Source organism: Tinamus guttatus, unplaced genomic scaffold (assembly GCF_059628265.1).
Source record: "Tinamus guttatus ecotype Peru unplaced genomic scaffold, ASM5962826v1 Tinamus_guttatus_pri_ptg000637l, whole genome shotgun sequence".
In the NCBI taxonomy this organism is placed as follows: Eukaryota; Metazoa; Chordata; class Aves; order Tinamiformes; family Tinamidae; genus Tinamus; species Tinamus guttatus.
In genome coordinates, this window is record NW_028289171.1 from 214,378 (window position 1) to 285,340 (window position 70,963).

General features: G+C 41.1%; 4 protein-coding genes and 1 long non-coding RNA gene across 5 annotated transcripts; 2 read left to right on the forward strand and 3 right to left on the reverse strand.

Moving 5' to 3' along the window:
* The first annotated feature begins 3,556 nt into the window (after positions 1-3,556).
* Positions 3,557-18,727, forward strand: HEXB (hexosaminidase subunit beta). Its single transcript, XM_088535632.1, has 14 exons — positions 3,557-3,913; positions 4,033-4,193; positions 6,019-6,084; positions 6,650-6,696; positions 6,916-7,026; positions 9,547-9,648; positions 10,950-11,079; positions 12,652-12,832; positions 14,026-14,112; positions 14,597-14,669; positions 15,317-15,491; positions 16,480-16,570; positions 16,780-16,884; positions 18,519-18,727. Exons 1-14 carry the CDS (start codon positions 3,609-3,611, stop codon positions 18,580-18,582), a joined length of 1,698 nt encoding a protein of 565 aa, XP_088391758.1. The 5' UTR covers positions 3,557-3,608; the 3' UTR covers positions 18,583-18,727.
* Positions 18,728-19,050: 323 nt separating this feature from the next.
* On the reverse strand, positions 19,051-33,177 carry GFM2 (GTP dependent ribosome recycling factor mitochondrial 2). The gene is made up of 19 exons (XM_088535622.1): positions 33,097-33,177; positions 31,451-31,496; positions 30,841-30,938; positions 29,626-29,754; positions 29,161-29,246; positions 28,418-28,506; positions 28,126-28,186; positions 27,862-28,041; positions 24,749-24,829; positions 24,120-24,268; positions 23,449-23,589; positions 23,268-23,367; positions 22,246-22,405; positions 22,003-22,079; positions 21,363-21,501; positions 20,997-21,194; positions 19,807-19,922; positions 19,398-19,580; positions 19,051-19,230 (listed from the first exon to the last, which is right to left on the reverse strand). The coding sequence occupies exons 1-19, from the start codon at positions 33,155-33,157 to the stop codon at positions 19,102-19,104; spliced, it is 2,223 nt and encodes a 740-aa protein (XP_088391748.1). The 5' UTR covers positions 33,158-33,177; the 3' UTR covers positions 19,051-19,101.
* Positions 33,178-33,798: 621 nt separating this feature from the next.
* On the forward strand, positions 33,799-38,551 carry NSA2 (NSA2 ribosome biogenesis factor). The gene is made up of 6 exons (XM_010223496.2): positions 33,799-33,828; positions 35,064-35,344; positions 35,955-36,105; positions 36,431-36,610; positions 37,459-37,651; positions 38,276-38,551. Exons 1-6 carry the CDS (start codon positions 33,799-33,801, stop codon positions 38,341-38,343), a joined length of 903 nt encoding a protein of 300 aa, XP_010221798.2. The 3' UTR covers positions 38,344-38,551.
* A 6,193-nt stretch (positions 38,552-44,744) lies between these two features.
* On the reverse strand, positions 44,745-54,348 carry FAM169A (family with sequence similarity 169 member A). Its single transcript, XM_088535619.1, has 6 exons — positions 54,097-54,348; positions 52,657-52,785; positions 49,656-49,794; positions 47,214-47,379; positions 46,183-46,389; positions 44,745-45,380 (listed from the first exon to the last, which is right to left on the reverse strand). The coding sequence occupies exons 1-6, from the start codon at positions 54,218-54,220 to the stop codon at positions 44,823-44,825; spliced, it is 1,323 nt and encodes a 440-aa protein (XP_088391745.1). The 5' UTR covers positions 54,221-54,348; the 3' UTR covers positions 44,745-44,822.
* A 3,183-nt stretch (positions 54,349-57,531) lies between these two features.
* On the reverse strand, positions 57,532-58,782 carry LOC148592114 (uncharacterized). Its single transcript, XR_015913962.1, has 2 exons — positions 58,694-58,782; positions 57,532-57,581 (listed from the first exon to the last, which is right to left on the reverse strand). It is a non-coding gene; the product is annotated as an uncharacterized LOC148592114 (long non-coding RNA).
* Between the last annotated feature and the right edge of the window lie 12,181 nt (positions 58,783-70,963).

The following is a 70,963-nucleotide window of genomic DNA, read 5'->3' on the forward strand; positions in this document are numbered from 1 at the left end:
CCTCTATGTACAAATGATATTGAAATGTCTCAACCAAGGTGTTCTCTCCACCACTGTTCTCAGTTGTTGCTGTCCCATTAACTTCCACAAGTAGTGGCTAATTTCAAGTAAAATTGGAAGAGGTAACTGCCTCTGAGATATAATGTTCCTATAAGTTTCATCAAAATAGAAAACTGATTAAAGTGAAGGCCGTATTCATGGCCTATTCATGGTCTGTACATTTTCACAAAGAAAGGCTGCTCACTGTCTTTCTTAAATATCAGAAAATCCATATAGAGGTTAAAAAAAAGAGCAAAACTGCTTTCATCAGTTTTCTGTGTGCATAATATCTTGTTTATAGAGTGACAGTGATAAAAACATCTACTTCACTGATATAACCATTCTTGCTATGCTGAAGCTACAACCACAGAAAGCAAAACTAAAAGCAGAAAAAAATCTCAGCATAACCAGAGCAACCAAGACCTGTTGCCCCCACAAGCTTTCAGGTACTCATCCTCGCCCTCTACTTCCCACATTGGATTTACTTCTCTCTCAGTTGTGCTAAAGAAGCATGTGCACTATATTATCCAGATTTTCTAAATATATCTAAAAACGCGAACAGAGGCAGGTAACACAAACAGCCAAGCAAGTCAGCCTAACTGAGCAGAGAGTCACCTCAGGCCCAAAGAAGGTATAACAAGCAACCCAGAATCTCTGCCACCACTTGAATAGAAATGCATGGCAATGGCCTGGGAGATGGCCAAAAAGGACCAGACTGTCACCTCCATCCACACTGATCCAACTGAATGTCGGGAGGGGACTTAAAAGTGTGACTGTGTTGTGAGCATGCTCAGTACTTTATAATAAATAATTGCTTCTTACTTACAACAGGGGAAGAGTAAATAGTGTTGCACTAAGGATGAACCTTCAACAAACGGCTTACAAATTCACACTCCGGCAGCATGAACAGGCACCGCAAACAAATACAGGATGTTACATGATTCATTTCCTGAAACTGCAGCTTCAGTCCGAACAGGCCTGGCATAACCTCAGCCTCCTTTGGTCCTCTAGTTCACTGTCATTCTTTCCACTGTGCCACGTGAGTGTCACAGCATGGAGACAAGCTCCCCAGACCTGCCTACTGTGCAATCACACACATTTTATTGACAGGGAGTGGGACTGCATGTTTGGACTTACCTCCTCTTGAGCCTAGGGACTCATCTGAAAAGATGAGGCTTCCATATTTTCCCAGGGTTTCTTGACACATAGTAAGCACGAAGTTTTTCTGCAAACTTGCAGAGTGACATAGTCCAAAAAAGGATGATGTACCTTATAAGAGTGTTTCTTAAAATAAGTTAACTGTGCTCTTTGGAAACAAATGTGGCTTTCTTTATGGAGAAGTTATATTTGCAGTCAATTTCTGCTCTTCATAACTAGAGATAACCTTCCATATACAGAGCATAGCTGAGACAGCAGTGTCTGCCTGAGTCATCAGACGCCCTGCAATAAAAGTATGCAGGCACAAAGTCCTTTCCTGCTGTTAACTGGTGTAACTGGTGCATCAACCTCCATAACAGTGATGAAATTTTAGTGTATTCATAAAGTCCAAAACCCTAATTGCCTTTCCACTGGAATGCCAGTTTTGTGAAAGCTTTTTTTTCTCCTGCTGAATATTTCACATAAATTTTCAAAAATTTGTCTTGGCAACTGCAAAAACACCTAACTTGGATAAAACTTGTAATATCTAATTGCAAATCAAGACTTTTTTTTTTATTGCAGATCAGACAATCTGGGGTCACAGTCATTTCAAGAGTAAAGAAAAAAAAGTCATTTAAAAACAGAACTGTTTTCTTCATAGAAATGATTCTTTAGATTTTCCTCTAAAAAGCTGCAATCCACATCAAGACTTTTCTACGCATAAACTAGTTTCTGTCCCAGCACCGCTTGGTCAATACTTCTTTGACATCTGTTTTACAAACGTGAGGCCATGACACAATCCGTGGCACTAGAAGCCCAGACTCTTGCTGGGCAGCAGGCAGGGCAGTCAGGAGCCCAGCTGCCCCTTGCAGCACCTGCCCTTCTCCACCACCCTGGGTGCGTGTGGAGGTCAACAACCACCTCAGAGGCCACCTTGAGAGACTGCAACTGGCTCTGCAGGTGCCAGCAGTGCCAGAAGATCAGACAGGCACGAGGCAGAGGCCGGATGGACAATGGAGCGATGGCCGCCAGCTCCCCCAGGCAGATACTGCACGTGAGGGCCAATGTGAAGAGCTGTGGGTGTCCAGACATTTACAGGAAGCCCTTGAAGGCCATCGGCCCTCAAGCTCCCTGAGGCAGTGGGTGCACAGCCGTTGGGCAGCCTCACATATGGCCGTTGGGTAACCTTCCTCATGCGCGTCCGTTGGGGTACACTCCTCATGCATCGCCCCTAGGGGTGGGGGTCCCACACCTGGCCGTTGGAGGACGTTCCTCGCGCGTGGCCGTTGGGGGGCGTCCCACACACGGCCGTTGGAGGACGTTCCTCGCGCGCGGCCGTTGGTGGGGGGGGGTCCCCACACACGGCCGTTGGAGGACGTTCCTCGCGCGTGGCCGTTGGGGGGCGTCCCACACACGGCCGTTGGAGGACGTTCCTCACGCGCGGCCGTTGGTGGGGGGGGTCCCCACACACGGCCGTTGGAGGACGTTCCTCGCGCGCGGCCGTTGGTGGGGGGGGGTCCCCACACACGGCCGTTGGAGGACGTTCCTCACGCGCGGCCGTTGGTGGGGGGGGTCCCCACACACGGCCGTTGGAGGACGTTCCTCGCGCGCGGCCGTTGGGGGGCGTCCCACACACGGCCGTTGGAGGACGTTCCTCGCGCGCAGCCGTTGGTGGGGGGGTCCCCACACACGGCCGTTGGAGGACGTTCGTCGCGCGTGGCCGTTGGGGGGCGTCCCACACACGGCCGTTGGAGGACGTTCCTCGCGCGCGGCCGTTGGTGGGGGGGGTCCCCACACACGGCCGTTGGAGGACGTTCGTCGCGCGTGGCCGTTGGGGGGGGTCCCCACACACGGCCGTTGGAGGACGTTCCTCGCGCGCGGCCGTTGGTGGGGGGGGTCCCCACACACGGCCGTTGGAGGACGTTCCTCGCGCGTGGCCGTTGGGGGGCGTCCCACACACGGCCGTTGGAGGACGTTCCTCACGCGCGGCCGTTGGTGGGGGGGGTCCCCACACACGGCCGTTGGAGGACGTTCCTCACGCGCGGCCGTTGGTGGGGGGGGTCCCCACACACGGCCGTTGGGGGACGTTCCTCACGCGCGGCCGTTGGTGGGGGGGGTCCCCACACACGGCCGTTGGAGGACGTTCCTCGCGCGCGGCCGTTGGTGGGGGGGGGGTCCCCACACACGGCCGTTGGAGGACGTTCCTCGCGCGCGGCCGTTGGTGGGGGGGGGGGTCCCCACACACGGCCGTTGGAGGACGTTCCTCGCGCGGCCGTTGGTGGGGGGGGGTCCCCCACACACGGCCGTGGGGATACGTTCCTCGCCCGCGGCCCCGCGTCACACGGGCTGTGTCCCGCCCTCAGCGATCCCGTGATGGCGGAGGCGGGGCCGGGCGGTCGCTCGGCCGGCGTCCCGGCGCCCACCGCCGTGCTATGGGCCGAGCCATGGGGCTAGCCGGGCTGCTCACGGGGCTGTTCCTGGTCTCCGTCGTGCTGGTGGGCACCAGCGTCCGCCACGGCGTCCCGCGGGCCGGGGCCGAGCCCGAGCTGGAGCCGGAGCTGGCCGAGTGGGACCCGGCCTCGGGCGCCTTCGCCGAGGACTCGCTGTGGCCGCTGCCGCAGTCGCTGCGCACTTCGTCCCGCCAGCTGCGGCTGGCCCCGGAGCGCTTCCAGATCGTGCACGGCGCCGGCTCCGCGGCGGGGCCGGCCTGCCACCTCCTGCAGGACGCCTTCCGCAGGTGGGGCCGCCGGCGCGGGGGCTTCTCGGGCGCGGCCCGGCCGGGGCAGCGGGGTGGCCCTCACGCCGGGCCGGGAGCGGCGCGCTGAGAGCCGCGCGGTGCCTCTGCTTGCCCGGCAGGTACCATGAGTACGTGTTCGGGGACTCGCCGTGGCGCCAGCGGGCCCGGGACGAGCTGGGGGCCGGAGAGTGGCGGGCGGAGCTGGCGCAGCTGCAGGTGGTGGTCGCGTCCTCGGATCCCAGCTGCAGCGGCTACCCGCGCCTGGAGTCCCGCGAGGCCTGTGAGTAGCGCCTGCTCATAGTAGGTCGGTTGTTGCCCCCCACCTCCAAGCTCTACGGCTCATATAGGCGACTCATCATTCCTGCTTGTTTTCCAATCACATTAGCGATGCACAAGTCTTCTGCTCTTTGTAAAGGACTAGGAAACACCTGCCTCAGTAGCACTCTTGAAAACACAACAGTGACTACTTGAAGGAAATTCCCATAGTGAATGATGCAGTTGGTTAGAAGCACCATCCATGATATCCTCAGTTTCAATAGCAGATAGCTGCTGCTGCTCTTTCTAGTTACTGTCATCAAGAATCTGGGGCATAGTGTTGTCCTATATCTAATTATGTGTGGTTGGATCTGTAAATAGTCAGATCATCCTCTCTTTGAGTAATGGGTGTTGAATGAAGACTGAATGGCTTTGCTTATTCATCCTCTGTCCTTAGAATAACTGCATTTGAAATGAAGCAGCTTACACTGGCTTACGTGCTTGGTATCTCTGTTTTTCCATGGCAAACAGCATTAACTGAGTTCGTGTCATTCCTCCTGCAGTATTATAAATTTTTCATTCTGTCAATACAAATGAAAAAAAAAAGTTGATGGTTATATTGAGTTTGTTCTTCCAGGCTTCCTTAGTTTCATGACTAACATCCAGATTGGAGAAATACTCTAAAATTGAGTCCTAATTACCGGTGGAGTCTCACAACTCAAATATGAGTGGATAATAGTGCTAATTATCTGAGTAAGTTAAAACAGAATGAGAAGTCAATTCATTTAATTTTGTCTAGAGACAATCATCTAGGTCTGTTCTAGCTGAAGCAGTTGTTTGGTAACAAGGATATGCATCCTTACAAAAAGATTTCATTAATCTTCATTTGTACTTCTACAGAAGAACTTATTCTGCCTGTTTTGTCAAAGAACGTCTTAATTCTTAATTTTTGTCTTTTTGTTATGTGTACCCAAATAGTGCATTCTGTATGCAAACTTTTACATTAAAAACAAAAAAGAAATATAGCAGTAAATTGATTATTTAGAATTTATTTATCCTGGTAGCTATTATATTACTTTACTACTAGTTGAACTTTCAACTGGTTTGTGAACTGCAGATTTTAACCAAAGTTAATTCCTTTTTTGACAAAGAATCTGTTAGGTCACCTTGTTTTTATTTTGCGTTCTTTGTAACAGTCAGAGTTGCTTCCTCTGCTGTAGGAAAGCTATTTCCTATTACAAATAACACAGAAAGTTTCTTAGTTTTGTTTTGTTTTGTTTTTAGTGTAGTAAGGTGAGTTCTCCAGATTTCAGCAAGGATTTAACTCTGGTTTTCATCAGGTGGTTTGTTCAGGGAACAACATTGAAACATATGGTTATTATTCACTTGTTGGATAGCAGGTTTAGTTCCCTGTCTTAAGAGAGACAGCATTGGTCAGTTGCTGGCATGATTTCCATAGCAAGAACATTGCATACCTATGCAAAGTACACGTTATCTGCCCATCTGACTTTTGACTTCTTTGCCTCTTTACCTTAAAGTTTACATGCGGCTGCACAAAGCTTGTTGTGCTGCATTCATTTAAGGCATGATACGTGTTCAGAAAAAAAAAAAAAAAAGCTGGATTAGAAGAAAATCCATGAGCAGAACTACAACTGCTGACTAAAAAGTCTGTGGAGATTGTGATCCTCTTTCAGATTCTGTGTTTCTTAGCCAGAACTTCCATTATTCACAAAAATATAGATTAAAATGGAAACTTGAGGTGCCATCTTTATGTCTATCTTTATAAGAATCTAGACTTGAAGAGTCTGTGTGTGCTGTTTTGAAGGACAGCTTTTTCTTGTTCTCTTTAGATCATTTAACCGTAACTGAGCCTGTGGCTGTCCTGAAAGCAGATGAGGTATGGGGTGCTTTAAGAGGTAAGATGATTACTTTCATATAGGGCTATTTGTTCTGGCATTCTGCAAGCTCGGTGATAGACTGGGAACCTAAGAAGCAGCTGGCCCCTGAGCCTTGCTCTCCTTCAGTCCCCTGAGAAGGAGGCTTGGACAGGTGCACTGCGGGGTGCCAAGACGTGTGCTGACCAGAGCCATGTTCTGGGGACTCTGCAGCCCACATCCAGGCTCTTGCTGTGCCTGAAATGTCCAGCTTGTCTGGATAGCCTGCCAAATCTTGAGTGCTAAAAAACTCTCCCTTCAGCAGTGCAGGCATATAGACAAACTATCCCTTATCTGCACCTAAGAACTCAATCTGCTGAACGTGTCACCAAGTTTTTCTGCTGTATCTGCTGTAGTTTGTTTGTGTGTTTTTGGAAGATGAATGTTATCTAATTATTTTTTCGTGTTAATTTAGAAATTTCACCAGTTCCAGAAATTACAAGAATATGTGCATGACAACACCAGACATGCCTACATTACTGCCCGTTGTATCTGAGAGTTAATTTGGTAGTGCTGATCCATTTCTTGATTTTTTTTTTTCCCCAAGGTTTGGAAACCTTCAGCCAGTTGGTTCATGAAGATGATTATGGAAGTGTGAGTATGGCTATTAACGGAAAATACAGTCCTGATAGCAGTCAGCCTTCTTCATTAGGTGTTCTTCTAGGCACAGTAGAATTTTCTGCTAGTTTCATTGGCTGTTTTTTTCTGGTAAATTGTTTTTGAATGCTGATAACACACTAAAAGTAAATGTATTTCCTATTCAGAATGATAACATGCAATGGATATTCTAATTTTTAAATCTTATTCCCATAGTTTCTTGTCAATGCCTCAGAAATCTATGACTTCCCAAGATTTGCTCATAGAGGAATTTTGCTTGATACTTCAAGGCATTATTTACCATTGAAATTTATTCTTACAAATCTGGTAAGTGGATGATCTGTATCACTAATAATGAAGGCTTTTTATTGTTCTATTTTCCACTCTGAAATATTAGCAATAGATGTTGATACAAAAGGAGAACCTGTTGCCTCTGGCTGACCTCCAAAAGGACAGAGCGAATTTTGCTAGGTCAGAGCCTAGACTGGAGTGTTGTCAAATTCCTGAGTGGCTAGATGCAGTAGTTTGTCAATCTGTGAAGGAGACTGGGATTTATGGCACCTTCAGTTGTCATCATTTTCTGTTGGATAGGCCAGCTCATGCACTTTTTGGAAGTATATGCTGAGTGACACATCTGACTGTCACTGTGCAGTACTGGGAAAACCATACAAGCCCTGGACTAAGCTCCTATGACTGCAGGAAAACTCCAGTCCTTTCTATAAGCAGGATTGGGGCTACCTTTTTTATGTAGCTTAGGTTGCTAAGAGCTATTCAGTAACAAAGTAGAGATGGGAAAAAAGCAGAGAGAGAAGATTCCAACCTGTTCATTAGGGCTACTGACTTCTTTCAGTTCTCTGACCGTATGGCCCTGAATAAAAAAAAGGGGGAATAAGCTTTTTCTTAAGAGCTTATTAAGCTCTAAGCTTACTTAGAACACACTAAGAATCATATACTCCCACCTTGAGCTCATTGCAAGATGAAGAATTGGATTAAAGCCCAGGAGCTGTGGAGTTTTTGTTTTGTTTCCTGTCCTTCTCCTGTGTTAAAACCTTGTAATAGGGCTTCTTTGGTGGGAGCCTTTGAATGGTGGGGCAATGCACTTTCCTGCCATGTCTCTGTGGCTTTTCCAAGAAAAGCCAAATTTTCAGGGCTTAGCCGAGAAGACTTGAAATGGGCTTGGAGGTAGCATAGGTACCTAGCACTGGAACAGGCTGCCCAGAGAGGTTGTGGAGTCTCCTTCTCTGGAGATCTTCCAAACCCGCTTGGACGCAGTCCTGTGCCACGTGCTTTAGGTGTCCCTGCGTATGCAGGGGGGTTGGACTAGATGATCTCTAGAGGTCCCTTCCAACCCTAAGCATTCTATGATTCTATGATTCTATGATAGGTAAAACTGTATTTCTGAGACATCCTTGAACAGGGCACTTTGAGCTACGCTGGGGCTTTTACTTCTGTGGATTTGACCATTGTATTTACTTTTAGGATCAGTCCTTGCTCAGTATGTGGTGCTTGTGGGAGCAGTTATTTACAACAGAGAATGCTCCAACAGCTCAAGTAGTTCCTGTGTTAATATTTGCTAAAAGAAAGGAAATCTGTCTGAGGCTAATTTTACTTTTGAGACTTGTGCTCCTAACCATTTTGTGTATCTTTAACTGTTGATTATCTTTTGTTTGGTTGTTTGTTTTCCATAAATTATTTCTGTGATTCTGAACTAGAGAACATACTTCCCTAGACCTGTTTTGTGCCCTTTCCCTGGTTTAAGAACAAGTGTGTTTTTCCTCTTACCTTTGTGCCTGCTTGAATCCAGTGTAATCTAATAAAAAGCAGTTGTAATCCCTTCAGTAACTAGATGCTTAAGGCAGCGGTTTAAGTCCGCTTCCTGTTTGTGTCTAACTGCTGTGCTGGAGTTCTGGGAAGGCAGCCACTGCCTGGGCTGGGGCACAGAGAAGGTCAGGAGGGAAAATTTTCTGTGTGGAAAGATAGTATTTGCTAAAGCGCATGTAGATAAGTGGCAATTAATACTTCTGCTTGTCTAACAAAGCAGACAAGATATTTTGGAGAATCAGCAAATATAAATCTTTCTTTGAATTAGGGAAGAATTCCCTAACGTGTCACTTTCTTAAATACAACTCAATTAAAAGAGAAGAAAAAGAGTTATGGCAAGGAATCAGCAACTGTATAGCTGTTACTTAGTACAGAAGGATGCAGAGAACATTCACTCCCCTGACAGAACACTGCTACTGACTCTTTTTTTTATAAAAAAAAAAAGAAAAAGAAAAAGAAATTATACCGCTTAGGATGCATGTTTAACTGACCAGCTTCAGTCATTATTCTGTAAGAAATGTATTAACACTTATCTTGATTATGAATAGTGTGAAAGGGGAAATATTTTGCTGTAATAACCCAAAAAGAAAGAGGAACACTTCTGAAGAGGGAAGTTTATTTTGTATGCACTTGAATTCACTAACCAGTTGGCATGTTCCAGCTGCTTCAATCTTGAAAATTAAACAGCATGAGAATTTAGATAGAAAAGCATAGCAATGAAAGAGTTGATGGCACACAGAGAATTACTCTGATGCACTATGAAGTGAAAGAAGATTCATAAAAACTTACAGCAGTTGATCCAGTGAAGCATGGTATTCTTAGTTTTGTTTGGTTAGCTTCTTTTGGTGTGTGTTTTTCTTTTTATAAATTGTTACTTTAGGCTTGTAGGATATTACACTGGAATAGTGGAAACCTCCAGCTAGTACTAGGACAGGTGCATGATTTTTTTTCTTTTTTTGCATGAGTTTTCTGTTGCTCTCTGAGAGTAAAGTGCTTAACTAGACTGTATTGTATTGTGTTTTGCAGGATGCAATGGCTTTTAATAAGTTCAATGTTCTCCACTGGCATATAGTAGATGATCAGTCATTCCCTTACCAGAGTATTTCTTTTCCTGAGTTAAGCAACAAGGTAAGTAAACATCATTGCAGTTGCAGGGGAGAGCAGAACTCTGGCACATATTCCCTGAGAATAAAATGCAGATTTGAGAATACCACAAACAGTGGAATAAACCTGCCTTGATTGACTGTGAAGCAGTACTGAAGGACCAGCAAATCCATACTTAAGATCCTTCTGGAGGGTCTGCTCCAATCTTATTTATGTCTTTCTTGGTGGATGTGTGGTAAATAGCCTTGCTGATTCCACAGCTCAAATGTGACAGTCATCCACAGTGCTTGCAGGCTCTCAAGCAGTAATGCCATGCAAAAATCCTCTTGTGTTAAACACTAGGTTGATTTTTTTCTTTAACTCCTCCATTTATTCTAGTGGCAGGAAATCTAAGAAAATTTCTCATTGGCTGGAGTTTTAGAACCACGGTGGTACAGTTTTAGCCCTAAGATCTAGTCAACTTCACAACACACAATATGTGTAAGGGGTCCAAATGTAAGATCATATTTTCTAAAAACAAATGCCATGTAATGTACCTCTTGTTTTGATTCACAATAGATCTTCCTAACTAATGCAAACTGTCAAAAGGTTCTTGCTTAATCACAGTACAGGAGTAGCCAAATCAAAGCACTAATGATTAAGTAGACTGAGCCTATACACAAGATTTGTGATTCTGTTTTAAAGTGCTTATTAGAAATTGATCTTTATGGGAAAGCTATATAGAAGTACTTAAAAGATGAAGAAACTATTTCCAGACAAATGCTATTAATCATGAGTAGTCATGCTGCTTTTTTTTGTTTGTTTGTTTTTGCTCTTTCACGAGCATCTGTTCCAACAAACTGTAGAAATTGGGGTAACTTGTTGAATTTCTGTTGACACTGTGAAGCAGAATAATGCACAAATGCAGTGTCACAAAACAAATGTGCCCTGATGCCAAAATAGTTACTATATCAAAATTGATAAACAGAAAACTACTGATGCAAAGGTGGAGTGGAAAACTAACTTGCCTCTGTGCTGAAGATTTGAAAATCATATCTATAAAAAAAACTGATGGAATGGAAACTGGCCTCTTTTATTTCTGCAAATGATCGTGAGCCAGACGTAGGAAAGACAGATCTCCTCGGATTTATCTTAGTGTGAAAAGGTGGTTCTTTTTTCATCAGCCAGCCAAAGAAGATTTGTTAATGTAGTTGTACATGTGATAAACTAGAAAAGGTCAAGTTGTAAAATTGACCTCCGTTCTAAATTATAACAGTTTAATTCCGATTTCATGAATTACTGGTATAACATCTTGTAAACTGTCTCTAAATGTGAACACTCCACAGGGAGCATACTCCTATAACCACATCTATACTCCTACTGACGTCCACCTCGTGATTGAGTATGCCCGGTTAAGAGGCATTAGAGTTATCCCAGAGTTTGATACCCCAGGACACACACTGTCTTGGGGACAAGGTATGTCCAAGAAAGTATTAATAGTTAAAAGACTATAAGTAAGTTTAATCATAATATTGCTGTATAAAAGGAAGTGGATTTGTTAAAAACACGCCTTGAAAGTGCTTTGCTCTTGCTCAGTGGTAAGCAAGAGGAAGAACTGATGGTGGTCATGACCTGTAAATGTTGTAAGAACTGACATGAATGGAGGAAACTGAAACTGGGCAGTTATTTTCTGTGTTGGATGGGTGTGCAAAGGGAGATACGTATTCTGTTAATCTTCCATCTTAGACATGATCATTTTAGATATATCACTTTTCACTTTTCTTTTCTGGTAGCCAGCATTTGAATCCTGAAAGTGGTGTTTTTTACATGAAGTCAAGGACCAAGGATCCTTGTGCCCTAAGTTGGGGCAGGAAGGAATTTGGAAGGAAAGAGAGGCGCAGAATGGTATTTCACAGAAGTTAACCTAGGATATTGTTAGCAAAACTGGAAATAGCAGAGATTTCCTAGTGCCTAGCTTTAGTCACAGGGTGAGTCTTGCACTCTGCTGGTGTGGAGTTAGCCACAGACTGTCAGAAAATGCTTCAGGCTCTTTCTCACTAGTTTTAAAGGAGGAAGAAAAAAACAATAGAAAAGCTAAACTTGCTGAACACTCTTTCTGCATCCTTCATTTCATGTAGTTTCTGTCCTTACGAGGCATTAACAAAATCCACTGGTTTGCCGAGTAACGTGTAGACAACTGACCTAAAATCAGATAAGAGCAAGACTTAGTTGTAGTCTAGCTGGACCATTCCTGATTGCGTCTTGTGCAACTGCTTTTGGTACACGGTGCACTGCAGCTGGTCCTGGGTTTGACTGCAACCTAGGAGCTATAGCAACACTTCGCCTGCATTCAAATTCAGGATGCTGCAGAGAAGCCTGACAACAGCACAGAGGGTGGGTGGGCCCAGTTCTGGGGAATGTGCTCAGCACAGGGACCTCATGAGATGCTATGGCTGCAATCATATTTTACCACGTCAGTAGAACTTGAGATCCTTCAGCCTACACTTATATATATATATATTTTTTTTCTTTTTATTCTGTCTCATGTTGCTTCAGGTAGCCTGACAAAAAAACTAGTGGTTTTTTTTTTTTTTTTTGGTCCAATCTTCTTTTTTGTGTAGGGGTAATTTCCTGGCAGATTAGGATGGAACATCTACCTTGAGCCAGGTACCTCCTGCCTACTATGTGCTCAAAAAATCAGGGTAATAAAAAGAGAAAAGATAATGAACATGTGCTCACAAGGCAAATTTGGCTTCCTTCCTACATCCATTAAGGCTCTTCCATTCAGAATTTTTTTTCCAGGTAGTGACATGTTCTAGAGTTTTAAAATCACAAATCTAAAAGACAGAATACTAATTTCTGGTTAGAGGGGTGTGTTCTTCAGCCTTGGGCAAGTTCTTTTTTTTCACCTTGCCTCTATTTCATTGTACCTAGAATAGATCAGCATTGAAGTAATGAATTTTCATCTTTGAAATATGAGTAATTGCATCTTCCTGATAGCAAAGTTAGCACAACACAGAACTGAATACCGTATATTGTTTCTGTTAGGTCAAAAAGATCTCCTCACTGCTTGTTACAATGGAAAGCAGCCAAGTGGATCGTTTGGGCCTGTAAATCCCATTTTGAATTCAACTTATGACTTCATGGCTAAATTCTTCAAAGAAATCAGCCGTGTATTTCCTGATGAATACATTCACCTGGGAGGAGATGAAGTGAGCTTCACTTGTTGGTATGGTGACATTCAAAGAGTAAATGCCTAGTGCCTATTAAACCTGCCTAAATCCAGCAATTCTGACACTCAGTTGGGTGAGGCTTACCCCAAGAACTTTTCCACTCCTACTTTGGTCACAATGTGTTGGCAGAGCATCTGTGACCCTCAACAAGCAAATCACAGAATCACCGAATGGTTGAGGTTAGAAGGGACCTCTAGAGATCATCTAGTCCAACCCTAGTCCTGCTCCAGCAGGAACACCTAGAGCCGCGGGGCACAGGGTGGCAACAAATACTGTAGAGTTGGTTAAAACAGTTAGGCAGAATTTCGTTTGAGTTCATTCACAAACATTTAGATAATCTAAAGCATTTCTGTATGAAAACTAATATGGCAGGAGAAAGAACAAATATGGAGGAAAAGTAGTATTTAGGATAATTAATATCTAAATGCTGTAGGATAAATGAAAAGCAGTCCTTTCCATCAAGTTCTAACTTCGAGAAAACCTGCTACCTTTAAGAATTACAGTATTGATTTTTGTGTGCTTGTATTAAAAGCAAGGGCATCTATTAGTACAGTTCTTCAAGTGGTTTGGATGTTCAGTACTTTGGAGTCTCTGCTGGAGTAACTAATCATAGAGAATTTGGATCTGATCTACTAAGCTTAATACTCAGTTTGAACTAGACTGTGTATTCTTCTGAAATATCAAATCGGAACACTCGGAACTTACTTCAATTTTTAAAACACAAAGACATGCTCTAACAACTGCTTTACCACAAAATGTTGGTTTGCTTTTGGGGCATTTTCCCAAGTGTGAGCCTAGCAGATGACCTGGTATTCCTGCTGTTCAGGTTGTAGGCCCACTGGCAGTCTTCCTGCTAAATTGCAGAGGAAGCAGGAACTCCTGAGGTTTTAGGAGCTTGAGTCAGCCTGCCAAAGACTGCTTCAAAACAGTAGTTCCCAGTAGTTTTCCCAGAAGTGTAGGACTCCTGGCTTTGTTTCAAATCAGGATAAAACACAGTTTCAGAGCAAGTAAATCACCTCTCCTGCTGTCCTTGCTCTGTTGTGCACTCCAGGTGGGACAAGCCTAAGGCATCAGCTCATGTTTTTGCATTCAGCAGCCTCTTTCTGCATAGGTGAAAGCATCTGGGAAATCTCATTTTAAACAGAAAGAGTGGTTCTTGGTTTTGACTTGATTTATTATTATCATTAAGGAAATCTAACCCTGAAGTGAAAGACTTCATGGAGAAGCAAGGATTTGGCATTGACTATGCTAAACTGGAATCTTATTATATTCAGAAGTAAGTTGTGGGATTTTTTTTCTTACTGAACTGTTTTAGGTTAGATTGATTTGGTTTCATAAATTCTTGTGTATTGAGTACTATTCACATTTTCCCCTTTATACGCTTAAGTCTTTAAAACTTGGGATAGTTCTAAGTTTACTCTGTCATTTCCTAAACCAAGTACCTGCTATAATTTCAATAGACGGGGTGGAGAAGAAAAGGTTCAAGACTTAGATAGCCATGTCTTTCTCTTGTTCTTAAATAGCATAGATTTTGCCACCTTCTAGAGTTGATGGTTTAAGTTCTGAACCCTCAATTTTTGTTACTGTACGTGTATGGGAAAGGTTCTCTTTCTGCACTCAGGAACGAACACATAAAAACCTGATTTCTTTTGGTTCACTCTGCAGCACTGGGGAGGGTCTAGTGTGTCTTATGGTGGAAACAGGCTATTTCACTTGGCTGTGTGGAAGCTCACAAACATGATCTAATTTCTAAATTCTAGGATTCTGGACATTGTTTCCTCCTATAACAAAGGATACGTGGTCTGGCAAGAAGTGTTTGATAATAAAGCCCAGGTAAGGTGGGGAAAGAAGATATTCTTCTTCTAACAGTATTGTGAGAGGCCTCCAAAATATGGTATTAAGTTTATGTCTCTTGAGAATTAAAGCAAGTCTGTCTTCAACAGGACGACATAAGTAAATTTTCCCAGGTGTGGGGCCCAATTTGAAACTACCATCTATCAAACAGATGGAACAGGTTTAAACAGGTGGAACAAAAGCTTCAGCATGGAAATGTTTTATAAAGGTGAAGGCAGATAATATAGCAAACTACAGAACACCAAAGTAGAGCATGAAAGTTTCTGTGCATTTCTATATTTAAAAATTTTTTACATTACTCTGCATCTGGACCAATCATAACAAATGCTTGAAGTCTGAGCTAGTCACAGAACATGGTGTGTGTATGTAAGAACCCTCTCTTGGAATTAACTGTCTATCATATGATCTAGACTTCACTTCAGTATGAACTTGGTTTCAAACTAACACACTGGTGATCAGCTTGAGACTGTCTCTGGAAGAAAACAGTTGCCAGAAGGTAACTTCTGAAATGCTTCTCCTTCGAAGAAAATACACCTCTCAATTTTGAAATTCATCATTCTTTTTCCTAGTATTAGCAAAAAAAGAGATAATCTTCTAGGTTAATTTTCTGCCGTGCTTCTTTGTAGCTAAAGCCAGACACTGTCATTGAAGTATGGATGGGAAACAACTATGCTGGAGAACTCAGCAGAGTCACCAAAGCAGGCTTCACTTCCATCCTTGCAGCGCCTTGGTACTTGGACTACATTAGTTATGGGCAGGACTGGAAGAAATACTACAGTGTTGAACCACTTAACTTCCTTGGTTTGTTATTACTTTTTATATGCCTCTTGTGTCCATGGATGTTTTCGGTTCATTGTAAGGCTTAAATGGAAAGAATCAAATTATTTAGCGATGTTGTAACTGAGAGAGGGTAGTCAAAGATCAAAGTCGTTAACTTCCCATGTGCAAAAATGTTACATACCTTTCTTGAGCATCAGCTTGAATGTGTATCTCTGTATGTGAGATAAGATGCTGGACTGGGTGGACAGATACCTATGCATTAGGGGTAGAGATGTGTGAAATGGCTGTTGGTAGACAGCTGTTGGTTTTGCTATATACCAAAAACTTTAAATTGATTTTGAATAACTTTAGATTACATTAGACACTAGCTCTGGGGTGGGGCAAGGAGTTGGACCACCTGTTCCCAGGGGCAGGAGATGCAAGTCTGCTTTTGGTTTGTTTGACTCAGTGCTTCTATGAGCAGATTCCTACCCACAGGACATACAGGTTTGCTCCCTTTTCCGTGGCAAGCCTTGAACTCTGCATCTCAAAGCTTCTATACTATTAGTTTTTTTTTTTTTTTAAAAAAAAAAAAAAACGTTTTCTCCCTCTGGCTAAAGCTGATACAAATATATCTTATGCTCTCCTTGGCTTTCATTTTATATAAGGTATCTTTCTGGGCTGATTATGTAGAACAGCTGACTTCCACAGCTTTTATAACGACCATTCACTGAATAATAAAATGAACAGTTACATCTGGGTTAAGCCTTGTCTTCAGAGGATAAAGATAAAAATTCTTTCCGTCAGAGAAAGGAAAAGTTTGCAGAAAGCTTGGACTCTCTGGGCAAATTGTCTGATCATTCCCACATCCAGTAACAAGACTACTAAAATATTACGTTAATGCTCAGGATATGTATTTTATGTGATAAAGTAAACACAAACTAAACAGCAATACTTTAAGTACCGGAAAATGAAATTTATGATGTGCCTTCTGGGCAAGCAGCAATTCTAATCTTCTGCCTTGACTCAGGATCTGAAGAGCAGAAGAAGCTCGTGATAGGTGGAGAAGCCTGCCTGTGGGGGGAATTTGTGGATGCAACCAACCTCACGCCAAGATTATGGTATGACTTCTCTAGCTTTAGATTTTAAAAAGCTAGCTCCAAAGAGCATGAATTAATCCAGCAGTGCTTTTAGTGGTACTGTTTTCTGATACTGACAATGAACAACTATTAAAAAATGTTGCTTTTGGACATAAGATTTTGTATTAAAGGCTTTAATCCATTCTTGGTAACAGCATATACCTACTCTAAAACTCTATATGCTTTTTCAGGCCTCGTGCAAGTGCTGTGGGAGAAAGACTCTGGAGCAGCAGGAATGTGACTGACTTAAAGGATGCCTATAAAAGGCTCTCTAATCATCGGTGCCGCATGCTCAGGTAAGATTGCTTGGGTTGGTAAAGCTTGGTGTTCATGCTGCAAAACCACTGGAGTTCAAGTACAGGCCTAAACTGCTAACCCAGAAGGGAAGGGAGAACTGACAGCCTAATCTCACTATGTAAGTATCATTCCGTGTGGTCCTCAGATCCTCAAAAGAAGAGCAGCTGCATTAAGATAGGGATGCAAAACAGTTTTGCAGCTAATACTCTCACAACCTTCTTCAGTGAAATACTACATATTATCTCTTTCTTTCCTCTAAAGGAAAAACCTACCATCTTGATTAACTTGTTTCAAATCATAAAGGGTGTGGGAGGGGAGTGCACACACAGAAAAGCAGACTGGATTTTTCTATATCAAATTATTAAAATTAATGAGCAGCAGCAGGCAATTAAATGCAGGCTTTTGCATGACAGGTGAGCTTGAGCAAGCTATTGGTTCAGATTTTGCCTTAGGGTGGAATCTGAGGGGTGGATAAGGAATCCTGATGAATTAATTTATAGTAGCTAGAAGCAAAATGTTAAGTCAGTTCATGACTCATTCTTTTCTGCACTTTTTTCTCTAAAACTAAGGTCTTAGTTAGGCCTGCATTCTGTGTCCTTACCAAATTTTTTTTATTAATTATCTATATTTGGATATTTAATATCTATGCAAAACCTGGGGGATTCCTGAGAGGTATTTTCAAGTATGAAAGCTCTTGATTGCTATTTACATCCGGGCAGCAGGGGTAAACGGATAGGTAGGAACTTTTTAATAGCTGGATCAAGTCCCTGGGAGACTTTCCTATCCAAGGCCGAGGTTACTTGTTCAAATTGCAGACAAATGTTTACTGGCCCAGAGACCTTGACAAAACCTTTCTTTTACCAAAGAATAACTTAAGTCTTGCCTAGGACCAAGCAATAATTCAGCTGAAGTAGTTCACTTTCAAAATTCTTCTACTGTTCTTCTACTGTAGCTCTTAAGACTAATTTAAACATCAGTATTTATGATCCTATAATTGACTGGAGTGGTAGTTTTTAGCTGTTAAATATTTATGCAGTATTTGAGTACAGCTGTTTTCATTCTGAAAATACTGTCTTGCTGCACAAGAACAAACTACTACAAAAGGTTTATATGAAACATACTTGAAAGCTAGAACCAGGCTACAGCACTGCAACTATTTCCTGTGTATCTTGCTACCATAGTAACCTGAAGGTTTTTTTGAAAAGCTGCATAAAACCAAAATAATTTACCTAGCTGTATCTATCTTAATAAACTGGCTCCCCAAGACTATAAACCGGATGAAACGGAAATGATTTGAGCTGCTCATGAAGAAAATGTGAGATTTGGAAGGGTTGTGCTAATGTTGATTGATACAGATTTAGAAAGATATAGTCATATATAACTTGTCTTCTAAAAAGCAATATATTCTACAGAATACCAGTATAACTAACCAGTATAATGAATGAATACCGTTCATACAGAGTGCCAGACTATGGCATTCTTTCTTCATTCCCATAATGGGCCATCCGTTACTTCCTGACACTAGGTTTATTTGCATGAAATGGATTAAAACAGTTACCATTGTCTCTCTCCTTGCCTTGAGAGCCAGCCAGTTGTTTGATTTTACCATAATCATTAAACTTTATTTTAACAGACGTGGGATAGCAGCTGAACCACTGTTTGTTGGATACTGCGCTCATGAAGCAAGAGGGCAGTAACTGCTGCAAGGACTTCTACCAAACAAGCTCAAGTGCCTCTGAGGTGGGACTGTGTGGTTGAAAATTTTAGATCTGTCAAAATATTAAATTTTAAAAATAAAGTTACGTTAATTTGACAAATTCCTGTTGGAATAATTTTTTTTTTCAAAATTTCAGGTGATCTTAATTGTATGTTAAGCTTTCACTAGAAATAGAGGTTCTTGACTGTGAAATCTTGAAACTTGCTACCCATCCAGTCAGTTATCCATTCCCGTTTCCCCACCTCTTCAAAAAAGCAGCAAAATGCAGTGGCAGCTCTGGTTCTGCTGCTATCATCAGTCAGCTGTGCCCAGCCAAGTCCACTCGCACTTCTCCTTGTCTCAGGCACAGTCCCTTGCTAAGTCAGAAGCACAGTCTGCTCCTCTAGTGTTACTTTCTCATTTACCAGAGCCAGGTGGTCACAGAACAGACCAGTGCAGCTAAACAGTTTGCTGAAAATATTTAATAGGAAGGACAGAACCTTTTCTTTGTATGAAGTGATCATACCAGCCCTCTCGTCCTCTGGAGAAGCACTCTTTGCTCATGGCTGTTGAGGGCTTGATAGCTGGCCAGCTCCAAAGTGAAGGTTGCTGAGCCGGATGTTAGGGAACGCAGAACCGTTGAGTAGCCCTGGACAAAATACAGAACATGTATGAAAATACTGACTAGCAACAGTCAATTTAGGATACAGGAAAGATTAGTAAGCACAAAAAGCTGTTTAGTCGGAGAGAGCAAGTATACTGCAACACTCTGATAAGTTTTTTCCCTTTTCTGCCATTTACAAGATAAGCACCTACCATTGTTTCTGCTAGAGGAATAGCAGCAACTACAACTCTGTTATCTTGACGACTCTGGATTTCCTGAATGCTGCCTCTCCGCTGCGCGAGGTCAGCAAGGGCTGCGCTGAGATGATCTTCACTCACGGTGATTTCTAGGTTCATCAGAGGCTCCAGTATTTGTATGCTGGCTTTTTTCAAAGCCTATGTGAAAGAGGGGAAAGGAGTCCGTCTGACTCCTTTTTAGGAACAAATACACAAAGGTAATACATACTTAACACTCCTCCCAAATTCTCCGCTCCCAAGTTAAGGTCCCCAGCAAGAGCATTGGGCTCTCCAAAAAGAGCCATTGGCAGGTACGATACATGCCTGGTTTTCTAGGAGTACCTCATGGCCCCGAGCTTTAGGAGAGTCCCCAGTTTTGTGATACCTTTTGCATACAACGGGAAACACAAGCTGATATCATTGTATGGGAGGTGTCAGGATGCACCGTCAGTGACTGCACGGTCACTTCTATATCCTGAACTGGGAATCCCAGCAAGGGTCCTAAAAAGAAAAAAATAAGTAATTGTTTTTCATAATACGAAGACATGGGAAAAAAAAAAACAGTTTCAGGATTCATTTGTAGCTCCCGACTTTCTTCTTTACCTTCTCATTTGACCTCCCTCTCTACAAGGGCACGACCATTTCTCTCCTTGCTTACTTCTATAATTTATCATCTAACTTTGCTACAAGAGACAAGGGAATGCAGAGCCATATGTTTGTACTTTCAAAAACATAGCTAATGATTTTCAGCACCAACATTCCTGACTTCATTCACCCTTAACCCTGTTCCTAAAAGCAAAACCTTACAAAAGAAAAAAGAAATTATACTGGGACTGTGAAGAAGGCTCATAGGCAAGCTTTGAGGAGCAGAGACTCATTCCATAGCTAGAGAGGAGAGATGCTTTCCAGTTGAACAAAGCAACAGTTATTTGGCCGCAAGTTAGTTAATATATATATTATTATAAGAAATAAATATATATATATATTTACTTGTGGCCAAATATATATTAAACATATATATATTTAATAAATATAAAATATTTTAAAAATAATTAAAAGATGATCATAAGATATATATATATATTTAAATAAATAGATTTTAAATTGAAAGTACAGTTTAGTCCTACACAGTCTAAATTTTACAATTATGGTGGAAATATGGAACAAATTTGAAAATTGGAAAAAACATCCATAACTAATAGAAGTGTGATATTTACAAGCTGGCCTTCTAAGCCAGTTCCACAGCATCACTCTGATTTACTGGACAGCATAAAGTGAAGATCTTCTCTGTTACACCGGAATTATAAAGAAAAAACCAACAAGAAACAGCAAAACCAAGAGTGCTGCTGGGTTAGAGTCAAGCTGAAAGCATGCTGCCTTCCATTACCAGCACAGGAAAAGGGCTGTTCTGCGATTTTTGTAGCTAAGGAAATTCTGTATTTTCATTTGGGTCTGTGATATTAAAAGGTAATGTCTTTTAGTTTGCAAGTTAACCAGGAATGCTTCCTCCAAGAAAGCTGTTAAATGAGTTCCTACAGAGAAGTTAGGAAAAGGCAGCTGTAGCCCATCCGCTACCTTGGATGCAGGAATTAGCGATGCCGTTTTCCACGGCGCCCCGCAGCTCCGCGGGGAGCAGCTCAGCGACGCTCGCCGCGTACTCGATGGCGGGGGCCCCTGCCGCTCGCTGCCCCGCGGGGCCCGCGCGCCCCGGCCTCACCTCCAGCTCCACGCTCACGCAGTGCCGCTTATCTCCGACTGTTTTGTCCAAAGTATCTATGGGAAAAAAGCAAGATTCTGAAAAAAGAAAAAAGCTACTGCACCAAACGATTAATCTGAAAGCTGCTCAAAGTAATTAAGAATAATAATTAAGCATAAAGATCATTTCAAATAAAGCAGACTGCAAAGCCAGAACAAAATATTCCTTCTATTCAGTCATTCTACCTGCAGCCTGGGCAGCATTTAGGATGGTTTCTCTGTATGCTACTTGAAGAGGTCCCAAATAAGTGTCAATTCCATATTCTCGTTTGATTCGGTCATGAATAATCTCTATGTGTAGCTCTCCCATGCCGCACAGAACAGTCTAGTGAGAACAGAGAGGTGGGACATACAAAGCTCAGTTTTAATGCAGACTGTTTAAGTAATGATGACTTGCAGGTTTTCCACAGCCTCTAGAAAAGATTCCAAAATTCTAAGAAGCTTCTTCACAGATACGAAAACAGATGTGATATTGATATAAATCTCCTGACTCAAACCTGTGTATAGGAGATGGTGATTATTGCTACTATACCCACTACAGAAAAGGATGTATACTATCAGCTTCAGTATTACACCTTTCACACTTTCCTAAATTCAAAAAAGATTGTCAAAAACATTCACTGCAGAATACAGGACATTATTATCTTATGCTCTGCATAAGTGCCCAAGGCATCACTTCAGTTTGTTCTGATGCAAAGAATTCTGTACATTTTCAGACCCTTTTTAATTCAAAAAAAATCTCAATATTACATGAAGCAACTGAAGGGTGCTTCATGCCCCCAAAAGGGCATTTAATTATAAGGTAAGAATAGAAGATTTAACTTACTTGTCCTGTGTCAGGATCCAGCTTCACTTTTAAGCTTGGATCTTCACGTTGAAGGCAGTTCAGCGCGTTATCCAAGTCTACATAAACACCAAACACAGTCACAGTTACATTCTGGAATACATCATTCCTGTGCCAGACACCCCAAGGGCCTTTCCAGATCCCCCGGGGGTCACACAAACGTGCACAGGGCGCAGGCAGCAGCGAGGCGCACGGCTCCGGGCGCAGCGCCGGCCCAGGCTCTACCTTGCTGCTTGGCCGCGGAGGGCGGCTCGATGGTGCAGAAGAAGACGGGCTCGGGGACGTCGACGCCGGCCAGCAGAAGGCTCCCCGCTTCCCTCCCGGCCCGGCGCGCTGCCGCCTCGGCCGAGGCCTTCGAGGACACTATGGTATCTCCAGTGGCGCTCTGTACATCCAGCCCGGCGACCACAGAGCGGGAAAGGAGGGAAAAAAAGCAACTGATGTTACTCCTTCCTCAGTACTGGTTGTCCTGAATTCCCCTTACTTGTAAATAGGTACTTCAACTTCTCCCTTTGAATACTTAAAATGATTCTGAAGAGGAGGAAAAAAATTTGCCCAACTTTAGACTACTTCTCTTCATCAAGCTCATCACATTTTAAATCTACCTTATCACTCGCAATATAAAGGCAGTAGTGGCACTCACAAAAGGCAGTACTGGCAAAGGAAAAGTTGCCTCTGCATTTCAAAATCGGTTACAGTTAAGAACTATGCAAATTCTATTCTATTCTGTTCAAACATGGAAACAGAGGATTAGTAAAGTATCCAATAGACCCATGAAACTGCAACATGTTTACTGTTCATTTGGGGTAGCATAGTTGCAGCATCACCCTCTTTGCCACGTGAGGTCTCCCCATGGCATTATGTTGCACTGGTATTGTAAGAGTTTCAGTGTGAACAGAAGATTGGAACCCTGCTAGAACTGTTTGAATTTTCAGCCCTTCCCGCCTAACCTCCCCATCTCCCTAGGTAAATCACTGACACTGGCACATTGTAATTTTTCATTCTTGGAGAAGTACTCCAAATAAAGTCTACATATGTGGGAACAGTCAACACGAAAAAGCACCCACACTCGAGACAAAATATCATAGAAGTGGAAAGTACAGTACAGAAACAAGCTTCATGGTCCTGAGCAAGCTGATCTAGCGGAACCTGCATGACCAGTGAAAACAGACCAGAGGATCTCCAGAGGCCTCTTCCAACGCCAACAATAGTCTGAGATACCTTCTAGGATCATTTTTGCCCTTTACCTGTTTTAACCCAACTGTAAGGGCAATGTTCCCAGCCATGAGAGAGGGTATTTCAACTTGCTGATCAGCAAAAGGCAGGAGCAGCCGGCTCATTCGCTCTCTGCAAATGAAATTCTTGAATTACTCATTACTTCAGTAGACACTCCAAGGCTGCAATAAACTATACCCGCCTCCTACTCACGTGCAACTTTTGTTAATGTTATACACAGCTGACTGAGGCTTCATTGCACCTGAATAAATACGAATGAAAACTAGCGGCCCACGACGTTTATCATGGAGAACTTTAAACGCAAGGGCACACAGGTCATCGTTGTACCACTTTCTGCAGAGTAAAGGCACAACAAAAAGAAAATGGGTAAGATTAAACCACTTCAAACACAGATTTACCCAAATTTCCACTTATTTAAGATGCTCTAGGTTTCTTAGTTTTAGTATTTATAACAGGAGATTTTTAAAAAACGTAACTTATACAAGTATATTAATCTAAGATGTTCCAGCTACAGCAGAAGAGTTGCACACTGAGGTGCATGTGACTCAGTCAGTACTAGATAGAATCCCCAGGCCCCAACTGTGTCTCCTCTGATTAAAAACTGAAAAGACATTAAAACTCTAAAATGCAAGTCTGCTCGCAGGAGATAAATGCAGACATTTTCAGAAGCACTGGCCAAAACAGGCTCAGGACTCAAGTACTGTTTTATTCTACACATCTTGACTGCTTTTCAAAACCCCAAGTTAGTAAATACTTGTGAAGATTTTTTTTTCTGTTAAAAATCACTTTTCCGTTTTCTCCCTTTCTGCCTTCCTGCTCGCTCCTCCCCGCGCGACGCGGCGCTGCCGCTCGCCGTCACTCACGGGAAGCCGTCGGGGCGCTCGCTGGGCGCGGGCAGGTAGGCAGCGACGGCGTCGAGCAGGGGCTGCACCCCCTTGTTCCGCAGGGCGCTGCCGCAGAGCACGGGCACCGCCGCCCGAGCCAGCGTCACCCTGCGCACCGCAGCCTGCAACTGCACACAAAAGGACACTCACATTACGCCTCCCGTGCAGACCCATATTTACTCAGCAACACAGGTCCAACCAATTCATAGGGTGACATGTTATTTTTGCTAGTGAGACTCACTAGCTCGGGCACAATTTGGCCTCACGCCACCTGGAAACTCTATTCACCCTTCCCTTTTAGCAGCCAAACGTTCCATAAACATTTCCGTAACAAGTGCGCCAGCCTTTTACAGTTGTGACCGAGACATTTAAGAGCCACAGTCACTGTATTATCAGATAAAGTTCATATTATACTTGAATATACTTTCTCCTAAGCTTGCAGTACTTCAGAATCACCACAAAAGCTGATGTGACTTTTCTGTTGATTGAAAAAAAATGCATATTTGCAAAATCTTAAAAAAACACAAAAACAAAACAAATAAAAATACACAGTGCTCTTCAGAGTGATAGTTAATAAAATTATTCCTAACTCAAGCTAAAAAAATTACCTTGTCAGCTGGCAGCAGGTCAAAATTTTCACTATATTCTCCTAGAACCAATTCAGCAAATTCATCATCCAGATCTGCAACCTTCAGGAGAATATTTCTATGTTATTATTTAGCATATATCAGTTTCACACATAAGTCATCAATCTTGGTTATACAGGATATGACTCATTGGAGCAGGAAGTAAGTCTTTAAACGTATCAGAGATAAAAATTCAAACCACATGATGATCAACACACCCCAAACCTCAAATTTCAACCCACCTATTATAATTCCTTTTTGCAGCCTCAGAAAGGTTATTAGACTTTTTACTTTTACATAGAGCAACAATACCCTTATATTTGGGAATTTGTTTCTTTAAAAGCAAAAATATTTTACTAATCTTCTACTCACTTAATTGCAAGCAAAGCATGTTGAATGAGGTACATATATCAATTGCATTTTACTTGCCAACAAATGCCAACTAGGACATACTTTTTCAGTGCTTCCTAGGGTTTAAACACTTTTAGAGTATTTTTGCAAAATGAAGAAGGGGAAAAAAAAGAGCTGAACCTTTAGTGACTCAGACAATCACCCAAAAGAAGGCTTAAAGGGCAGATGGGGGAAAAATTCCTTCATCAAGTTGCTATTGGACAAAAACATCAGAGGGAAAGATCATGCTTGTGCTTCTCCTCTGAAACCGAAAAAAAAAACCTGCAGCAAAGAAGTGACAGCAACGAAGATTTTGACTTCAAATGTGTTTCGAATCTATGAACCAAGCAGAATTTGAAGGAAGAAGTGAACAGGCCACCAGACAGAGCTGAAGAAAAACAACGAACCACAGAAGCTCTCAGGGAATTTTGCCTTCTTCATGTGACGAGGCTGCAGGGGGAAGAGCTCATCTGGGGACAGTTCAACAGCCACAACGTGCTGCTCTCTAGGCCTGTCCTCTCGCGCTGCCCTTGAGCACCACAGACCCACTGCACACAGGGGCCCTGCCCTCCCCCTGCCCACGGCGACAGCAACCCAGCAAGGAAGGTCAGCAACTAGATCAGCAACTAGAAGTCTTAGAAACAGGGAAACAGGGAAAACATGAAATACAAAGGAGGGCATTCCTTCAGCTGCAAGCACCTGCTATTCAAGCTACTGAACTTTATAGTATTTCTAGCAAGAATATATATAGGGGATATATGGTTTAAAATACCATTTACGTGGTATAAAAAAACTATATATGGGATATATAGGTTTTAGTTGGATAGGAAATATAACGGGCAAATATTTTAGAAAGACAAGTCATCTCAGTTGTCAGACTGTTGGGCCACCCCTTCCTGTTTCGGGAACGGACCACAAACTCAAGAAAAATATGCTGTTCTTACGTAGCTTTCTATCTGACAGGAAATTTCTTCAGAGTCATACCCATTTAAAGCCTAGAAATTTTGAAAACCAGAATATGCACATTTTTTTTGAACTCTGAGACTCTAAAAAATAGATTTCATCAACTCTGATGTTTCAAAGCAAACTAGTAAAAGTCCAGCATCATCTGATTAGGCACTTTTGTGTCATTCAAGGCATCATAATCTTGAAACTTCACATATTTTTACTTCTAAAAATACACATTCAATATAAACTCTATTACAGTCTTTTTCTTACAAGTAACATAGAAATCAAAAGGCGGTTTTTTGGTCCTTACTTGGAGAGAAAATTTGCTTCAAATCATCCAAGTAAAACTATCCCTTGCAATATCTTTATATAAATTAGTCAAAGTAGAACAAGACCTTAAAATGCAAGCTGAGAAGGAAAGCACTCTGGATGAGCAATTTATTCCTTATTTCCATTGCTCTTTCAGGCATCTCTTCTTGTGAACAGTCTTAACTGTGCAAATATCATTAAGACTTTAGTTCTAGATCAAGTTTCTGTTACACTGTCTTAGCTCCAGAGTATGACAATATGGGAAAGAAACATTTACATTGTTCTATCCTCATGTCTACCACAGATTTTTTGGATGAAGCTAGAATGAGGTATTCATTCAGCTGCCTCTCACACAGCACCCAGCGCCCTTTTAACAGCTGGGGGCTCCCCTTGCCCAACAAGGCAAGGACATGCTGCGTCAGATCTGCCCGGGCCCATGTGAAGTCTCAAGCGTATTCCAGCTTCCGTACAAGCCTGTACAAGTAGTGTCTGTATTTACAATTTGCTATTTATAAGGCAGGGAGCGTTTCCTATTTTACACATATTGTGCAGTCAGACAGCCCAATGATGCATAAAACAGCGAGTTTTGCCACTTTTTTTTTTAAGGGCATTAAGTGTCTTTGACAAGTGGAAAGTAAATGAAGAAAATGTGAAATTGGTTCAACAATGACAGATACAGAATTTTGCACCTGGGACAGAAGAACACCTCGCATTGGGTACAGACTTGGAATCAGCTGGCTAGGAAGCAGCTCTGCAGAGGAGCAGAGGGTCTGGTGGACAAGTGGCTCTGCCTGCTGTGGTGAAAGGTAACTGCCCTCTGGCACAGCCCGCAGAGGAGGGAAAGGTTCAGTGCCCTCTACTGAGCACATGTGAGTACAGCAAAATACTGACTGTGGTTTTAGGTTCCCTAGTACAAGACAGATTGACAAACTGCAAAGAGATACAAGGGAGACTAGACTGCAGAAAGCCATTGAGGCAGTGAGCACTGCAGCGCTCACCTGGAGCACAGGAGAGAGGGGTTTGTCCAGCCTGAAAAAGAGAAATGCCTAAGGGAGGACCTAAGAGCTGTCCTCTAATATCTGAAGAGATTGTGGTGGATCTGTTCCAGAAAAAAAAAAAAAAAAGAGACAGACACAGATTCTTTTCAGAATAGCACAAGTAAAGGACAGGAGACACTCAGAGACTGCAACACAGGAGATGCCAGTTAGAAATGAAGGGTAGTCAAGTATTTGGATTTGCTGCCTAGAGAGGCTGTGGAATCTCCATTCTGGGAGACTTTGAAAATTTGACTGTACAGGGTCCTGAGCAACCTGGTCTCATTCTGACATCAGACCTGCTTTGAGCAGGACATGGGACTAAACACCTCCAGAGGTGTATCCCAACCTGTTTTTTCCTACAATTCTAAATAATATTTTTAAATACATAATATATTTACTTTAGAACTTTACTTGTTCTATTAAGGCATTTCTGGCATCCTGGACTTCATGGAACAAGTTTGGATCATCAGCCTCCAGCAATGGCTTTTGCTCAAAATTTTTTCCATCATCCACGCCGGATTTCCAAATAATTCGTTCCTTAGTCAGAACATCAACCAGTCCTCTGAAGGTTTTTGCCTCCCCTATGGGCAACTGCAAATAGAACAGAAATTTTAGACAACAACAAAATATTAAGAAAGGAGTTCATAAAGAAGATCATAAAATTTCCAAGCTTACCTGCAAAAGCAAAGGTTTTGTCTTCAACTTTTGTTTGATGCTCTCAACAGCGTTTGTAAAACTGGAGTAAAATAACAGAATTTAAAAATTACCTAAAATGTAATGATAGTCAATTAGGTTTACCATTCCTGTTCACAGTAAAAATTGCTGCCAAAATTACACAAAAATATGTATCTGTGTAATCAAAAAAGATGTGCATTTAAGTATTAAAATAATTGGTTTGCTAACTAACAGAACATACTTAATTTGACAGATTGTCTTATAAGGTCTTTAACAACAACTAAAGTTTTACCTTGCCCCATTTTTGTCCATCTTGTTTAAAAAGCAAATTCGTGGTATCCGATGCTTGTCTGCTTGTCTCCACACTGTCAGAGTTTGGGCCTAAAGCAAAGGAAAAACAATAGTGCTGACAGTTGAACCACAGCTTCCCCAATATGAGATATCACGTTTCTTGCTAAACAAAGCAACTAACACTGATCAGCAATTCTCCCATCCTTTCCATACAGCAAAGGACATGCCATGGAACACTGCGCTTTCAAAACAGGTAACTTTTCTCCAGAACTGCTAGAGCATCTCACGTTACAAACTCATACTCCAGCCTGCCACCCGCTTCTTTGCAAGATGGCCCAAGGGATGTATTAACACACTCCAGTGGGGAAGCTGAAATGCTGGCTGAAAGCGATTAACTTTCTACACGAAATTTGATAGTAAGAAGTGAGCAGATTTCAATTCTTCCCGCTGGTGAAGCTAGCCGGGAATATTCATCTCAATCTAAAACTGGGTGGAGGGAGAACTGGGGAAATGACACCGGATACACACCCCCAGCTCCTGGAGAGAATGAGAATGTCACTTGTTTGCTCCTTATTACCATGGAAATTTCTGCACCCCACAGGACTTAGGCTGAGCTCAGAAGCTGAGCACTTTAATTTCACTCAAAACACGAACAGCACAGTGACATCTCTATATCATTTTTATTTCAGGCTTTTTTAAGCTGAAGAACGTAAGAACGTAAGAAATTCTACTAGACATTTTTACCTCAACACCAGCTGAAGCATCAAACACTGCTACGGCTCCATCCAGGACTCTCAAGCAACGCTCAACTTCCACTGTGAAGTCCACATGTCCTGAAAAACAGTTTTTATTTTGCACTGTCATGATTCAAACAGGCAACATCAACAGATCATTACATTTTTTTTACCATGCCAAAAAAACTGTCTTCACCTTCAGAAAAATACACTCATCAGGCATTGAAACACACAGGACAGTTACACTGCAATCCCAAAACTGAAAGCAATTTAGTGTGGAAATATTTGAGAAATCAGCTTGCATCAGGCACCAGAAAACAATTTGTCAAAAATGAACAGAGCTCAGTATAGGCTTATTTACCACAGTAATTCAACCAATTAAATATCATACCATATCTTAAAACCAAGACTTATACCTTGTGACACTCCACCTCATCTACACTCTCCTAATAATGCGGGTACTCCTACAATGCAGTACCTGGGGTGTCAATCAGGTTGATTCTATAGTCCTTCCAGTCAAAAGTAACAGCAGCAGACTGAATGGTAATACCGCGCTCCCGCTCCTGTACCATGAAATCTGTCACTGTATCCCCATCATCAACATCTGTGAACAGAAATCAGGGAAACAGATGAGTAAATAAATGAAAAAATGAGTTGTTTTCGAGTAAAGATCATGGGGGAAAATTTGAAATAATTGTCCCTTGTGCATATGAACAAGCTATGAAAACTATCACATTTTCAGAGAAAGACAATATCACCATTAAAAAAATAGCTGTACTTACTTGTATGGATCTTGACATTTTAGAAATTAATAATTAAAGGTTGATCAAGTTAAATTAAAACTAAAGATCAAGTTAATTAAGAGTTACTTTTTCTCCTTAATAAAAGAGGAACCATCCTCACATTTCCAAACGACTAAGCCATCAAGTTCAGCCACTGCACAGACCCAATGTCTAACACTTTCATGCACAGTAGAGAACAGGGAGCTCAACATAAAAGGTTAAAAGACAGCACAACTAGAGACTGCTGCGACTCTTGAGTCTGAGAGTGAATTCCTTCAAGGACTGAAGAGACTGCAAGGGATCTAAATTTATCATTTTTCCCTGACAATAATAACACACTACAGCCCAGCTCAGTCTCACTCCTGATAGGGTTTACAAAGATCTACCATAATTGTTTTAGTGAGGAGTTTTACTCTGTGCTACAGAGTAAGCAATGTGTTTCAAAATAAATGGACGCTCTTCTGTTAATCAGGTTTCTTTTCAGAATCACAGAATGGATGAGGTTGGCAGGGACCTCTGTAGATCATCTACTCCAACCCCCCTACTCAAGCAAGGACACCTGGAGCACGTGGCACAGGGTCAGATCCAGGCAGGATTTTTTTCCACTTCAAAAGAAAGCAGGAAAAAGCTTTTCCAGAATAGCCAATGACCAACACATAAAAGCTGAAGAAACGTTAACTGTTAAACAAATAATAGTGCATTAAAACTCAACAACAACAAAACAAAATTGTTTTCTCTAAAGTTACAAGTGCCTTTGAGTCCATTATTTCAATTATAGCACAGTGCGACTTTGAAACACCTGGCTTTGATGAAAAATACTCCAACAGTTGCTTCTAACCACACTGCATGTGATTGTGTATTACATTCAAATCTCTCAGAGATACTGATATACCAGAAGTAATTCTAACCTCCAAGTGTTCTTATGTATCCAGAATAATACAGCATTCTCTCCGTCGTTGTAGTTTTCCCTGCATCAATGTGGGCCATGATGCCAATGTTACGGATTCTGCATAAAGCAAAACATTCCCTTTAATGTGGTAACTTGTCATTCAGCGACATTGCTATCTGAAGGACCATTCATAGTCACCAAGAACAGCATCAAGAACATCGAGATGAGCAAAATTTTTTTTCTCTTGCACAACACATTCTGATACTGAAGTATAACAGCATTCAAGTGGTGGATTTTCTCTAAATTGGTAATAGTCAGACTTTTGGAATAAGCTTCCACACTTCAACTCTGTAGTAGTTTGGCCTCACTCTGCACTGAACTCCCCCACACACTCAGTGACTCTCATCTTCTCCCTAAAAGCACAATTCTAGTTCTGATAACGTAATGTAAAATTCCCATTTTTCAAGTCTGAGAACTCCAACTTTAACAATTGCTCTGTACCGAAATGTCAGAAAAGGAGAAGTGAGAAATACTAATTGTAATTTAGAACAAACAACATATTCTGCAGTAACCCAGGATCGATTGCATTGCTGTCTGTTACATGGGGAAAACAGGTCACCAGGACTTACCTGGATATATCAGGGTTAACCACAGAACGTAGAGACTTAACATCTTCTGGAAAACAGAAAGAACAAAATAAAAATAACATAAAGATTTGCCATACTGACCTTCATGTAGGGATAACAGATTTTAGCAAAATTAAATAAATTTAATAATACTAGAAAGCCTTTCTGAAGATTCAGATGGAGCCAAAATTCAAAACAATCCTAATAATGCAATCATCTTCCAAGATGTGTGCTGCCTCACCAAAAGAAAAGTATATACAGAAAAAGAAGCTCTTCAAAGAGATGTAACTCAGAAGCAGTAGGACAAAATCAACAAAAAAAGGTATTATCACCATGGTCATATCTTACTCTGCAGAAGTGATACCAAGTGACACCATAGTTTATGACAATCATGACACATTCATTTGAACTAGGTATTAAGTAACGTATTTCAGAAATGATTTCTCCTTTAAACACTAAGGATAGGTGGCATATTTCTTGGGATGAAGATATAAACTCACTCAGCTTAAGAAAAGGTGGGTTATAAGAGCTTTAAATTCATATTTTACTGAAAGACATTTTCTTTCTCACACAATATTTAACTCGAAAATAAATTGCAAAACTAAATAGTTATGAAACTAATCTCTAATTCACCTAAGCCACCAAAATTCTGTTTAAGTTCCTCATTTTTCTAACATGTCTTTCTGTTTTAATTTATCTTTGGTTACGACAGACAAAATTCAACAACACTTAAACTAACATTCCCTCACCATCTTCAAATCATCCTTTTTATCACAGGTAACATACAAAGAGTACACATTAAGGTATCTGATGGGGAGAAAAGCTGAAGGTGGCAGGCTCAGAATTCACCAAGGAAAAGCTTCAAATAAAAACTCTAACTAACACTGCTATTTTTTTTCTCCAGTTGCTAAAATAAATCAACTGTCAAGAGTATTTTGCAGATTTCCTTCTTAAGCTATCGTATCTTCTTGTGAAGCTCTGCATGACACCCTGAGGTATTCGAACAGCAAATCTGGACATTAATGCATCATGCAGGGATGTTACATAGACAACTACACAAAAACAGTAACCTACAGCAACATGGATTACGATGCCACTAGGAACAAAACAGAGGAAATCCTCTCAGATACACGACTGCAGATTAAGAGTTTTGTCAACACATGCAGCGATGCATCCATAAACACAGTTTATGGTAGATGTTGGCTACCTACCTATGATCACTCTCTTCTTACAGTTACTTAACGCTTCCTTTTCTTCAATGAGAAATTCCCATCTATCTCCTTGCCCAGCATGCTGGCCACCCTCAATTCCTTGACCACAAACTAACACTTCCGGCAACTGGGCATAAGTTCTCACACACTTGATGTGTACGACCTGATTTCTTATCCATCTATGTGTTCTGACATTTTATTTCCTAAAGCCTTCATACCATGTGCCTACTGTGAAAAAGTCATCTATATGTAAGACATTTCTTCCACCCCTGAACATTTAATCTGCTTTGCTAGTGTTTTGTACACCAAACTTAAAAAAAAAATTAAAATAATGTAACAAAACACAGTATAGGAAGCACTCTTACTAATTTTAGAGTGAGTGCTACCACTACTAGCCCATAAACTAAATAAAATAAGAAAACAATTTTAAAGTTGTACCTGGCAGGGTACTGTAGCTTCTCTGACGGAAGTTCTGCTCTGTCAGACTTAAGATTTTCATCCTTTTCTTCCAGAAACGCATACACTTAACAGGAAAAAAAAATCATGCAGAGAATTTATTATTATTATTGTTATGATTACTTTCTACAAAAAAAAAGCAGATATGAAAAAATCTGCAGGAACAGAACTGTTGTTTGCTATTCACAAAAACTCAAATTGCCACTTACTTGGAAATAGGAGCATAAAGACAATAGCACCAAAGTTCAAACCCAGTCCAACCCCGATACATAAAAGTCTATTAGGAATTTATGAAAATATCAATATAAGTGGTCAACAGCTACAGTATTCTAACACATCTAGGTATTTAAACTACATTCGTTTAAAGTGAAAAACACTAAGTGACCAAAATCATAGGCAATGAAAAAAATAGCTTACAAAAATGTTACAAATAGTTTCCAGGTTGACTTGTATGAAGCTGGAGTATAACAGAAAATAAACTATGTAGTTTATTCAGACACCCTGTTTAATTTGAAGTCAAGACAAAAAAAATGCTTATTCACAGTAAACTAAGCATAACTTTTATTTCCCGCGAGAGTCTCCAAACCTGGGGGACGTTTACCTCACTGCGCAAACGTGATGAATTCGGAACGTGTGCTGCGAAGCTCCTTGTAACCCTCAGCATTGCGGCTCCCATGGCTGAGGATGCTCCTTGCCAAGACAAACAGACGCTGGGTAAGATGCTTACCACCGCGAGCAGACAGCGCTTCCGTACAGCAACACGAACGCGCACACGCACACGTGCACACGCACACACATGCGCACACGCACGCACACATGCACGGGTGCACGCACACAGCAACACACGCACACATACACACGCGCACAGCAACACGCACAGCAACACACACACATGTGCACACACACGCGTACACACACGCGCACGCGGCAACACACATGCACAGTAACATGCACACACATATACGCACACACAGGCACACACACACGCACACACAGGCACACACACACACACAGGCACACACACGTGCATACACGCACATGTACACACACACAGGGACGCACACACGCACATGCGCACACATGCACGCACACACACACCATACACACACACACACACAGGCGCTCACACACACATGCACACACAGGCACACACATACAAGTATACACAGGTGCGCACACACGGGCACGCTCACACACATACACACATACACACAGGCATGCACACGCACGCACACGCAAGGAGACCAAGAAACTCGCTTCCACGTTACCCCTTTCAGGTCGTCCTTGCCGGTCACCGTTCTGCCACTCCGGTAATGGTCGAGCCGAGCCGGGCCGAGCCGAGCCGAGCCGGGCCGAGCCGAGCCGGGCCGGGCCGAGCCGAGCCGAGCCGAGCCGAGCCGAGCCGAGCCGGGCCTCGCGGCCTCCCCGGAAGCCCCCGCGGTGCCTCCCGGCTCGGAGGCCCTCCCGCCCCTGAGCGCTCCACACTCCCAGGGTGCCCTGCGCCGGCGGAACAGGGCGCGCTGCGCCCTTTCCTGTCCGGGGCCCACCTGCACCTCGCACCCGAGTTCCGGCCCGGGCGAACAGCGAGTACGGGCGTCCAGAAGCACCGCGCGTTCCTCTGCCCTCGGCTTTCTCCTTTCTCAGCGCCTGCTCCCCCCTTCCCGACGGCATGAGGCCTCCGCGGGCGCAGGCAGCCGCCTCTCTCGCGGGCGGAACGCGAGCGCCGGGAGGGAGCGTTCCCAGCCGGGGCCGCTGCGCGGGAGGGACCGGCCTTTCCGCTGCGCGCGAGGAGCGAGGCGGCCGTAGGAGGCCGGAGCCGCCATGGTGGGGAGCGAGCGGACGGCGCGGGGCGGGACGGGGCCCCGGGACGGGCCTGGGGCGGGGGCCCGGGGCGGGGCGGCGGGCCCGGGGCGCAGAGCGGGGCCCGGGGCGGGGGGCCCGGGGCGCAGAGCGGGGCCCGGGGCGGCGGGCCCGGGGCGCAGAGCGGGGCCCGGGGCGGCGGAGCCCGCCGCTCACGGCGCCCGCCGCCCGCCCGCCCGCAGCCTCAGAACGAGCACATCGAGCTGCACCGCAAGCGCCATGGGCGCCGCCTCGACTACCATGAGCGTCGCAGGAAGAAGGAGGGCCGCGAGGCGCACGAGCGCTCCAGGAAGGCCAAAAAGATGATCGGCCTGAAGGCCAAGCTGTACCACAAGCAGCGGCACGCCGAGAAGATCCAGATGAAGAAGACGTGAGTAACGGCCGCGCCGCGAGGGAGGCAGGGAGGGAAGGGGCAGCCAGAGCGGCGCAGGCTGCAGGGTGCTGCCCCCGCCTGCCCTGTGCGCCTGCCCGCCCCAGCAGTAACGGCGACGCCGGTCGGCCGTACAAGCTGAGGTACGCGTTAACTAACCAGCAGTGGGCATTCCTGAAATGCAGCTGTGACAGAAACACAAATCTGAGCACTGAGCTCGTCCTCCAGTGTAAGCTGCCCTATAGAGCTTAAAGAAAAGCATTTTTCCTCAGAAGTTTCTCTCGTGTTCAGGACTTGCAATTAAAAATTAAAAATAGTTACAGCTTTGGTTAACAAAAGGCAGCTATCAGCTCCCAGTGTGCTTGGCTTTGAGAGTTACTGTGCTTGTTTTAAGCTATTCAGTAACTTCTTAGCACGTATTACATACTTCTGTTTTTAAGTATAAACAGGTACTACTTTGATTTGTTAACAAATGCGTTTCTTCAAAATAAGCTCTGATATGCACAGGTTTAAGGTGAAAGGACAGTTTTTCATACTTTTCATCCATGAAAGTACTGTTTTCTGCTGTCAATACTGAGTGGGATTTTTAAAAGTCTTTCTTTTCTTGCAGCATTAAAATGCACGAAAAGAGAAATACAAAGGAAAAGAATGACGAGAAAACACCTAAAGGAGCCGTACCAGCCTACCTGCTGGACAGAGAGGGCCAGTCCCGAGCTAAAGTGCTCTCTAACATGATCAAACAGAAGAGAAAAGAAAAAGCTGTAAGTAACTATTAATAAATGTGGGTACTTACTGTTGCTTGTGCTGATGACCACTTTGAATTGTTGATGCTCAGGTGATTCACAGCCTGCAAGCAACGTCTAAATATTGATAGCGTACAAAACTTAAATTTAGTCATTTAGGGCAAAGGAAGCATATGAAATACCTTATCATAAAGCAACTAAACACTAAAACACCTAAACACTAAAGCCACTTTGCTTTAGTTAAATTGTATTTTATTCTTTGTCCCTTTCCATTTACCAGTGCTACATGCATACAAGACTACTTACTGCTGTTTTTTTTCCCTCCCCTTCTCCTTCCCTCTAGGGGAAATGGGAGGTTCCTGTGCCAAAAGTCCGTGCACAAGGAGAAACAGAAGTTTTAAAAGTGATCCGTACAGGAAAGAGAAAGAAGAAGGCCTGGAAGAGAATGGTTACAAAAGTTTGCTTTGTTGGAGATGGCTTTACTAGGAAACCTCCTAAATATGAGCGATTCATTCGACCAATGGTAACGTTCTTGAGACTTAAAGAATGTTTATGAAATTCTTTACTTACTGCTCTGTATCCAGGGGCAAGGAGACTTCTTTTTACTATAACATGCTTGGTTAAACTAATGTATGTTTGAAGAAATCTGAACTTGGCATAGCTTGGGGGCAGGGGTGTTCCCCTGCAGCCATAGCCCTCTCTCTGCGCTGAAATATCTCTTTGCTTTTTGGCCTCAGCTGAGCTTTGACTGCTTGGTAGTGCCCAGGAAATTAGGTTGAACTCTCCAGGACAGCATCTCTTGCTATAAACAGCCACTCCTGTTTCCACACAGGAAAAGGCAAAAGCAGTTGTTGCCCATGGGGTTATTCTCCATTCTTAGTTTGGGAGTTATCTCACACAGAGGCCTTCGGTAGAATTCTGCTGACACAGAGAGGGTTATGGTAAAGCCTCCTTTGCAAAAGGCCTCCAAGTCACTAAAGGAAAAGTGCTGTAAGAGATAGGTGTTTGATATGGTTTGTGAAAGATTTTTCAGATTTACAAGAAGAAAATCTCAAGTCTGAAAACCAGTAAGACTGTAAAATGCTTTACTGTTTCTTCATGGTCAGAATCCATCTATGGTAGCTAGCATTCTTCTTATTCTACTAGTAAAAATAGGCATCCTGAAAATATACGTAAAGAGTTTTATCTCACCTTGTCATCGATCAGGTTTTAACAAGTCTAGCATTGTGTCACAGGTAACACTTTATCTTCTAAGTTTTTGTTATTTCTACTGTCTTAAAATGCATGAAGCTGAGGACATAATATGAAAAAAAATAAATTAATAACAAGAGTTTAAAGTTCTAACATGTTTGAACGTTCCTTATGAAATAGGGCTTACGTTTCAAGAAGGCACATGTGACACATCCTGAACTTAAAGCTACTTTTTGCCTACCTATCCTTGGTGTAAAGAAGAATCCTTCCTCTCCTTTGTATACAACACTGGGTGTAATTACCAAAGGCACTGTCATTGAGGTGAACGTGAGTGAGCTTGGCCTCGTGACCCAGGGAGGCAAAGTCATCTGGGGTAAGTAGTCAAGTGAGCTGTACTGCAGAGCTGGCTTTAAAATTCTAACATTACAGGCAGAGATTTAAGTTGTATGCTATAACTTGTCAGCATTGATCCATTCTTAAATATTAGTTTGGGGCTGTAGTGGAAGCAACAATGGTTGCCAGTTATAGAAATGCAAGCTGCAAATTTTAACGTTAGGCAAAGTTCAGAAAAATGGCTTTACTAACTTGGCTCTGTTTTGTATTAATGAGTGCTGTAAGGCTATAATGACCTAACCCTATGAACTATGAATAGTAACATTAGAGTTTTGGTGGTACTTCAAATCTGAAGCATCTTCACAGGATCAGGCTGACTTGTACTGCAGCCCAAGCCAGCCTCCCTGGCTGACAGAACATGCATTTGAAATGACAGAACATGCAAAACAGCCTGAAAAAAATACTTCAAAAATCTCATTTCCAACTCAGCAAAAACTAGATTCAGATTTTTAAAATGCATTTCTCTTGGAATAGGAGTTTCCTAGACTTTCAAACAAAGCTGTGGATTAAATATGCAAACATGGAAAATTCTATTTTGGCTTATTATGTGCAAATTATTTCAAGCTTTTGTAGATACTTAAATCTAACTCCTTTTTCTTTTTAGGGAAATATGCACAGGTAACAAATAATCCAGAAAATGATGGCTGTATTAATGCAGTGCTACTTGTCTAAATAGCATCTGAGACAAAGTGATGGACACAAGCAAAATCAGTGCAGTTTCAACAAGCTTAAGATCTCTGGAATGTTCAACCAATTCAAGAGCACTGACCCCAACAGGCTGGTGAGGAACTTAAACTTGCCAGACCGACTGCTCAGATTTTTATATTTATTAAGGTTGTTCAGCTGAACACTATCCAAATAAAGTGAAGCAATTCTCATATTTTGGTGATGTGGTGTGGATTTACTTAAATTATCTAGGTGTTTTCACAGTAACAGTTTTTTGGTTAAATTCATAGCATAAATATTCTGCTTACAGTTTTTAATGGGGAGAAGGCAGCTGTTATTTTCCAGGATGGCAAGACTAGGAACCTGCTGCAAGACCTGCAGGTAGAGAAGGCCCATTAACTTGTATTCTGCTTCTGAACAATCAGTACAACTGAATGAAAGCAGCCAAAGTCTTACTGTAGACTGACACGAGAAATTAAACATTCTTAATTTGGTACTTGGCTATATAGTAGTATGTACTCAAAGATAACATCTAACAGTCATTAGAAGGATGATTATTTCTTTCTCATTTTACTTTCCTTTTTTCTCCTTTCTCTATCCATGACTGCAGTGCAGGAAAGTGCAAGTGCTGCTTTGGAGAACAGTTAATAAGTTCAAATTGTAAAGACCAGGTGGTTTTAGGATAATGTGAAATTCAAGAAGGGCATGACAACACTGATACTGCTACTTGTAGCCATGGCAGTTACTTCATTCAGGTTAAGCTGAACTCACAAGCATCAACTGGTCAATGTGTATTAGCTTGCAATCTCTGAAAATAAAAGAAACCAGTGCTGCTTCTAAGTAGGAAGTTATCAGTGGTGCTGTACTTAGAACTGTATCAGCAATCTTCTAGAGATACAAACTCTATCAATCAAAAATTTGCTGATAAACTTAGCACCATCTACTGATACAAATACATACATTCATCTTGTGTTTCTACTCTTAAACAGTTATTTGAAGCCAGAGAGCTTTTAATCACTATTAAAATAATTAAATCATTAATCATTTAATCATTATGAAGTCAAATCATTATGAAGAGTTTTTCCAGTTTTATGAACATTTTTAACTCTCAGTGTTTTAAGGGAAGAGCTTTCAAAGTGTTGAGGTAGTTCAGAAGCTAGAGTGCAAACAGTTGTTTTTTTTTTTTTTTAAACTCATTTTTTTCTGGCCTTTACAGTAATGAAAGTTTTAAGACTAGCACTTGCTATGTCCATGTCATACATACACTAAGCCAGAGAAGGAGGCAGTCTGGCAAATAAAGCAGAATCACAGAATGGTTCCTGCTGGAAAGGACCTGTGGAGATTGTGTTCAGCAGAACATTAGGCTATACAGAGTCAACTGGAGTGGGCTGCTGAGGACGTGGTCCAGTCAGATGCTGAATATCGCCAACGATGGAGACTCCACAACCTCTGGGCAATCGGTTCCAGTTTAAATGGTGAGAGTGTTAATAAAAAATAATAATAAAAAGGGGACTTTTTCCTCAGATTCAAAAAAAAATGGAATTTTTTATTTCAATATATGCCCATTACACCTCTTGTCTTGGCACAAATGAGAAGAATTTGCCCCCATTATCGTTCTGGCTTCCTGTCTGGTATGTATACACACAGCTTTTCACTCCTCCCTCCTCCCCAAACCTTCACTTCTGCAGCTCTCAGCCGCCTCAAAGGAGAAAGACGATTAAAGGGGCTGGAGGATTTGTGACCCTAATCATTTCCAGACTTGTAACTCTAGCCAACAAGTCAAACTGGCCACTTTCTGTACCAGCTTCGTAATTTCTCTTACACTTTGCAATAGAGGCATTGCTTTTTTTAAAATATATTAAAAACGAAACAAAAACTGTTTTCTCCTCTTACTGAATCTAGTCTAGGACAATGTGTTAAACTGATAAAATAACCTGTAGCTTACCATGATTTACTTGTTTGTGAATAAAAGATTTGAAGCTGAGAGGGTCACAAGCAGTTAAGTCATTTGCTTGGAGAAAAAGCATTTTGTCAAGATAAGTGAGCCTGCGTTTAAGGAGCTCCTGTTTCACCTTTTGCTGGGCATTATCAAACAACATGACCAGTGTTCAATTTTCTGTTGCACAGTTGGGTTCTGTCCTCCTACTCCACTGCTGTGGCGTACAGGTACCTCAAGAACACTGCTAAATCTGTTGTGTTGCAAATACATTATTTCTTGTTAGCTGAATGGAATGGAAAAGCCATTCTTGCAATGTTTTGATAGAGCTGTGCAAAGCAACACTTTCTTTCAAAGTCTGTAACAGTGCACTGTGTGTTGCCTTTAAAATAAATGAAGTTCTGTAGAGAATGTGTTGCAGAATTCTAATTGCCTCATCTATAACAAAATAGACTGACTAGACTGCTTTAAAAAAAAAAGGAAAAACACAAATATGTAGGAGAGTGTAAACTGCAGATCACCTAACTGTAACATTCAGAGTAACCTGTTGTTCTTAAAAATGATCTGGAGTATAAGCCAACTGAAGTTCAACAAATTGCTTTAATAGGTTAACAAAAATAATTTAATAATTTTGAGCTTTTAAAGCTATGTGGTAGTAAATGGATTGAAAAATAGTGCTAAGTATGATAGCTATGCCTTTTGCAATAGTGATACACAAAAATGCCTCCTGTATAGCAGAGAGGGTTCAAATACTAAAAAAAAAAAGGGAGAAAAAAAATCACAAAATATAAGTTTAATTACTAGTTCAAAGCATTTCAAAACCAGTCAAGACAATACTAAAAAAAAAAAAGAAAAAACCTGAAACACACAGTAACAAGACTTAGTACAGTACTGTAGAATAGCAACACATTTTTCGTAAGATTTATAAAGAGCAAATTTATAACAGGGTACCACTACTATAGAAAACATCTAACACCACATTTGTGAAAATAAATTTAGAAGTGTATTTTCTTGGAAATAAAATTTTATAAAGGTCACTCAGAGCAGAGAAGCTGAAACTTAGGCCTATTTATTGCTATGTTTAACTTAGTAATGTTGATGCCACTGTAAATGACCATTTGCTTACTGACACCTACAGAATGAAATAGTATAAAAAAACAACCTAAGGTCAGACATAATTTAAAATAAGTTAAGAGTACTTTTTGCAGATGTGTACACATTTTCATGTAAAGGGCTATGAAGCATGAGAACAACAAACAAGAATTCTGCATGAAATGAGCAAAAGACCCCAAAAAAGTGTTTGTTAAAACTCAACAAGCTGCACAAGACATTTGAACAAGTGCTGGATTCAAATACAAAACCATTTTCCATCGAAAAGCAAGGCTGAAGTCACAAATAAACATTCTTTAAGCTCTATTCCTAGACTAAATAAAGCTCAAAAATAATACCGCTTGCTTTTTTGTACACATGTAGTTCCAAAGCATGTTGTAATAATATTTGGTACAAAGTTGTAGAAAGTCAATGTTTCAATTGTTGATTGCTGGTGTAGTAAGATCTTAAAAATTCTTTAGCAATTCAATGGCAATAGGCCAGAAAGTTAACAGAGGAAAAAACACCTGTCCAAGCCTAAAAAAAAAAAAAATCTGGTTTTTTATCCCCCCAAAGGAAAAACACTTGAGTCACCACAGTAGTCAGATATGTCCTCCTGCATTAATATAACAGAAGGTACAGCCTATTAAACTATGGTTCCAATGGGAAAATCAGTATTGTGAGCAACACTGACTTCATGACAGTGCTTGAGATTTTCTGCTTAGTATTTACTCTAAGGTCATCAATGCCAAGTAAGTTCTTACAGAAAATAAACTGTGCCCTGCAGTCCAAAGTACTGGTGCAATCACAGCTAGAACTGACTAGTTTTCCCAGACCACCTCAGGTCTCAGAATTCCCAATCACAGCTGGACTGCCCCATTCTGTTCTTAAGAATCAGGCCAGCAGCTGCTGCCTTAGGTACCCTCGATTTACCGAAATAGCTACTCAAGAGTACACTTAAATACTGAACTTACATTCACACATTTAACCACCCCCAAAACGCTCACTTGAATCCAAGTCTGACAATCCAATAGCACTGCTGAAATATTTATGTATTCAACACGTAAAGAATAAGTTATTAACTGAAATCAGTACTGACTTAGCTGTGAAAAGAGAGAGCTAAATGACCTTTTCTCATTAGCACTGCTTTCCAACCTTAAAGGGGAATACGAGTGATACCAAAATATTCACGAAAAATCCAGTTAGAAACAATTGAAATAACTGGGACTTTGATAAACAAAAGAATCCTTGAATTATTACAAGTAGGTACATTTTTATCAATTGAAGAAATCAACAGATTAATGCTTAGGAAAGCTTACTCTAACGAATGAAAGATGGGGTTACAATACAGTTTATTCAACCCTCCATACTAATTACCATCAATCCTCACAAAGCCCACCTCCTCTCAATGCAATATAGGTTTTCTAGCCATCATGTTCTCACTTTTTTACAATAACTCTTAGAACTAGAAAGAGAAGCCATATTATAGATGACAGAAATTGTCTCATGTGCTTCACAGAAAATGTTTAGTTTCAGGAATGCTTACGGTTCACTTGAATAAGCTTATCGTGGAAGGTCTTGAACATTCAGCAAGGGTGCACAGCGGTACCTGTACATTCCAGCTAAGTGGAATCCAGAAACCCAGTTTACCTCAGCGATTCCATGTACCCTAAATCCAAAACTTAGGCAACCCATAGTTCTAAAAATCCATTTTTTATGTGTCTCTGAACAAATTAAAAAGGAGCATGGTACTGTTCATTTCAGCCAATTAAGGAAGAATGTGTCTTACACAGTTAAAACATCTTATAAATATAGTTAAATTGTACAAGCACAAAAATCTAAGAATAGATTCTTGTATTTGCTTCACAGGGAGATAAAAATTAAGACAGCATTGCAATTATTCAAGTGAACCTTGTACTTAGAAATCCTAAACATCAATTTCCAGATACCTCTTTTCAAGACACTGTAGGAGCCCGTGTTACTAACCTTAGAAAAGATAAAGCAGAACAAATAGTTCTGTGAATTCCTGTCCTTAGAAGCACTGCTCTTCCTTATTCCTAGAACCACTCTTCTTTCTTGTTCCTGAGTTTTTAACCCATTCTGAGAGGAGCTTCATTTATTGAAAGTAGCATATAGCAAATCAGGAAATAGCTTACAGCATATGTGTCAGTTTAAGTTAAATATATGCCTGCGGAGAGTACCTCTGAAGTGAAACATGCTTGAATAGCCTGATTCGATTTCTGCCTGTTTGCATATTGCAAAGCTTCATTGCTGCTTTTAAGAAAGCAATAGGCTGCGAAGTTACCATCCCAGGAATTACATCCAAATTAGAAAAAGAAAGTGGGAGTCAGAAGTATTTGCTGCAATCTCCTGCTAACTCCTAAAGGCATAGGAGTCTGGCAAAAAAAGCACTTGCTTAAATCCCCACTAATATCCACACTAATGAATGTCACATCCACCTGCAATGCCAGAGCACACGGGAGTCACACATCTGGCAAACGCATTTTAATTACCCAAAGCACCAGCTAAGCATTTTGAAAACACAAACCACCACTTCCATTCAGATCAGTGCTAGATCAAAAACCGCAAAATCCTTTTCCTGAACCATAACAAGTCAGTCATCAAGTGTCCATACAACACAAGCAAATAGTTAGGAAGGCATCTAACAACTCTGTGTACTGAAATCTGCACTCCATACATTCTGGAAAACTTACACACAGCAAAACACTTGCTTTGGAATCTACAAATACTCTACTGTGTAGACTTCTCTAAATCTTTCCTTAAAGAACTTGATTATCCGAGTGTACTATGGCAGACACTGTGTTGACACCACCTCTGCTGACTCAGCTGTTTTAAATGATTAGCAAATAGTAGCTGGGAAACAGAGGGGGAAAATCTCCAGTCTGATTTTAGCAAAATACAGATGCTGCTTATGTTGATCTACTGAGTTGTACCTGACTGTATATTTTGAAACCTAGAATTACTTAATCTTTCATTCTTTAATCTCATCTGAGAAAGCCTATGCAAAGGAAACAAGAAAAGAGGAAGGATGTTCCTAGTTCTGCTTCTCTACACAGTACAGAACACAAGATTATAAAAATTCCAGAGTGATGTCTATGGGAATTTAAGCGACCTTAAGAGACCGTTCTTGGCCTATTGACCATTTTTCTTCCCAGGGTGCCACCTGAACTATGCAAACTGTTCTTTGCTAGCACAACTTCTGTATTATTCAGCATGAATCCTTTATAAAAGGAGGAGACTGGCCATTTACTTTCATGCTCTGATGAAGCTCAAAGTATAGAGGTTAAAAATTCAAGAAAACTTGAGGAAAGGTGATAAATCCCAAAAGGAAGTCCAACCCAATATTTTAAACATGTGTGTCCCATACGGTTTGGTTATACCCTACTGTTTTAAACAAAATAATAACTTTCTTACAAACAGATGAATTAATATTTCATTTTTAGGCTGGTTTTCCTTTTTTCTTGGGTGGACCTTTGTACCCTTTGGCCTTTCTCCTCAAGGTTCTCCGATCTACAATGGGTACCTCAATCTCTGCTTCCTCAGAGCTGCTGTCGGCAGCCCTCTCTGCTGTGGTCTGCGTGTGCTGTTCCATCTGCTCTGCAGACTCTTCTGGCTGCTCTTCTGCCTGGTTCTTCTGGCCCTCCTGTCCAGAAGGCTGCTGAAAAGAAACACCCTCAACTTCAACTACTATCAAAGAACTCTGACCCACGGCAATGGGGGCCTCCTGCGAATTGTGCCCTGCCTCCTCATTTTGCTCTTCCACGGAGGAAGTTGTTTTGGGCGACATGTTTTCAGAAGCAGATTCTTCTGCTGCTTCGGTCACCACTGAGTTTGGCAGGCCATTGTCTGAGGGTTCATCCCTTGGAGCCAAAGCAACTGCATTTTCTTCCTTCAATGATTTCTTCTTTTCAGCTTCTTGCTGCTCTTCTTCACTGCCATCCTTCTCTAAAGGTGGAGTTTCTTCAGCCAGCACCTCTGAATTATTTGCATTTAAAACCTTTTTTTTGGGGGGGAGGGGGAGTGGGAGAGGAGGGGAAGAGAAGAGAAGAGACAAGACATCAAAAGGACAATTAAATTTAAGATACAAGATACTGGACATTGAAAACTCTTACGTAGGGACCTCAGAGAACACGTTGGCATTCAGCAGCTCTCAGTACTACATGCATGGTTAACAAACCAGTCCTCCTCTTGGCATAAAATACCTTTGCAGACTGCATTGGATATTTAGAGATTGCCTTCTACTTCCAAATTTGTAATTTGGGCTCAGGTACAACATTAACATTTTGAAATTAATGCCCCCCCCCTTTTTTTTTTTTAAAAAAAAAAAAAAAAACAGAAATAATTAGCATCACTTTGCTAGCATAACGTCCCATAACAATCTGCTTTTACACCATAAACCCAAACCAATAAAATCTGTATTCTAGAGGGGTAGTCTCAATTGGTAGTACCAACAATTAATTGCTTGCACACTTTATCACAGAAAACTACCACACAAACCAAAGTTGTGACTTTTCACACATATCTGACTATTGTAGAGAGAAATAACTGGTTTCATTACTGGCAAGGCAAACGGGAGTATCTTTCTCTTAGGGACCAGGTGCATGCATTCCCTGCTTCTGCATATTAATAGAGTCTGTTTATTAATTGATTTAATCTGTCCTGATATTTTTTTCTTCCAAGGAATTCATAAAGCGATGACAGGGAAAGCTGCTTTCTATCCATTATGTAACGAAGAAAGTGAAGCATTCAGTGAAGTATACAGAAAAGAAGGACTTAAAAGTGTTGCTGCCTCCTCTCACCTTATCTGATACTGTGTCTTCTGAAGGTTTTGCTGGAGGTTCAAGGACTAATGGCACAAACAGGGTTAAGGGTTCTTCTCCTCGATTTTCAGAGTGCAATTTTGAATCACCACTTAAAACTTCACTTACAGTCTCCTCTTCAGCCATAAGTGAGGTCTTACCACTTTCTTCTGCTACCTCACCATTAAAAGATTCTGGTCGAGTTTCCTGAAAATCACATTTTTAAGTCAAGGGTGTGCCCAGTCACTGTTGCCAGACATCAGTGGGTACATTTATGATCTCAATTTGCTTCACTTAAGTGAAAGTCACAGTTTCATTGTGACTTATACTGTTGCTAGCAAAAGAGTTAAGTACTTGTTATACATCTCACAAGTATGCAAGTTGCAGACATTCCTTCAAATTGTAGGTTAAAGAACTGAACAGTGTAAGCTCCACTCTCCCACAGATCAGTAGGAACATAAAATTCTGTAGATATTGCTGGACACAGTGGGCACTCCCAGATTTGAATTTATCTAGTAAGAAGTCTTGTGAAAAAGTGGTTGAATTTAAATATAAAAGCGTCGTAAGCATGTAAGGCAGTGAAGGGAAAAAAAAAAAAAAAAGCAGTCACTGAAGTGTATCAGTTATTAGCTCCTTCAAGCCTTTTTTTTTTTTTCTTAGATATATTGGATCAGTTCTTGACCCTATTCCAATTCTCCACAACATCTGAGTGGGACAAATCAACTACAAAAGCTAGAAATACTCCTTAGACAGGCTAGAAATTCACTTCACTTCAAGATCCTACGAACTCTAAAAAAAAAAGTAAGCAAAAAAGCAAGTTCCCCTGACACTAATCCTGCACAGCTTTAGCTTTTAATGTGGAATTCTTAAAGCACTGGTATGACAGTCTAAGAGTCAATAAAGACATGGATCAAGGCAGCTAGAACTATATTTAACAGAAACTGTAGTTTCGTATTGAAAACTTGCCATCTGCCATCAATGTCACTTCCATATCCCTTGGCTTGAGTCTTGCCCATTGACACCCAGCTCACCTCCTTTTCAGTCTGTTTCTCAGGGGGTGATGCAGGTAACTCTGTTTCCGATGCAGGCTGATTCTCATTGTCAACAATCATATCATCATCGTTCTTGTCAGCATTTTCCTCTGATTCTTCTGCTAAATCTTCTGAGTTTTTAGCTGAGTGGGCAAGTGGTTCCAGTCTGCAGCAGATATTAAGATAGTTACTTTATCTTTTTCTAATAAATACATAACTTTGGTGGTCAGCAAGGAAATCATTCTCCCATGACCAACTCTAAAGTTGTTATATTTCACACTGTGGGAAATACAAATTCAGAAATATAAATGCATCAAAGAATGGCTATTTCTTAAGGAGGTGAGAGATATTAACAGACAAAATTGCTGCAGTACAGCAGTACAGTACTGCACATAAAGTACAGACATCTATCCCACATCCAGTGTGTGTAAAGTTCTCTAAATCTGTTATTTGAAAATTAAAAAAACAGTAATCCACCAAGTATTTAAAAGCTGCAAACGGGTGAGAGAAGAAGAAACTTCACCTCACCCACTGTAGGAACAGTTAAAAATTATGCAGCTTCATAAGCAATTATGTTTATACAACCATTGAACATGCACGACTTACAAACACCATGACTGGGTAATAACCCGAGTTGATTAACACATTCTGGCTGAAGATACAGCCGGTTAAAGATTAAGCTAGCAAACACCTAAAGATGAAGCTTTGCAGCACCTGACACGTTGTGACACCATCTCAAACATTCCAATATTTCTGAAATGATAAATCTGAGGTGCGCTGGAGTAGTACACTGGAGTAGTATATGCAAATCAAAATGAGAAGGTTATGGATCTGCACAAGGCTGCTTTACAGTTCCACAACTGCAGTATTAGAGGGACTCGTGCCTAAGGGCTGTCCAAGAGGGAGGCTTTGCTAGGAGAGCAGCTCTAGCCAAAGGACAAACCCCTGAGGGAAGACCCTGCCCTGCTTTCAAAGGTGCTCAGAAGGGAGAGCAAACTGCCCTGAGAATTTACTGTAGCTCAGAACCACATTACACTCCTCATGCACAGGAGCAGCAGCCTCTTGTTTGAGTACACCTTGCAATGCCCAAAATACACACTTTCAGTGACAGAGGCCAGTCCTCTCTCACACTCAAGTAGCCACGTATTATTAGTCACAAGTCAGAGGATTTCTGAACCTGTGGCAAAGTGAGGCCCTGCCATGTGGCCTGTCCTGAAGCCTCTAGGAGGGCGCTGCCCCTCTGCAGTCCCACAGAGCAAGTAGCAAGTAAAAACTAGGCTGTAGCTACATGAAGAAACCTGGGAAACCACTCAGCGTGGCAGCCAGTTGAAACCAAATCAGTTTCGTGAAAGTGGGTCAAATTTCTCTATGGAGAGCAAATCACAAAACAGATTTCTGAGGGCTGAGCTACAGGAGGCCTGCAGGTTTGCACAAGCTGCATTCCAGGTGCTGCAAGCAGGCAAGCAGTGTCCGCTACAACAGCGCTGCAACAGAATACCCAGCCTCAGGGGAAATTCTGGTTTGGGGCTTTTTTTTTTTTTTAATGAAACCCAATGAAACAAAACTTTGAAGGATTTCCCAGGAAATAATCAGATCCTTTTCAGAAAGATAGATTTTTTTCCTTTCTCAAAAAGGCAGATTTTCAGAGACAAGAGAGTAGAAGGGATTAGAAGAAAGAAATAAAATGTGTCTGTGACTGTACATTATGCTCACACACACAGGCATGAGGAGGAAGGAGCTTTTACTAAAATAACCATAGCTTTGCTTTCTGGATGGATTTCTTGTCTTGTAAGAACTATTTTAACACACACACACACACACACACACAGACTTTCTTTTTTATTATTTAGTAAGAGCATGAATATAAGCCTATTTTTTTCTAGTATATAAGTCTTGGTCGGATGGCTCTAAATCAGAATTTATCAAAAGCATTTTTCTTTAAAGAAGGATGATTTCCTGCAACTATTTTGTTATTAAGTGACAAGCAGTAACCATCCTCCAAACTAAATAGTCAGATTTTATTCAGCTGTACCATAAGAAGATGTCAGAAAGGGACTTCTCTCCAAAGATTGCACATAGCATGGTGGAGAAATGTCCAGCTATGTTATTATAAGGAATCATGCTGTGTAAATACAGATGTTTTTACCTTAATGCAGACTGGTTTCCAACAGAACCTACTCCTATCAAACACACCCTCAGTCCTCTCTCTTTTTACTGTTCTTTCCAACATCTGTTGAGCTTTCAGAAACACTGGACGTTTTGGCCCAACCATTCTTCAGGTGCCATTTCAAATTCCTTTCTCACACCAGGCTTTATTTTCAAGCAAGCAAGAGTAGGAAAAAGGGACTGGAAATGCCAAGTGCCACACTGGTGTAGACCCCAGCAGTTTGTGACTGCCTAAACAACAAGATAATGTTATCAGCATAATGTGCGCTCCTTTACCTGTTTTCTGACACATGAGGAGTATTTTCTTCACCTCCTTTAGAAATTTCAGGCTCAGATTCCTGGCTATTTTTTCCTATCCTGGGGCGTTTTAAATGACTGCTTCGTGTCCGAATGGAAACGGATGTTACAGTAGGCTCTTAGGAGGAGGAAAACATATACACAAATACAAGTGAAGAAAAGCAGTTTGCAGAAAACTGCACACAGAATTTTTCCCCTAATCATTTCATTAAAACAAATGAGTGCAAGAGAAAAGTGAAGCAGCATTTCATTATGGTACTTATTTTCTGAACACACGTACATAGCCTTGTTATCAAGGCTTATTACAATTAATCTTATAAATTGGATCGTAGCTCTTAGAGCTTTCACCTGCTCTGCAGATGAATAAACTAAGTTACGAAGAGTCTGCTAACCTAGTAATTCATCACAATCACAATATTAACAGTCAGTGTTAGTTTTACCTTCAGATGTGTTTGCATGGACCTCTAGTGATTCTTTGCCTTTTTGAGATTCAGCCTAAAGGAAAAGCAAGACCAATGTTATTCTAAAGATGTTCATCTTCCCTTCTCTTACTGCACCTTTCTTAAACATTATTCCATAGTCACTATACTACAGAAAACTGTATACAGCCATTCTTAATTTAAAATACATTTATATTCTATAAACGTTATAAAGTGTATATATATAAAATTATTATGAATTTTTATGTCTTACGTCTCAACAGCTTAAGTTTTTGATCACCTGGTCTTGACTAGAAGCATTTTTTTTACTGCATATTACTTCTGATCCCCACACACAAGATCAGACTTCTGCATAACTGGACATTACAAACAACACTAGCAAGTTTTTTGTAACCAGTATATAGTAGGTGTCCATAAAATTAACTGCTAGAAATCTTTTTTTCCAGCTCTTCTTTTTGTAGAAACCCCAGAATGTACACCAGAGTAGATAAAATTTAGCAGAACAGTTTTATTTTTACATTTGTATACTTTGTATATTTTTTATAACATGCAATAAAATACAGCAACCCACAGATCATCTTTAAAGAAAAAAAAATATTAAAAAACAGTCAAAAAAGAGAACTTAGTGAAAGATGGAACCACTAAATTCAACAGAGAAATGCAGTTCCAGTTGTCGGGGATGGCAGTTCTGTTTTGTTTAACGGTTCACCAGCTTTTAAACTTTGCAGAACTCTGTACAGACAGTGCAGGTGCCAGAAAAGAGCAGCCAGCAATCCTAACAGGCGAGGAGGAACTCAAGCAGCTTGGGAACCCAGTGTCTACTATCATCTTCTTGATCATGGCAAAAGACAGGGCTTGAATTCTCAACTCACAACCACAAAAAACCCTAAGAACTATTAACTTTCCTCTGCTATTCCAAGCACATCCACATGATGCAACCAAATATGCATTTTTATGAAATGTTTTTGCAGAAATGATCATTAGCACAATCTATCTGAATCTGCAGGTCAGTGATAATGCTCAAAACAGTCTTATGAATCAAAGACTTTTATACCAGTTTTATACCAGCAACTAAGTTGCTGCATTCTCATCATTTACATATTGAAAGCATCGCTATTTTGCCATCGGTTTTGTTTTGGGAAATGTTAATTTTCTCAACTACAAAAACAGACATTTGATTTAGGCTTTACATTTAAATTTGATATCTAAAGGGATGAAAACACCAATTCAAATACTATTTCCCATTTTCATGATTCAATAAGCCACTGACTTTTATGAGAACATAGTCACATCTTAACATTACAGATGCTCTGAAACACAGAAATCCACCCTCCCTATCTTTGGAGGTATAAACTACTCCCAAGAACATTCTGTGTAGTGTTGGTACACAAGTGGAATGGAGGAACAGATGCCTCAAACAAACAAAAAATATTCTCAACTACATACCCAGCAGCTGAAATTAGATGAAGATTTTAACTACCTATAAAGAAAGCTGTAATCCTTCTATGTGGATAACATATAACCCTGAATACAAACTAAACACTTCCCACCATATTCAGCTGTGGTGCGAGTGAGCATTTCTATAAACACCTGTCTTTACTCTCTCCGTTCCTACTGTTCAACAGCCTTTCTGGAGAGTTTAATCTCTTGAGATAGTTAAATATTCTCCTCCTCTAAGCAGCCTGCCAGCAGCTCAAGTTACTAGACTCTGGCAGTTGTGACACAGACTCCTTTCCTTCAGGAGAATAATGATGGGGAAAACCCTAACAAAATATATTTTTAGCCCCAGGTTAGTCATCAGTGTGAAGTCCAAGTCAGTACATACATGGATATCAAACAAGCATAACATACTGTTTTATCAAACACATCAATCCGCTAGAATCATTCATTTCTGAACTTCAGTAAACTTTTTAAAACTTTTTTAAAAGCTAAAAATATTTACTGAACATAAAGAACAGGTAATTAAAGATGAAAGAATAGAACAAGATGCATAACGATTATAGAAAAAGTAGAAGAAATATAATAGATGTAGATATATAATAAATAGAATAGATATAAAATATATAATATAGATATAAAATCTATTATAGTAGATATAATAGATAGATATAATATATATAATAATATAAAAGAAGTACAGAAGAAAAGTTTGAGAGCTTTTAAGAGATTGAAAACATTCTGTGTACCTACACTTAGCTGTGTTTTGGGCTTTGTCTTCTGTTCATTTGTTTCAGATCCTACTGCTGATTGCAGAAAATCCTCCCCGCTCTGGAAGCTCATACTTTCTTTCTGTGAAGCCTCTTCTGCTAAAAGTAATTAAAAGGGGCAGAAGGAAAAAAGAAAGATTACAATATCTTTGTTTAACAATTAGTCTTTCTGAACATGATCTCACAAGACCTCAGGACAAGTAAAATTTCTCTATTACTTTCTGTGAGAAATGTTCAAGGGAGTTCCTGTAGGAAAAACAACCTACAAAACTTTTACAGGGCCATAAAGTAACAAAATCAATCATACATACCTGTAATACCTAAAATACACACCTGTAATTTTGAGCCTTCTCCTTTGCAATATGGTGGCAACAGAAGTCAGCTGGTACCAGTGTCCTGGTTCCTGCACTTCCCATAAAAGATCATGATCCCCAGGGTACTTCTCAAGGTAGCGCTTACAAACTGAAAAAAAGTAATAATTTAAGAGAAAAAAGTCCTGATTTTTACATTATATACTCAGCTGTAAACTTAGAAGTTTATCTGATATAAATTAAATTGAAAGCTTCCATCATACACATAAGCCACCAAAAATAGAGCCACTGAACAAGTGGTCCAGCCTGCTATCTCTTTGCCATCTTTCTCAGTAAATCCTTCCCTTCAGGTTTAAGCACTTTCCACTGTTACATTTATAGGCCCTTGTAAAAAGCACTCTTTGGGAACGCAAACACATTGCCATTGAATGCCATTTATTATCATACACTTTCGGAATACTTTCTTCTCTGCTATCCCTTCCCCTTTTTGCTCCCACTGCATGTAGCAAACATACACATGGAAAAGCTAGTTATGACACTATTTCATAGTGGGTGCTAGGAAAATGGCCACTTTTCAATTGATTCTCTCCTGAGGCATAACCTCGGCAGACAAGATCCTGATATATCACTCCTTGGCCAGAGAAATTCATTAGTCATTAAATTGTGCTCAAGACAGTCGGCCAGCTTAAGCCTAACAAACAAGGTCTACTCAGATCCAACTGCAGAGTGTAGTATTTTAAGAGCAGAAAGTTTCCAGTCACTTAGCAAAGAGGCGTAATGAATACAGGAACATGAATAGAGGGAACCCTGGCAGATGCACCAAGAGCTGGACAAGACAAAAAAAGCCTTGAGAAATTGGGCAAACGCAGCTGAACATAAACAATTCCAAGCAACATGATTTCCAGAAAGTTTGTCACTTCCTAGATACCATCTCTCCCTTGGGCTGTTAATGATAGAGCAGTGATCTCCTTGTACACTAAAAGTTTGCCTCCTTACACTTAAGTTAAAACATAGCCAAGATTGTTCACTTGACTAGACATCCTGAGAAAGTCAACAGGGAGCCAATAATCAAATGTCACACATTTTTAACAAAATATTTCATCATTTTACCCAAGTGAGGGTTTTTAATCTTCACTGAATACAAGCACCTTTTAAAAGCCCTTAATGTGAGGGTGGTTCAGTGCTGGAACAGGTTTCCCAGAGAGGTTGTAGAGTCTCCATCCTTGGATATACTCAAAACCTAGCTGGATATGGTCCACCACAACCTGCTCCAGCTGATCCTGCTTGAACATGAGGGTTAAACCAGATTAACTGCAGAGGTCCCTCCCAGTCTCAACCATCTGTGGTATCTGTGACGACCCAGCCATGAACATGGAGCACTCACTCAGAACTTGAACACCACCACTCATTTGGACATAAAGGGAAAACAAAGACTACTAGAAGAATAAATCAAAGAGCTTGCCTGTGTATATGAAGGACGACAGCGGGTATCGTAAGCCAAGTCTATTTTCAGTAAAGGAATCCACAAAGTCTTCCAGCATCATTAGCCCCAGATCTTTTCCACGATGTTTCTTTCTTACAAACATTGTGTCTAACACAGGAAGCTTATAATTCTGAGTAAGGTAAGAGCTACAAACACTTCCTAAAACAATAAGGAGGAAATATCCATCAGTATTTCAGCACTGAGTGAAAAGGAATCAAAAAAAAAAAAAAAAAAAAAGCATGAATAGGACTTTTCTGTTTGTTACACAACTCCTCAGGAAAAAAAATATGAAGACTGCAATTCAGCTCTTGTTGAAGCAATGAAACAGTAACTCTAGATTTTGAAATGATGCAAAAAAAAGTTTTGCATAGAAAATTTCCCATATGTAGCACATATAATGCACAGTTAAGACTGTGATAATACAGATATTTCGATATCAGAGGGTTCACTGACTACAGAGCCAATGATGACAAAGTGATGTCATTTAATAGCATTAGAATAGCACCACAACTAGTCAGTTCATCTGAGGATTCCACCCTTTTTCATATTTCAGTATATTTTGCCAGACAGTGTGAATGATGCCAATAAATATTTTTTTCCTCTAATGAGACTAGAGAGAAATATAGAGTCTTCTATAGGATTTAGTTTATCCTTACAGTACCTTTTAAGACCAGTAAAAACAATTATCTTCATTTTTCAAGCAAGGAAAACAAGCAGGAACTTGAACAGAACTTGGACAGCGTCTGGGATATTAATCAGGCTCAGGCACTTTTCTAACCATATGTATGTATGGTCAGTGACCCAGCCAGTTCATTACTGTATTTTAATAGGCTACAAGGACCCATGTTTCTGCTAGAGATGTGTGGGACATCTTCATGGAGTCTCCAGTACCATAATTAAACCATAATACATTAGCCCCTTCTGGGGGTAAAATAGAAATACCAGAAAGTTCCTCCCTGATCCAAAAAATTATACTCTATGACGTGTCATCAATGTACTAAACAGCCTATTGCCAAATACCAAATTTTATTTGACGAAACCTGAAAGACCACAATAAAGTTCAAAATAACTAAAAGAGAATGTTCTAGAAAAACAAGAAAAACAGAAAATCTGTAAGATTGCTGGCATAAACATGTTGGCTGAACTGTTAACTCTGAGGGAGTGCATGTGAATGGAAGGAAAGGGAATCTCTTTGTCAACACTAAGCATAGCTGAGGCTTGTGCCCATAAGTAAGATTTTTTTTGTTGTAAAATACTGGAGAAAGATTTTGCAGAATCAGATAACATTTTCTGATTTCAGATAAACAGGAGCTTCACATTCTGGAGCTAGTCAGGCATTAAGCAGGTAAAATACAGGATTACTGTCTAATTTCCACAAATGTTCCATTCCAAGTGAATTTCAGATTAACCAAAAATGATGCAGCCTTGTCCAACATATGTGAAAAACAAACAAACCAAGAACACCCTTGTGCTTTCACATTACCAATATGTCATCATACAGCACGAGCACACAGCTTCGAAATTAAAGAGGGAAAAGCACAAGAGACATTTTCTAACCTCCGATTTCAAATACATCAACAGAGGAAGCCAGAGAAACAGCAAAAGAACTTGATATGAATACTAGAACTCAGAACAACGCACAGCTTTGGTCTCATATTAGCTGCAAAGGAAGCTTATGCTTGCTTGTAAACTGATTTTGATCTGTCTACTACGCCTTAAAAACAGATAGAATATATGCCAAGCTAACACTAAACAATTGTCCTATGGAGAAAAAAAAGGTTTCAAATACATCTCATTTTTAAGGGTTCAGATACCTTAATATACAAGCTAGATTCAAGTACCACCTTTTTAGATTCCTAAATCACACAAGCATTTAAACTACTTCTAGAAATTTTAACTGCAGTCCAATCTTTCATGAATTAAAAAAGAAAAACAACACTAACTCACTAGCCTGCACATTTTACAAGGTCTAGCTACACACGGTATTATTCAAATACACTTCCCTGTCTCACCTCTTCACCCACACCCAGAAAAAAAAATCCCCAAAATACACAAGTGTTTTACCTGTAGGTTTAACAGAATAGAACCCAACAGCCTCTCCTTTTTCCCACATGATCTTAGCATACTCATTGCTACCATGGCAGAGAAATGGGATCTCGTTTTTTTCTATTTCTTGTTTCCGATAAATAATTCGATTCAGAACATAGAGAACCACCCTCTCTCCAACCGACTTCACCTAAGGAAAACAAAGAACATTTTAGAAGAGCAGCTAGTTAAGCTAATACTGAATGAGTAGAGACCTTATTTTTCAAAAGCACCAGTTAGCACAACTGCAGGAGAAGCCTCAGGCGCTCAAGCAGGACAAAACCAGGTTTTTCTGAAGACAGGAGATGCTCTGAAGCCACAGCAATAGTTTATGTGAAAAACACTACCACAGACGAAGGATATTTCACAACTTCAACATCAGTCCCAACCCAATGGGTAAATACTTGGGGCTGAGAAGAGAACTTTTTTGACTTAACTCAGAATATTTGGGGATTTAAGAAACATTCACCACACGGAAGCAGGATGTCAGCATCAGACTTATCAGGCCAGCAGGTAACTGGAGACCTACAAGTCATGATGAGCCCTCACTTGGTTGCAGAACTCAGCACATTCAAATCAACTGCTGATAGAGTGGCAGACAACAGGACATTATGCCATGGAAGAAAGAGTTGTAACAGTTTCTGTGGTATAGACAAGTTAAAAACGAAATCCAAAAAAAAGTAGCCACCAAGATGAGTGCCCAAATTCAATGAGCAGATATGAACAGCAGTGCTGAGGGTGAGGGGGGGAGATTTAGTGTTTTGAAAAAACAAAATCTGAACTATATAGGCATCAATAAGGGTAAAAAAAAACACCTATGAAATAAATAAAAAACAAACAAAAAAACATACAAAGATACCAGGCAACTAGTATGTTCCTAACGCCCCTGTATCCAACTCTTTTGTTGAAAGTTTTCTCTCAGTATTTCTATCTTACTAATCACCTGCTAAGACTGACAGGTTTTCCTACAATACAATGCTTCACTCTCCCATGACATTTCAATATCCCCAGATATACTATATCCTGAAGAGCAAGGAAAAAACATCATTAACAGCAAAATACTTTTCATAAAAAGTGACCACACAAGCATCACACTCTTTCTAGACAGTATGTTCAAAACCAAATTCCCTTTCCCCCACTACTGATTCCAGTATTCCCTTTGATCCTGCTTTTATATGAGGTGGCTAACTCACTTCCAAATTAAAACAAAACATATTACATCTCATACACCAGCTACTTGTCATTATCTTGATGGAGAAGCACAATTGCTGGGGGAACAGTGGAGTTCTTTACCTGCTGAAGTCCGTCCCTAGAAGGTACTGATGTTCGCACAATGTCATCAATTGACCACCACTGGTTAGCAAGATACAGGGATACAGCTTGAGAGAAACAAGCGGAAACACAAAGTTAGTGATTGTCACTATTCCAAAAGAAACAAATTTATTAAAGTCACTAAGCAGTTAGGAATATCGCTGTAGCAAACAAGTTAACCATCTTCTAATCAGCACTATATTCGTCCAGTTCTTACTACTTTAGCATAACACAGGTGGTACTATAGACCCCCCATATGTAACATTCTCTGGTACAAGATCTGTTTGAAACTGAGAACAATTAAAAGAAACCAAATGCAGATTTTGAGCAGTATGAAATAGGAAAAGTGTTTTTCAGACATAAGCACTACCCTTTATTGCTGTGCTCTAGCACCTCCTCCAATAAAAATTGGACCTGCCAAGAACAGTCACACACAGATGTACACACACACACACGCATTTTAGTTATACTGACAGAGGGTATTGACACTGAAACTGTATAAATCTGAGTCAGATGGATTTAAAATGGCTGAGGGACATATGATTAGAAATCAGAAAAGAGTTTAATTCTCTTGTGCTTTTGGCAAACTCACAACTCATATATACAAGGTGATACAGAAAGCAGGAAACAAGCCATAGCACTGAGCTTGTTATGGAGAACTAGAAGGAGGCTGGGGAGGAGAGAAAAAAAAAAAAAAAAAAAAAAAGTAAGATGCTACCTTGGCCAGAGTTACATGAGGACTGGCAGCTAAGGACAAATGTAAACTTGATGCCGATGGCTCACTGCTTGTAAAGAGTATGCAAATTAACAGCCAAGGGTATAAATTCTACAAAAGATCAGTAAACTCATTTTGGAAATGCAAGGTGTACATCAAACAACCGGGAGACACATGTTGTGCTTTGTTATTAAGTGCACTGAATCAGACAAGCACCCTTTTATGTTGCTAGATAGCCTTTGAATTTTGTGCCCAGTTCTATACTCATCAGTATGTCAAGTACTATTATTTGTGTAGACAAATCCACAGCAAAAAGAGTAGTATGGGAATATGACAGTAGTGAACCACAAATGGGAAAATGGCTAAGTTATGAGCTACACCAGCATGGAATGGGCAGGGGCTGGTTACATGTATTGTCACAGAAAAGGAAACAGCAACACGGAGATTAGAATCTTAAAATGAAACCTCTGAGCGAGTCCTCTGGTGCAAACAAAGCAAGAACTTTGTGTGTCTGCTCTCCACCATAAAGAGGAACGAAGCCCACAGCTGACAACCTAATAGGAATCTGAAACAAGAGTGTACAACACTTCAATAGACTCTTGCTGATACATAAGTAAAATATACAGAGAACATTTAGCAGGATAAGCAAGATTAGTTTTGAAAATTGAGCACTTAATAGTTAGTTATAAAAGACAAGTATCAGACCCTCCCTTACCAACTTTTTTGTAACACAGTCTTCTTTCTGAAGAAAGAAAAAACCAACCAACCAACCAAAAAACTCAAAAGATCCCAATTTTCAAGCTCTGGCAGATTTAGCTTCAGCTATTTATGCTGTTACAGCTCTCTGCTGTCAGCAGCTTGTGCTAATGTGCACAACTGAAGTGAAGTAGTGAAGAACCAGCATATGCTACCTGCAACTGCCGTAGCCACAGAAGCTGCCAAACCCAAGAGGAGGAGGAGGCAGGGGCAGGCAGGCACAGGAGCTGCACAGCCGAATTGCCAAGGTTCATTAGCAATAGCCTTAGTGTGTCAAGGTGGAACTCTGGATTCAAAAGGACTTTCTTCTCTAAAACTGCACACACTTTAGAAATTTAAAATTTGTCTGTTTGATTTTCCCTCTGCATCATTATATGGGTCAAAGCAATTCATTGATCAGGATTAAGGGCTTTTGTGGAAATTCCTTTTGATATTACATAACTTACATAATTTCAATATTTAATTAGTATATCCAAAAAATAGACAAGTGTTAATGGTACGGTAAATAGATTTGCTTATCCAGAAAACAGTCTACAAGAAGATCATGATATGCTATGCCAAAAATGATGATGTTAATACAGATAAATATTTAGGCATACAGCACCTGCCTTATCACAAAGGCTGGGAAGTACTCAAGACCCTGCTTCTGCAAAGCAATTTGCACTGACCTTTTATGCCCATAGTGAATCCTCTCACCTCATTTTTTATTTAACTTACACATCATTACTTTTATTGGTACTACTTATATCAGAAGTGTTCATCTTCTGGATGGAGACAACATTGGACAACTTATCACTCAAGCCCTTAAAACATATGTCATAGAACTCTCAATAACAGCAGGTAATATTCCAGATAAAACAAAAAGGAACTTTCTTCACTTATGAAATTAGTGAAACTTGCACATGAAGAGTTCAACTCAGTTATGTAAGTGAAGATCTTCAGTGAAGATGACTGAAAGACTGAGATACAAACAGCCAGTCAGTTTCAGTAAAGCATGGATTCTAAGATATTTTTAGGGACCACATGAGTTGGTGTTTTAGACAAGACTTTCTGTTTGTTTTAATAGACTTATTCAGTACCTACAGACACTGCCCAGAAGGAGCAAATGAAGCAATTGATATTCAGATCTAAACTCGTATCATAGAACAAAACTAAACAGAGCTTAAAACATAATAGGGAACTTTGAAACTATAAAAGCTGTATTAAAATAATGATGTAATTCAACAATTACGGACTGAGTTTTTTCCTACATATTTTAAATCTACAAGCAACAACAAAGCAATATTTGCTGGTTCTTACTTTGCCGTGGTCTGGCAAGGACAAGAAATCAGGACAATCTGGATCTCTGCGTCGAAGGTCAGACATGTAGTCCTTTCCAGAGCTCTCCAAGTCCTCGTGACTGTAGCCATTCAACACATCCACAGGGAATGCCATTGTCTTGGGAAAAAAGCAACATGATTAGTACTGCAGGTAACCTGAGGGATGAAATGAGTAGATTAGGAAGTAACTAGAAAGACTGCTAAACACCTCCCTCTTCTGTTCTCCTCACACACTGTCCCAGCAGAGCATCAGCACTGGGCCTCAGCTACACAGCTTGGTTTCCCACTTACACACAGGCCAGGGCAAGGCAGGGACCGCTATGCCTAAAGCAAACCTGCTTCTGTCTCTTCCTTAGCCTTCTGACTCTCTCCCCATTATTTACTTTGTGCCAGTTACAAAGATCATACATATAACCACATCCTTCACCTTGGGGCCAGGAAGAGGGAGAGAAACTCCAGGCACTTAGTTAGGGGGCTGCCTATCAACATCCAGTTGGTGAAGCGACACACGAACCCATCCTCACTCAGAAGCAGAAAAGGAAGATTTTAGCCAACAGATCCCTCTAGATCCAAACAGACGGCATATTTCTGGGACACAAAACCCCTCTCTGCAGCCGAGGTACAATAGGACACACACTGCCAAGAGGTGTCAGACTCACAGGACGCATTGCACACATGTGCAGTGTGGAACTGCCAGGTAGATATACTGACATTCCGTGCTTTCAATTAGCTCTTCTTCCCCACCATGCCAACCTTTTTCAACAGGTCTCTTTTATGCTCATCATCAGCTGAAACAAAAAGCAACAAAATCAAAATATCTCACCAACTTAACAGTATTTTACAAGCTTCTAGCACAAACGGACAGACCACTCATCTATTTTCACCACTCTACTGCTGGGGCCAGCCAGCAGCTCGCTGCGATACTGCTGTTAACATGTCCTCCCACATCATTGCTCACAAAAATCCCTCATATGCCTCCGCTCCATCCCTCCATACGAGTAACTCCAGCTGCAAGCTACATAACAGCAACATCTCCAGTGGGAGCAGGGCATGGAGGGCTTTCACAGAGCAGGCCAGACCCCTGGGCTGGGCTGCACAATTAAACCCCTCACAGCTGACTGTTTTAAGACTGCCAATTAAGCAACAGGTGGCCAGGCAGAGAAGGTAAATGGTTCAAAAACTAACAACAGGAGGAATTTCATTTACTTGGGAGAGTTTGCATTTAAACCTCTCTCTGAAGAAAATGATGAGTTGCTCAGAAATACTCTCTCCTGCCAGCTAACAAAAAACAATAGCCCACATTGGATTTAAGAGACACTTTATTAAGGAGGAAAGAAAATCCAAGATAAAGCATGGTAGACAGCAACGGCTCTTTGGATGTCTCCTTCAATCCAAATTCACCTTGTCAAAGCACCATCAAGTCGAGCAGGGGCTCCTGGCATTCAGTGACTGCTCTTCAGCTGAGGCTGCTGCAGGTCTGTGGGGCTGTAACTCGAAGCAGCCACCGCAGCTTGTTCTGGGCCGTGGCCCAGACTCTCAAAAGCCCGGGCTAGTTCATGGGTTTCCATCCTAGGAGGACACTGGATCTCTTGATCTTTCCCCATATTGCTCCCAGCAACTCACCACTAACTCCCAGATGAGCACAGAATATTTCCTGGGGGATTTAAGATTCCTAGTGTCATTTTATTCTCCCTTTTTGCCAGGTCTCTCCCTTTCATTTGCCATTTAATATTCTACATATAGACATAGACATAGCTGTAGACATAGACATGTCTACATATACATAGACATAGGTAAATTCTATGTAAAAGACCTTTTGATTTCAACTCACCTACAGTTAGAACAGTGATAAATAGAAACTGAATTTTAAAAGTTTTTGGTAGTAATAATGTACTAAAATGATGCTTGAAGAGACAAGGCCATTCCTTCCACGCAAAAGGCAGTTTTTTTTTTAATGTTAAAACTGAGAAACAAATTCAGACATGATTTCATTGGCACTTGCAGCTGTTAAGAGAAAAGTGTTCCATTAATGCTATTTTCTAAAATATTATACACACACATTCTCCACAGCAAATTCCTTTCAGATCCAGCTCATTCCTTTCCCATATCTGTTATTTGGGCACTCTCTTGTCTCTCACATTCCTCCTGCCATTGCTCCCTATCCCCTTCCAGACCTTCTCCAGAAGCCGCCCTGGCTAAAGGGCTGGGGCAGGCCAGGGACACTTGCCATTCTACCCATTTCCTCCCCAGCTGGAAGGGGAAGGCAGCTGAGGAGCCAAGGACGCAGCCTGGCTGCCTTGGCCTGCAGCGATAATCCAAGCATCCAGAAGAGCAGCCGCTAGGGAAGCAGGTCAAGCACTGGTGGTCACCTCACCTTCAGCAGATAGTAATACCTATTAGAGCTCTCCTATCTATCTTTAGGAGAGCTCTGAAACACACCAGCAGTGTGTGCATATTTTAAATGCACTATTTAGTCTAGTGTGGTGAAACCTCTTGGGCAGATGGAGCCATTTCTGAACAGCTCCCCACCGGTCTCTTCTCAGCTTCTCACCTCTGCCTACCTTAAGGTCTCGAACCATGCCAGTAAACTCAAGCACTAAACAGGCTTCCACATCAGCAGCTGCTCCTCTTCTAATCAATGACAATAGAGACAGACCTCGTGCTTGGTAACTTCATTTCCCAACTGATCGGGAAGGGCACTTCCAGCTCTGAGCTTAGACACAAAGCACTGCTTTGTAACAAACACCAAGAAACCAAGCAAAGAGCGTGCAGGCTTCGTGAATCACCTCGGGAAACCAGCCGCTGCTGACAGAAGCACCGGCGTGCCGAAAGACGCACCCCACCAGAGCTCGGAGCCCGAGAGCAGAGGTGGGACGTGAGCCACGTGGCCTCTGCACCGGCCCATCGGGCAGACTCTGCTTTCAGGGGGACACAGACACACAAACAATCTAAAATTCAATTTTCTCTATCCTAACGAGGGCCAGGGGGAAGAAAAACCTATTAAAAAATACCAAAATTCCTGGGCAACTCTGGTCATAACAAATGACTGCAGATGAACTTTATTTATTACATGGCAAAGAGGCGTGCAAGCTACCAGCTGTAACTAAAAGCCTCTAGGTTATAATTCCTGGCATTTTTTGAATAAAGTAACAGGGGACTAAAGCAAAAAACATGTACTAAGAAATGCTGTACATTATCTGTATTCTGGTCACTACACCACAATGAAAACAAAAGCAATGATCATACCTTTGCTTATGAGAAACAAGGACAACTAATTTACGTGAACTAATAAACTCATAGAATTACCCTCAACATCAAGCAAAGACCTTCTTTCGATTCAGCTGATATCGATAACACAAATTCCAAGGCCTGCTGTCAAAGCAAAGACAGATCCTGAGAAGCTCTATGTTCCACCTTGATAAAAATAATAATTAAAGCAAAAATCCGACTTCTCAGGATGGAACTTAGCCACATGTTTGGGTTACTTTGCATTTACTTACGTTATCCACTCCCCACTCTCCATTATATTCATTACATTTGAATTGTCAGATTTTGGCATTTGGACAGAAAGCAGTTGTTGGGGGAGGAGGGAGAGAGGACATAATATAGATCAATCCTCAAGATGACCATCAAAGAAAATCCTCTCAGCATCCCTGTTCAAAAAATACCCATCTTTTGTCCCATGCAGATTAAACATTTAAAGTTAAGACCTCTCCAACAGTTTTGTGATATAATTTGTATCTTGACGAGATTTGTATCTTGTGTTGACAAGATCAGGTATTTTGCAAAACATAAGCTCTCCATATCCCTGAAAAAATCACTGTATATCCACAGAAACCAATCAAGCTGCATTGGAAGCACTGACAGCTTGAAAATAAGAGAAGGCCCCATGATTTGCCAGTCTTCAGCAGAGCATGAGAAAGCAGTCTAACAGTCTAAATCGTAATGTTCTCTGCTTTAAACAGGAAACTAGCCTACCAAAGAAATCAAGGGACTGCCAAATTGTAGCAAGTTAATAAACACCCTCACACAAAAATGCAATTTGTTTGTCAGCATCTTCACAGCCGAGGACTTTCAGCTCCAAAAGGTTTGCCGGGGTCTCGTAAAAGAGAAGGAGGGAGAGAGAGAGCTGCCAGGCCCCGTCCTCGCGCGGCGCCGTGGGCCCGCGCGTGCTTGCGGGGCGCCGCTCCGGCTGGGCAGCGAGCAGCCAGGCTGACGGCGCACACCCAGCGCAGCCTGAGGAAACCAAGCTCACCACGGCCGTTCGTGCAAAGTGAGCATTAGGGGCTGCGGGGAAAAGGGAGAGAAATCCAATTTTATTTTAAAAATGAAGGACATTAACCTCTACATGTTTCACTGGATGGAAATGTAAATCCTATACTCTCCATAAGCGTAACATTTAACAGTTTTCAAGACTGTATGGAATGACCTCACAAAAACAACACTTGCTTTTCTGTGGAATTACATCACTTGTCCTTCTCAACATTGTACCACTTCCTGCGTGAGAGGTGGCATGTTTTTTTTAGGAACAGCTGCAGCAACCGAGGGCAAAGATCACTTCAAGAAAAGAGAAAGACCACCACATATAACAGGATGAGTGAACGCATTTCTTTCGAAGTGGAGAACAAGTGGGCAATCTCGGGAGCCGAGTCAGATCTCAGATATCTGAATGCTAGCTGCAATCTCAATTTTAATCAGAATAATGAGGGATAGGCACAGAGAAGGTGAGGCTCCAAGGTGGCAGAGGATTTCCGAGGCTCCTGGCAGGATGCTCCATTTCCGTCTGCTTCCACTCTGTACCTGGGAAACAGGAGTGAGCGCTGTTGCAGAGGGACCGGCGTGAGAAATACCCTGCCAGCAGCATGGAGGCTCAAGCACAACTGCAGCAGAACGCCACGAGGACTGGAGGTAGCCAGCTAGCACAGCTCATTTGCACAGCTGGTTTTCTTTGAAAATCATAAAGAACCGACCAAGAACCTTCCAGTATAAAATAACTGACAAAAGCATGTGTGATACAATGCATACATACAAAACTAAACCAACAGCTAGACAGCAGGGTGATCAATTTTAAGACTTAAATTAGGGCTTAAAAATAATCTGAGCTTCTCTTCTAATTGAAACATGAAGTTCTGAGGACACACAGCGGGGAGCCCAGCGCTGGAGCGGCCGCTCGCTCCAGCTGCGCCCACGGGCCCGGTCCGTCCCGCAGCAGGCCCGGTCCATCCCGCAGCAGCGGAGCCAGCAGCGCCCAGCCCAGGGGCGACCCTGTTACACAGCTTCCCAACCCGCCGAGTGCAAACACCAGCTCAGAGGAAGCTGAGAAACGACATAAGGGTCGTGGGGAAAATAGTATATGTTCTCTTCCAGTTTTGACTTAAAAATGAGCTGCAAGGGTAACATATGCCACTTTTAAAAATGTGAAAATTGTGAAATTCTATTGACTAGGAGCACAAACTCAGCTAACTTATTTACATAAATGTTTCTTTGCTTAGACTAACCAGCTGTCATATACACAAAACATGTTTTCATCGCTTTTGTTGCTTCTTTATCCAATATATTACTTTAAATGAGGGGGGTTGCTTTGCTATTTAAAAAAAAAAACATATTGCACATTTGAAATTTTCTCACTTCCATTCCAACAGTCTGAAGCAAATTTTACATACAAGTTGTTCATCCTTTTCTAAAATAAAACATAAGTATTAACTTGTATTAAGATAATTATTAAAATATGTAAGAAGGGTACCTACCTATTCTGAGTCTAGAGGATTGAAATACCTAGGAAAAATCTATTCTTTAAATACCAGTTTAGACCACAACTATAATATGCTTTTACATTTTCTGAATATGCCTGTCTCTTTAAACCTTATTCAATTCAATTGCTAATGCAAACTGATGGGAAAACAAAGACATTTTAGGAAAGGAAACTTGCTTTTCTTTTCTTTCTTTTTTTTTTTTTTTTAATACAATACAGTATCTATCAGGTATTATATTTTAGGTAAATAGGAGTTCTTGATAACTGCACAGGCTTTATAAACTATCAACAATAAACTATGTGCCACATTGACTAGACCACTCAAAACTTCCCAACTCAAATACTTGTGCTAATGGAAAAGAAGCCATTCTCACATATATATATGCCATAGACACGCACACACATATTCTTTACAGCTGCCCCAGTTTAAAATCTGTGTAAATTAAAATAGGAGCATAAGCTCCCAAATATCATCTACACATACAAATATATATGCGTGTGTGTATATATACGCACATATATAAAAATCCCCAAAGAAATTATACATACATATATACATATATATAATATATATATATGAATAAAAATCCAAAAAGAGAAACCCAAAGAGAAGACAGCACATTGGTCTAGAGATCACCGTCAGCATCTACTCAGAGCTCTGGATTAATACACCGGCCACATCTGTAATCTGCTTGAAGCAGCTTATGCAGCTCTTATTTCCTCTGAGATACTAATCAAAGCTGTTGATTTGAACGTAAACAAACAAACAAAAATAACCAACCCTTTCTGTTCACTCAACACTAATTAACCACCGTAACTTATGCTAATTCACTTGTACAACACGGAGTTATGAAACCTTTGGCTAAATAAAGTACCCATCTCCCCAGTCCTGGCATTAATACGACCTCAGTGGAAATCTGCAACAGTTATATTTGAAAGGTGTATACAGTCAGGCTCAATCAGCCTCCTGGGGAACAAAACACTGACTAGTAGAGGGGTTGAAAGGTAGAGTGGAGTCTTCCATATTAAAGAGATAAAAATAAAAAATAAATTAAAAATAACATGTTTTACCTTACTATTTAAAAAAATCTTGTAAAATTTGAATAAAGTTTCTTTTTGAAACAAAAATACAAGTATAAAAAATTCTTTTCAAGGACTGAATATATTCAGGAGGTTCTAATATAGAATAAAAAAATGTTAACATGAAAGTAGTTCTAAAAGGCTAAACTGCCACCAAAATGTATTAATAAAAAAAAAAAAAAGAACTACTCTTAATACAGTACATAAATAACAACACTAAAGCGTGTTTTAGATTAAACAGTGCTTAGATTTGCAGAGCAGGAAATAGATGATCTCCATTAACAACTACAGAAGTTTATGGCTTTAATGAAAAAAAAAACCGTTATGCAGGGAGTTTGGACTAGATGATCTCTAGAGGTCCCTTTCAACCTTAACCATTCCGTGATTCTATGAAAACGGGACTGAAAGGTTACAAGTTACCAAAACCGCTATGACACAAGAGCATCAGGAGAAGATCTCTGCGCCTTCACTTTAAAAGTCACCATAGGTAGATAAGATTTAAACATTAATTAAGCACCTACGTAACACCACTGAAGTTTTGCTTAAGTGATTACAATTAGGCCTTTGATTAGGTAACCTACTTAATCAAAGATCAAATTCTTAGGTAGACGAAAGCACTAACTGACTATATACATTTTCCTGCACAGTCTCACAACTAATGAGATGATCTGGTTTCCTAAACTGCTTCTTCTGCATAGAATTCTTGGAAAGCAATATGCACAACTGTTTCCTACGCAGAAAGTGTGATAGAGATCTACTAAATTAAAATTCTGTGTTTGAGATCACTCAAAATTCTCACTTAACAAATACTTCTGAAAAATGAGTTGTCCTTGCAGAAGTCTTTCACCTCTTTCCTTTCAGCCACCCAAATTCAAAGTTAAGGAATGCAGATAAGGAAATTCATTTAAGTTCTGTTTGAGAACAACATCTAGAGGACAGAAACATAGGACTAAGAAGATTTTTGCTTTCTAGAGCTTCATCTTTTTGATGCACTGTAGCTCTTCTCAGCTTAGCTCTTGCTCTTCTTCTTAGTCTCCCACTTTATCTCCCTTTCGCAAGGCTAGCGTGCTTAGTATCTTAGAAATAAATAAATAAATAAAAAGAACCACTAAAAATACCTGCCCACCTGCAACAAACCACTCCTCTCCAGTTACCGCCCTTTCTCTCTTCTCCCATGCCCCAGCAGCTCCATTCTCAGCTCTTTCCAAGTTTACTTCTTTATATCCCCACAGAATCCGCTCTTAAAGAGGATCAGATTAAAAATCCAGCAGGCCAGTGCTAGTCACCTCCCCAGGCAGCATCTGGCCGCCCCGCATTGCCCTCCTTGCCTTCCACACTCTGTGTCCCCACGTTCTTCTCCTGCTTCTCCAGGTGTCTCTTTACAATGAGTCCATTAGAGTCCTCCTCTTGCCTCCTCTCTGATTTTCTGCACTTATCAGTCTCTACCAGAAGATCTCCCACTCCTACTTGGTGCCCACGTTCCTCATCAGCTCGTTCACTTTGTGCATCTTCATGCTTCCTATCACATTATACTTCCATTTTGAAAGCAGCATCCATAAATATTTCTAGTTATTTTAGAAGGATGAGAATAACAAACTCTTCTTTCAACCATATGTACAAAACCAACTCACCACCTAACATCGTTAGGCAGCTGGTGGACTGTCAAGTTATGCCAAGCCAACCTGAGCAGTAGGGAGACTGGTACTGCAGTCACCCTATATAAGCATTTCTGGTTGTTCTTATGCTCTTGATTGCGCTGTCTTCCCCTGTAGCCCCACACCTGGGTGGACTCCAAAACTGTGCAGGTTACATGACTCATTGCGGATGCCTGTTACCACAGTTTAATGAATGAGTTACTGCTCAACAGCTGAACAGCAGCAAATCTCACCATGGGAGCTTCAAGAATATTCCAAATGCAAATGTGGATGTGATGGTGACCATGGTTACTAATGGTGAGCAGTTCATCCAGCTCTGCAGTCATGGCCTCCATACATGGCCATCCATAAAGAGCTACTAAACAGTTGACCAAGCTACAACTGTGCCACATAAAATCTGTGGATGCTCCAGATCTGCAGGAAATGCACGTACTACACAGCACTCCAGGTGAGAGGGGTAAAAAACTAGCTACAGTATACTAGGTCAATGGCAGTATTACTACATATATATATATATATATATATATATACAAACACATAACTATATATATAAAACACATAACTGAGAAAGAAGCAAATGCCTTGTTTTCACACAACATGAAAATGCAGAAATTGTGTAGAAATAAACATTGAATCTTTCCAGTGCTGAAAGCAAGGCAGAAGTAATGCAGGGAATGCAGCTAAACAAGACAGCAACATCCTATCCCTATCATGCCCAGGGCTTTCTTGCAGACCACAAGCACACAGAATTGAAAATTCTGGGGTATGACTATAATGGGCCCTATGGCCCATTTGCCAGAGCTTGGGAGCACAATCCGGACGTCAGCACTGCAGTAAACATAACACACTTGGAGCAACAAGAGCTTAAAGCTTACTTTAAGTTAGGAGTTGCAGTTTTTGCAGAAAGGGTCTAGGCAGGTATCTCTCATCAGTATCCCAAGTACCTTCAAAGGTGGTTAGAAATACGGTGTTGAGTAAGAGAAAAAATGGAATTTTATCTGACTGTGCCACCTCACTCAATGCCCTGTATGGCTGAATTCCTCCAGCAGAGCACACCCAGAGCTCGACAGCTAACACAGCACCGCAAACTTCACGGGCAGCTGGCACACATATCAAAATGCACAGGATCGGGGAACACCAGAAGAGCTAGTAACACAGATAACTAGAAAGACAAGGGAAAGAACACATTTTTCCAAAATAAGGAAAAGATAGTATGAAAGTCAAATGAGAAGAATACTACAGACACTAAGAATAATGTTCAAAAGGATAATTAGGGCTTGCAGATACCACACTTGGGACAGGGACAAGAGAAGGAAATCATTACTGGGTGTCAGTGTGGGCCCAGTCACTTTGTGAAGAGATATTTCAAGTTACCATCCCCGCTGACACCATTATAGCAAACACACTGGTGGACACAGGTCTGCGCAAAACAGCACCAGACACTCTCGCCTTTATAACGGCCAGACTATGCAAACCCCCATCTGTGACTATGTTTCTGCCTTCATCATCCCATCTATGCAAGATGGAGAAAGAGACAAGTAGGTCCTAAAACTAGGGGGAAAAAAAGAGCATTCTGGAAACACAGATCAAAACCTAACATCATTTTGACTCAGAAGCTAGCAGAGTTAAGCATCTTGCAGGCTACTCGGACAGGAGGGGAAAAAAATAATTATCAAGGTCTGGTATTTCTTGTTTATATAAAAGTCCTATTCCCAGAACAAAGGGAGAATCAAACATCAAAAGAGTATTTCATTGCTCAGAGCCCTCAGGAATCTGTTCAGACATCAACTGCCTCCTATTCCTGTTCTCTAAGCTTTCCCAGGCGGGCACACGCATGACCTTCAGCTCAGGGCACGCTATCTTACCCAAACTCAATGACTCCTCCTCACCACCCAAACTTCCTGCCAGCAGGACCAAGGTTTAGCAAACGCCTCCCCAGACAACTCTCATTCCTGAGCAGTTCTGTGTTTGCCTTCACTTTCAGGTCTGCAGCTGGCAGATCACTGCTACTGTCTTCATCCACCTCCAAAGGAGTTTCCTCCCAACCCCATAACTGCTTGAAATGAAGCAGCAGTGATTACACCCAGCCCTAACATGCGCTCACTGGCTGACAGTGAGCGTGTTAGCACAGGACACAGGTTCGGCAGCAAGAATGTCACCAATAGCGGAAAGG

Excerpts from the sequence above, each read along its gene's own strand:
- HEXB (XM_088535632.1), top strand. The coding sequence starts at position 3,609 with ATGGGCCGAGCCATGGGGCTAGCCGGGCTGCTCACGGGGCTGTTCCTG. Across the intron at positions 4,194-6,018 it reads CCTGGAGTCCCGCGAGGCCT|ATCATTTAACCGTAACTGAG; the intron begins GTGAGTAGCGCC and ends TGTTCTCTTTAG. Across the intron at positions 15,492-16,479 it reads TGAACCACTTAACTTCCTTG|GATCTGAAGAGCAGAAGAAG; the intron begins GTTTGTTATTAC and ends GCCTTGACTCAG.
- GFM2 (XM_088535622.1), bottom strand. The coding sequence starts at position 33,157 with ATGAAAATCTTAAGTCTGACAGAGCAGAACTTCCGTCAGAGAAGCTAC. Across the intron at positions 24,269-24,748 it reads ACCTGCTGCCAGCTGACAAG|TTGCAGGCTGCGGTGCGCAG; the intron begins GTAATTTTTTTA and ends TTTTGTGTGCAG. Across the intron at positions 19,231-19,397 it reads TTCCTCTAGCAGAAACAATG|GGCTACTCAACGGTTCTGCG; the intron begins GTAGGTGCTTAT and ends TATTTTGTCCAG.
- NSA2 (XM_010223496.2), top strand. The coding sequence starts at position 33,799 with ATGCTCCTTGCCAAGACAAACAGACGCTGG. Across the intron at positions 36,106-36,430 it reads AGAAGAGAAAAGAAAAAGCT|GGGAAATGGGAGGTTCCTGT; the intron begins GTAAGTAACTAT and ends CCTTCCCTCTAG. Across the intron at positions 36,611-37,458 it reads AGCGATTCATTCGACCAATG|GGCTTACGTTTCAAGAAGGC; the intron begins GTAACGTTCTTG and ends CTTATGAAATAG.
- FAM169A (XM_088535619.1), bottom strand. The coding sequence starts at position 54,220 with ATGTTTGTAAGAAAGAAACATCGTGGAAAAGATCTGGGGCTAATGATG. Across the intron at positions 49,795-52,656 it reads GAGAAGGCTCAAAATTACAG|AGCCTACTGTAACATCCGTT; the intron begins GTGTGTATTTTA and ends CCTCCTCCTAAG. Across the intron at positions 47,380-49,655 it reads CCTCATGTGTCAGAAAACAG|ACTGGAACCACTTGCCCACT; the intron begins GTAAAGGAGCGC and ends TATCTGCTGCAG.